The sequence below is a fragment of the Simochromis diagramma genome, unplaced genomic scaffold, assembly GCF_900408965.1.
Source record: "Simochromis diagramma unplaced genomic scaffold, fSimDia1.1 OVJJ01000545.1, whole genome shotgun sequence".
In the NCBI taxonomy this organism is placed as follows: Eukaryota; Metazoa; Chordata; class Actinopteri; order Cichliformes; family Cichlidae; genus Simochromis; species Simochromis diagramma.
Window position 1 is genome coordinate 82,303 of NW_024387371.1, and position 72,089 is coordinate 154,391.

Sequence of the window (72,089 nt, forward strand, 5' to 3'; positions counted from 1 at the left end):
TTATCCCTGGAGGGCTTAACCCGGGGGTTGTGTTCATAACCTGGTTAGTGTCTCTGGTCACTCTTAGAGGTTGTTCTCCTCGTGGCTGCGTGCAGCGGGGCTGGAGGATGGTCTGTACTGGTGGACGTAGGTTACTGGCCTGGTGGCCTGGCTGCCCCTGAGTGGATCCGGGGCAGGCGTGGGGGTTTGGGGTTCAGGGGTGCTTCGCCTCCGTGCTGGGGCTCTGGCTGGGCCTTGGGGGCTTGGATCCTCGTCGGTGTGTCACCGAGGTTGTGAGCGGGTGGGTGCACGGGGGCTCAGCCCTGGCGCAGGGGGCCTCTTGTGCATCGGCCTAACTGGGGGGCTCTTCAACTGGCGGGGAGGTTGTTCCATCCTTGCAGGAGTCCACTCTGCAGGTGGGGGAGAGACATAGGAGAGGTGGAGAATAAACTTAACCTGGGTGTCTGTTGTCTTGTGTAGTCTGGGAGACGATTGAATGTAGGGGTGGGTACAGTTTCCTCTGCGTGTCACAAGGGTGCAGGGGAGACATCTTCCCCCCCTCTGTCCCCTTCTGGCCACCTGTGCCTCAATTTTATCTCACAACTTAGACATCCACATTACTTACTTTTTTTTTTTTGGCCTGTCCCGTTTGGCTCTTTTGCCATCAGAATTGTTGTCTAAAGGCAAAGAAAGATGCCCAACGGATTTACTTTACCAAACTGACCATCCCAGCCTTGCCGTAATGGTCCATTTGAATCACCTTTTATTGTTTATTTTATTTTCACTTACTGAATACGGGACAGACTTGACTGGGGGAAAGAAGGGGAGAAAGAAAGAGGGAAAGAAACAGCTGAGAAGAGGGACGGGGGAGAAGGGCAAAAGACAAAAACCAACAGAACGGGCAGAGAAAAAAAAATGCATATATCAATCACCTGGATCACCTGCTGAGAAAGAAAAAAGAAAAGCAGAAGAGAACAAGAGTAATAGAATAAACAACATCACAATGATATATGGGAATATGACAGTAAATACTAAATATTAAACATTATTGTGCAGCACATAAGATCAACAGAACACAGTGTGCTTTGAGGTAGGAGCCAAAAAGGGTGTAGTTTGTGGGTGTGATCACCCGTGTGTACACCTGTGAGCATGGACGCGCTTGTTTTTTAAAAAGGTTCCTTCATGTAATAATCTGCTAGAGGGTGTGGGGGGGGCCACAGCCCCGTCCTCCAGGGCGTGAAGCAGGTGTGGAGGAGATCAAAACTCCAGACATCCAGAGGCCCCCAGAACACAAGAGACCAAGGAAGACCAACAGAGGGGCAGCTGCGCCACTGTCCCGGAAAGAGCTGAGGTGAGTCCCAGATGAGGGCTCACTCAGCAGCCGCGGAGCAGAAGCCAGGGGAGTTGCAGTGACGCGCCCGTGAGCTCCGCCGGCAGCCAGCTGCGCCTGAGTGACCGAGCCCCAGGCCGAGAGGCCGGGGGCACCCCACCTCCGAAGTGGCCCGAGCGAGCCCCAGGCTCCAGGCCCCGATAAGCGGCCGCCAAGGAGTGAGCCGGTGTGTACCTGGACGCCCATCCCCGGACACAAAGAACCACCAACGCACCGATGTCTGAGGGGGTCCGCCACTGGCAGGGGAAGTGGTGGTAGGGAGAGATAGGCCTCCAAACATTGGAGGGCCTGAGATGTCCCCAGAGAGGTGGCGTCTGACACCCAACCTGACATATAGACACAGACATGCAGGCACACACAGATACAAACATCCATTCCCACCCTCATGCTCTCATATGCACTTACTCCACACTCAACCAACGTGGAGACAGACATAAAGAGACGTTGTACACACGATCACACTCCCCAAGCGTACTCTACAAACCGGGTTTAGGTGCCCCCGCCCCTGGAGGGGGGAACTGCACCCAGACCCAGGTGGTGTTTCCCTTTTCCCTGCGGTGGGGGGAGGCAGACCGCCCCGACTCCGCAGCAGCAGGAAGGCTCCACACTCCAGACCGCAGTCGGACGGCCAACTCCTCCTCCTAGTCCTAGCCCCCCTGCTCCAGCAGGTCGCAGAGAATCGGGGTGAGAGAAGACTCCAAACCTCCCTCCACCCGCTCATTGTAATGTTGATGCATGTGTGTTCTAAGGTGCATTTAAAACCCAGGAGGGCTTGGAGCTACCTGCCAGAGAGCAGCAGGTAAGCGCATGGTCCCTCCTGCTAGCCCTCAATGTTTACGTGTATTTAAAATTGAGAGGTGGGCAACGATGCCAGGGGTGGGGTGTACACCCTGATGGTACTTTGGATTACTTACACACACACAACACACACACACACACACACACACACAGGGCCTTGAGGGTGGGCACGTTAACGGCGTCCAGTGGACGGTCTGTGTACTCAAACCTACCTCTGGCGCCGGTGCCCACCTCTCAATTTTAAATCCATGTAGACATTGAGGGTTCTCGGGAGGGGCCATGCTAACACCTGCTGCTCTCTGGCAGCAGCACCATGCTCTCCCTTGTTTTAAATGCACTTTAGAACAACACGCAGCAACACTACACATGAGCGGGAGGAGGGAGGTATGGGGTCTTCACACACCCCCGTTCTCTGCTAGCCATCGGGGCGGGGGGGGCTGGGAGGAGATGTTAGCTGTCCAATTGGCCTCCCTGCTGCTGCGGAGCCTGGGACGGTCTGCTTGCCTCCACCCCGGGGGGGGAAGGGTAACATCTCTTGGGTCTGGGTTCTGTTTCCCCCTCTGGGGGCGAGGGTACCTGGACCCGGGGTATAGAGTATGTTTGGGGAGTGTGATTGTGTGTCAATCCTTACGTTGGGTGAGTGCTGAGTGTTTGTATGTGTGTGCCTGTTTGTCTGTGTCTATATGTCAGGTTGGGTCTTAGACTCCACCTCTCTGGGAACTCCCAGGCCCTCCAAGGCCTATCTCCCCTCACCACACTCCCTGCCGGTGACTGATGCCCTCAGGGGTCGGTGCATTGGTGGTTCTTGGTGTCCGGGGCTGGGCACTCAGGTAGGTACCAGCTCACTCCCGGTGGCTACTTGGCGGGGCCTGGCGCCTATTGCTCGGTCAGGCCTCCTCCGGGGTGCGGGGGACCCTTGGGCCTGTGGCTCGGTTCACTCTGGCACAGCTGGCTGCCGGCAGGCACGCCGGTGCAGCCCCCTCTAGCTTCTGCTCGGTGGCTACTGGGTGACGCCTCGTCTGTGGATCCTCAGCCCTTCCCATGAGGGTGGCACGGATGCCCCTCTGGTGGTCCTCCTTGGGCTCTCGCACTCTGAGGCCTCTGGATGTCTGGGGCCTGGATCTCCTCCATGCCTGCTTCATGCCCTGGGGGACTTGCTACATCCTCTTGCAGACCATTACATGTGGAAACCATTTGAATACTAGCGCACTGATCCACACAGGTATGCACACAGGTGTTCCCTGCTCGTAGACTTAAATTACACCTTTCTTGGCTGCTACTTCAAAGCACATTGTGCGCTGTCTGTCCTGCGTGCTGCAAAGCAACATTGAATATTTAGTATTTACTGCTGTTTACACTTAGCTAGATTAATGCGATGGTGTTGTGTTTAGTATGTTGCTTTGGGTTTTTTTTTGTTGCTTGTTTTCTATTCTTCTTCTCTCAACAGGTGATCCAGGAGATTTTTTTCTCCCCCCCTTTCGCACTGTCCCTCTCCCCTTCTGTTTTTCTTTTCCTTCCTCTTTCTCTCTCCCTTTCCTATCCCTCACATGTTTGTCCCGTCTGTAACATCTGAAAATAAAATATAATAAATAATAAAAACAAAGGTCGATCAAATGGACCAATACGGCAATGCCACGATGATCCATTTGGCAAAGTAAATCCATTGGGTATCCTTGTTGGTCTTCAGACAACAATTCTGATGGCTAAAGAATCAAATGGGACAGGCAAAAAAAAAAAAGCAAAAAAAAAAAAGCTGTTCGCCCCTTGTATTTTGGCTTTTTCATCTCTCCTGGCTCTCTAATTCATTTGCATGCATTAAAAACCACAGATACCTGAGCACTGAACCTGAGGATGCCATGGCTGAGTCAGCATCAAGCTCAGTAGGTGGACTACAGACACCAGGACAGACCAGGTACACTTTAAAAAAAAAATATATAAAAAAAAAAAAAATCACACACTACCACAAGTCAACCTGTGGTACAAGTTTCCACATTTAAAAACTTATGATGGATTTCCATCCCCCTTCTCTACACCTTTTGTGTAGTGCATCATCTACGCACCTGCCACTCCAAGAATGGGATGCCTTCCTCCAGGCCTTTCCGGTCACCCTGAATGGAGAGCCACCATCCAAATGCCAGTGTGTACAGGCTGGCTTTCCACAGCACAGATGCCACTACAAGAAATGGAGGGATATTCAGCTGAAGAAAAGGGTTGGGCATGTCATGTTAATGGAGCCTCTTCTGTTGCATTGATTTGTTTGTTTTGTGTGTATTTCAGAATGAAAATACTTTAATAATCTCTAAGAAAATTATGTGGGTTACACTTGTGTAGAGACAACAAGTAACAGACTGAACTAATTAAATAATATAATAGATGTAAGTACAATGCACCCAATGTTTCAGTATATTAACGACTAACCAAATTTATGGATGGATTATCTCAGCTGTTTTTCTCAATGAAGTTTGGTCCATTTAAAGCACAGGTGTCGAACTCCAGGCCTTGAGGGCCGGTGTCCTGCAGGTTTTAGATGTGTCCTTGATCCACCACAGCTGATTTAAATGGCTAAATTACCTCCTCAATATGTCGTGAAGTTCTCCAGAGGCCTGGTAATGAACTGATCACTTGATTCAGGTGTGTTGACCTAGGGTGATATCTAAAAACTGCAGGACACCGGCCCTCGAGGCCTGGAGTTTGACACCCCTGGTTTAAAGGATCCTGCCATGCGATTGCATTTGTCCCTAACCACCAGAAACCCTCACGTTAACCGAGTGTGTTTTTCAAAAAAAGTTAGCGTTCATCCTCTAGCTTCAGTTTGTTTATATAGCTCTGTAGCTAGCAACCATGTAGTACATCATTACAGGGTGGGCCATTTATATGGACACACCGTAATAACATGGGAATGGTTGGTGATATTAAAGTCCTGTCTGTGGCACATTAGTATATGTGAGGGGGCAAACTCCTCAAGATGGGTGGTGACCATGGTGGCCATTTAGAAGTCGGCCATTTTGGATACAACTTTTTTTCCCCCCCCAATACGAAGAGGGCCATGTGACACATCAAACTTATTGGTAATGTCACAAGAAAAACAATGGTGTGCTTGGTTTAAAGTAACTTTATTCTTTCATGAGTTATTTACAAGTTTCTGACCACTTATAAAATGTCTTCAATGTGCTGCCCATTGTGTTGGATTGTCAATGCAACCCTCTTCTCCCACTCTTCACACACTGATAGCAACACCGCAGGAGAAATGCCAGCACAGGCATCCAATATCCGTAGTTTCAGGTGCTGCACATCTCATATCTTCACACCATAGACAATTGCCTTCAGATGACCCCAAAGATAAAAGTCTAAGGGGGTCAGATCGGGAGACCTTGGGGGCCATTCAACTGGCCCATGACGACCAATCCACTTTCCAGGAAACTGTTCATCTAGGAATGCTCGGACCTGGCACCCATAATGTGGTGGTGCACCATCTTGCTGGAAAAACTCAGGGAACGTGCCAGCTTCAGTGTATAAAGAGGGAAACACATCATCATGTAGCAATTTCAAATATCCAGTGGCCTTGAGGTTTCCATTGATGAAGAATGGACCCACTATCGTTGTACCCCATATACCACACCAAACCATCACTTTTGTTGTTCCAACAGTCTTGGAGGGATCCATCCAATGTGGGTTAGTGTCAGACCAATAGCGGTGGTTTTGTTTGTTAACTTCACCATTCACATAAAAGTTTGCCTCATCACTGAACAAAATCTTCTGCGTGAACTGAGGGTCCTGTTCCAATTTTTGTTTTGCCCATTCTGCAAATTCTGTGCGCTGATCTGGGTCATCCTCGTTGAGATGCTGCAGTAGCTGGAGTTTGTAAGGGTGCCATTTGTGAGTAGCTAATATCCGCCGAAGGGATGTTCGACTAATGTCACTCTCCAGTGACATGTAGCGAGTGCTACGCTGTGGGCTCTTGCTGAATGAAGCTAGGACAGCCACTGATGTTTCTTCATTAGTGACAGTTTTCTTGCATTCACGTTTTGGCAAATCCAACACTGAACCAGTTTCACGAAACTTAGCAAGCAGTTTGCTGACTGTAGCATGGGAGATGGGTGGTCTCATTGAAATCTGCTGCAATGACCCGGTTACTGCCTTCACCAGATATCAACACAATTTCGATCCGCTCCTCACGTGTTAACCTCTTCGACACACCATTGTTTTTCTTGTGACATTACCAATAAGTTTGATGTGTCACATGGCCCTCTTCCTATTGAAAAAACAAAAGTTGTATCCAAGATGGCCGACTTCTAAATGGCCACCATGGTCACCACCCATCTTGAGGAGTTTGCCCCTTCACATATACTAATGTGCCACAAACAGGACTTTAATATCACCAACCATTCCCATTTTATTATGGTGTATCCATATAAATGGCCCACCCTGTATACTAGCTAACCTGACTTCAATAACCTTACAAACGTCATTGCTGTTTAGTTTCCCGTCTTCCTTTATGCCAGAAGTGATAGCAGGACAGTATGTTTTTAACTTTTCAGAAATCCCTCAATCATTACATGATACATTATTTCATCTTAGAATTTTTTGGGAGACTTCACGCATACCACTAGGTGGATTCCAAATAGTGAAACGCATACCACAATTTGAGAACCACTTATCAAATATACACAGATAGCTCAATTATAAATATAAGGAATTTTTCAAGGTACAAATATGTGATTTCGGCATTTTCTGACAATGCATATGGTTGATTTTTCATTTTTAAGCTGCACTAATCACTTGCATTTTTTCTTTGGACCACTTGAGCAGGTCAGTCAGTTGCCAGAAGAGGTAACCCACCTAAGCCTGCACGAGTACAGATAGCTTTGGACAAGGAGAAATGGCACACCAACAAGCCCACTGTCAATGCCATCTTGCAGGCCTGGATTGCTCCGCAACCCAGTATACAAGACAACGAGTCCCTCACGTCCTCGACTGCAGAGCAGAAGTGGAAGGGCCTGGCTTTGCAAGACTTTGGGGAATGGAAGGGCAAAGGTCAAATGCACACATCATTTAGACTACACGGTCTTTAAATTGCAAGTGAACGTTTCTAAGAGCCCTGTCATGACCGATGGTCTCTTTCAAGTTACAGGTGTGATCGCACTTATGCCTTTCTGCAAAGGGGATGTTGTGTGCAATTACCACGGGACATACATCAGTGAAGCAGAAGAGAAACGGAGGCCCCAGTTGGGGTATCTGTTCTTCTTCAGGGGCAAGTGTGACCGAGGTATGTGCATCAATGCCACTGCATTCCCCTGTGCTTGTCTTCCCGACATTGAAACCTATGGAATGCGAATGAACCATTCCCGGAAAAATCCCAACATCAAGCCCCAGAAGTTTACAATGAACTTCCCTACAGGACCTTAGGAGACAATACTTTTCATTGCCCTGAAGGACATCGCAGTTGGTGAGGAGCTGTTATGGGACAACGGAGTAACTCACAAATCTTATGGTGTTGAAGGGGAAGACTTGAAGTGGTGGGACAGCTGACTTTGATTTTATCTGTTCTTTTTTTTTTTCTCTTTGCTTGGGTTTTTTGATGCAGTGATTTTATTCTTCCCTAAGATGGCAGTAGTTTGTTTAAAACAAATAAAAAGCTGTTTTTACATGGTCTTGCCTGTAATTTAAATGTGGTTTGAGGGTTTTTGTTTTGTTTTTTTAAATTTACGTATTGAAATAAAAAGTGTCATGTTTCCAAATTTCACTCAGTTTTACATTGTATTATATACGTTCACCGGTTCGTGTTTTATTGTGAAGGTCTTGTGTTTCCATGTTCAGGTGTCTTGTCTTGCTTCCCTTGTGGCTCCATTTTAATTTCTCATCTGTGTTCCCCGCCTCCTGACGACTTCCTGAAGAGCATGATGATTAACATAGCCAAGGCGATTATGAAACACGTCAGGTTTACAGCTGAATAATAATAATAATAATAATAATAATAATAATAATAATAATAAAAAATGTGAGATACTAGCTCTACATGAGTGTCTCCTGCAGTCAATATGTAACATACAGAGGAAAGATGAGGTGAGATATCTAGGCATTATTCTCTTGTCATTTGAAAGATTAACTATTAACAGAAAATAAGAATATCTCAAGAATAGACTTAGAATTTTCTATTCTACGTCAATTTTAAACAGGTGGCTGCAGATTGTTTGGGAGAATTTGGACAGTCTGTCTGACCTCTGCATTGACTCATACTTGTTTAACAGCCCAGGTCTGTGCTCAGGTGTCGCACTTTGGATAAATAAGAGCCGCTAAGCAGCTTAGCAGTAAATGAAATGCGACGAGAAGTCTGACGTGAAAGCCGTTTCTCAGTAGTCAAGTACGTGAGTCCGTACAGCGCAATAGTTTGACAGTGTACTTGATGACATCTCTGTTACAGAGTTTTTACCTCTTAATTTAAATATGAACAGAAATGACAGATAATTTTAAAAAAAAGTATCTTAAGCACGTTGGGATCATTCGCTTGCATGTATTATGAAACAGATGGTTTGGCGACAGTGATCCAGGTAAATGGTAGATGGAGACCTGATCAGAGGAGAAGGGCTTAAAAGGTGTCTGTATATTTATGTAATTGTATATATGGAGGACAGATAGCCACAGTGATATGTTGCTCATCAATGACCAGCAATTAAGGGAGAGCTACGAAATGAGTTTGCACAAAGATGGCATTACATGCCAAGCCTCCACCATCCCAGTAACAACAGATTACCATGGAGAATATGGTTTTCAGCTGAGATTTTAGAAGGCTGGTAAAGCAAAAATAAATACATAAATAAAAAAAAAATAATAACAATAATGAAAATGTCATTCTGCTGCATTCAAAAGTTCCTAAAACTATACTGGCTGATCAGTTACTGTACAGTGACATACTGTTTTCTTACTCAACCACATAAAGGTTGACTAGATTATAAGAGTGAAAGGTGAGCAGTCAAGCTGTTAGCGTGTTATTTGAAATCATAACAAATGCACTTTATAAAATAAATACCTAAAGGTTTTTCAGAAATCATTACATAGGATAACAAAGCCATACTTTTACATATATTGAAAACAAGAGAAGCTTTATATTAAATGTACATAGTATCGGGGTAGGGGAGCTTGAAAGGAGCATGAAGAGTTTTTGATATGCATGTTTCTTTTTTCACTAAGCCAAACATGGCCGTATTTATATTCCCGATTTATTGGTCCTTTCCCAGTGGAAGCAATGTTAAATCCTGTTAGCGTTCTTAACATGAAGATGCATAATATTTTTCATGTCTCCCAGGTGAGGCGAGTTCACACCAGGCCTTTGAAAGATATAATAATCCTGTCACACGCTACAATTTATTTCTGCAGAATAATTGTTTATTCTGTTCATTATAGAATCAGCTACTGTTCAACCAGACCTGAGAAACATGTCCCATCCTTTTTGTTCTGATTTGGCATATCTCCAGAACCTCAAGAGCCATCAAAATTGACCGGTCCTTGTTAACTACTCCTAAATTAGCACAAAACCCATTTTCAACACCAATGCTATATTCAGCCTTCTTTAGCTGTGAACAATATCTCAAAGTAGTGTTTAACATGAATAAATAGTGAAAATACAAATAGGCACTGAAAATGTATTACAAAATGAACAAATATAAAAAATAAGTTGAAGACCAAAGACTAAACTCAACATGAAGGTGTGTGTGTCACATGAGTGACATGTGACACTCAGGTGACAGTGGGCGATCGTGGCTCAAGAGTTGGGAGTTCGCCTTGTAATCGGAAGGTTGCCGGTTCGAGCCCCGGCTTGGACAGTCTCGGTCGTTGTGTCCTTGGGCAAGACACTTCACCCGTTGCCTACTGGTGGTGGTCAGAGGGCCCGGTGGCGCCAGTGTCCGGCAGCCTCGCCTCTGTCAGTACGCACCAGGGTGGCTGTGGCTGCAATGTAGCTTGCCATCACCAGTGTGTGAATGTGTGGATGACTGGATATGTAAAGCGCTTTGGGGTCCTTAAGGACTAGTAAAGCGCTATATAAATACAGGCCATTGCAAACATAGGCATCAAATTTTCAGCATCTAAGGCTTCTTTTGTTGTCTCTAGGGGCACAGAGGATAGGCACATAAGAATGGGAAAGACATGTGTACCTGTGTTTGTTCATTCAATGGGCTATTCAGTGGCTTATTCTGCGAGTGTCGTTCAGTAGCCCATTCAGTGAACGACCCATTCAGTGGGATACCATTCATTTCCTTTGGCGATAACAGACAAAGGAGTGAAGATTTTGCAGAGGGACACCGGCCTGGCAAGTCTTCCCTTCTAGAAGAATGCATGCTTAAATAAAGATGAATAAAGTTTTTGTGAAAATGGCTACTGAGTCCGGTGCATCTCTGGAGGCCCGAGGAATATAAAAAAAATAAAAATAAAAATAAAAAAAACGGGGTAAAACTGATTTCCCAACACATCTTAACAAAATTTGTTGAGTTGGTCAAAGACCTTCCACTGGAAGACCTGACCCACGCTGCACAAGACCATCATTCAAAACAAGGGGAGCATGAACGTATTGTCGCAGGATCAAGCGTTCGCGCTCTCCAGACTTGATGAAGCGAAGAGGATGTTTTGGAGCATCCAACATTGAAAGTCCGGTTCTTTGTCTACAAATTTGAACACAAGACAAAGGAACCCTTCAATAGCTGACGCTGACGACATTGTGCGATGTTCTCTGCACGTGGCCTGCAACCTGATACCACTGGACCCTCACACCACACTTTTCTGGTCAAGAGCAGGACTGGAAAGGATGCTCTTCACGTGCAAGTCCATTCACGAGTGTGTTAACGTGCAGACAGAACTCGACCAGCACCCACCGGATATCTTGCCAGCTTTGGCAGCAATTGCCACTAGGCCTTATGTCACCTTCTGGCAATTTTATGTGGACAGCCCACACACGCATTATATGTCCACATTCCGGCACCCGATTACTGGCTTGATCGTCACTGATGGCCTCAGTCACCCGAATTATGTTCAGGCGGTGGCCACCAGAGCTGAGGACTACAATGTCCACATGATGGACTTGGCCAGGAAGGATGCAGGTAATTATAACCTGAGAATAGAGATAGTGGAGGGGATAGAAGGGGACACATGGTTAAGGCACGCTTATTCTTCAACATGAGGACATTGCAGAAGTGCCTGACGGACTTCCCCCTCGTTGTCCCTTTTAAACGGGAACAGGAACAGCCAAGCGTGAATGAGATACTGTCTCGCTGTCTAAAGCATATGGCTGACCAGCTCCGGCAACTCGGGGAAAAAAAGCACACAGGCAAAGGCGGCTTTCTCCCAGTGTGGAAGGCATTCCAGCTGGAGCTTGCGCTGGAGGAGGCATTATGCAGGCACCCCTTGTCCAACATGGACAGACAGTACTCTGCATCACTGGGAACTAGCTCGCTGCACGAGTTCAGTGCAACCAACATGAGGGGCTTCATGGGCCTGGGTGCAGCAACTGGTGCAGCTATTGACGACTGCCCACCTCCTCTGGCACACTGGGCAAGGGACACACTCCAGATGAAAAGAATCGAGAGGCTATTTGCTCTCACATTGAGTCTCGAGTGCGAGCCTTCCATGCTGGGACCTGAACTTGTAAAGCTTCTGCTGAAAGACCTCTTCAGGAGGAACAACGGCATCTTCATGTCAGAGCTGCAAGGGGAAAAATGCCCAGAGAATCTCAAGGGACACATTAACCTGGCTGGAACTTGATGGATTATGTAAATATACATAATGACAACAGGGAGCCTTCCATTGAGTCCCAGGCCATTGCCATAGTGGGGGATGTGGCCATGGAGCGCCATGGACTGTGCTACGCCAGGACCCTTGAAAGGTACAGAGAGCATGGAATGCCATGGCTGCCCCAAGTGATGAATAGGATTCCGAGGAAGACTGAAAAGCACACGTGGAACAAGGTCTTAGTGCTGGTCAGCTCAGTGGGACTTATGAATAAGGATTTTGTGTCCTATGAGAAACTGAAGGACCTACTCCTGAAGCTGACACAGGCAGAGCTCCAAAAGTACAGGATCCTTTCGACATCAGTTTGTGAAAAAGTTTTCGGCTTCACTCTCTCTAAGCTCCACTATGAGATCCTTTGAATGGGGAAGATCTGAAAACTGCTGTTCACAAACGCTGTCCATCTAATCAGACTGAGCTGGAGCTGTTTTGCAAAGAAGAATGTGCAAGGATTTCAGTCTCTAGATGTGCAAAGATGTGGCAGCTGTAATTGCAGCAAAAGGTGGTTGTACAAAGTATTGACTCAGGGGGCTAAATAATTACGCACACCGCACACTTTTCAGTTATTTATTTGTAAAAAATGTTTGGAATCATGTATGATTTTCGTTCCACTTCTCACGTATACACCACTTTGTGTTGGTCTTTCACGTGGAATTCCAATAAAATTGATTCATGTTTGTGGCTGTAATGTGACAAAATGTGGAAAAGTTCAAGGGGGCCGAATACTTTTGCAAGCCACTGTAGATGCTGCCCTCTCAGTCCTGAGACCAGATCCAAACCTGCACCAGGTTAAAGAGTCAATAAGGTTTAAAAAGTCCTTATGTATACATATAGGGACTCAGGGCTGGGCACACTGAACCGCGCCTGTTCATTACTCTTATTACTATTCCTCTTTTACTCCTTACATTTTTAAACAAATATCTGAACTTTGTACTCCTCACATTTTCAGAACAGGCTTGTTACTTCAGGTTTAGCTCATTTGGCTCGAGTTGTCATTTCATGTCACTGCGAGCCTCCAAACCAATCTGAGCCTAAACAGAAATCCTGTTCATTCATTAATCACCAGGAGATCGAGCATGAAAAGAGATGTGTGCCAAAGTCAGGGATTAAAGTGGGACAGTGGTTTTTTTTTTTTTTAATTCTTTTTTCCCCACAACATCTGAAGGACTGCAGGTGTTAAGTTGTGTTTGTGGTACTTCAGCATCCAACCAGCCCTACAGAAGGAGGGAGTGCCAGGTAGTTTTTAATACAGCGTTTCTATCAGCTCTACAAAGATCAGCAAACACACAAATTGTTTGTATGCAGTTTGTCTTGCAGCTAAAGGTCCAGCTGCTTATTTCACAGGGTGAGAAAAGAAAGAGCGAACTTCTTCGAACTTTATTAATCCCTCGGGTGGGTTCCTCCGGGAAATTCGGTTTCCAATAGCCAGCCACACACACACACACACACACACACACACACACACACACACACACTATAAATAGGAGTAAGAATACAAGGGAATTGCACATTTCAAGTATTGTGAGTCTAGTGCACCGTTGGATATTAACAAAAGTATTGTACAGTGAAAAAGCACTACAGCTCAGTTGTTGTTCCCCTCCTTTGTCCTCCTGTCTCCCCTTCCTAGAGGAGTTAAACAGTTTGATGGCGTGTGGGACAAAAGAGTTTAAGTCTGTTGGTTCTTGTCTTTGGGAAAAGCAACCTGTCACTGAACAGACTCCTCTGGTTGTTGATGGCCGTGTGCAGAGGATGCCCAGCATTGTCCATAATGTCCAGCAGTTTCTTTAGTGTCCTTTTCTCTGCCACTGTTACCAGAGTGTCCAGCTTCATGCTAACAACAGCCATCCTTCCTGATCAGTTTTTCCAGCTTTTAAAGCTCACATGTCCTCATGTTTTCAAATCTGTACATGTCACATTATGTTTGTTCATACTGTGAAATCCAACTGAGGCGACTGAGATTTAAAGGCTGCATGAAAATCCTCTGCAGGTTAGTGCAGGATAAAAAGGTTAGTTTGCTGTGATGGTTTAAAGTAAAGAACAGTGTGTGAATGCTGCTACACATGTGTAGCAGAGATTCAGATGACTTAGCTGATGATGGTTGTATAGTGTCTAATATAAAGACAGCATAAACTGTGTACTGTCAGTGTGGAGGATGAAATCAGGACAACTCATGAAACATCTGCTCACATCTGGTTAGATTCAGGTGTGTCCATCCACAGAGAGCAGCAGGTCACCTGATCACACTACGAAAATCTACTGGAGCTATTAATATAGCACAAGGTTCAGTGAGCTCTGAACTAAAGTAGAAACATCCTGCAAACAGCTTTTACTTTCTTTCTCCGAGTACATTTCAGTACTTTTACTTGAGTAAAGAAGTTGAATCAGTACTTCAAATTCTACTACAGCACTTTAGTACAGAACATGTGTATTTTTGCCTTTGCTGGTATGGGGGAGTGTATTCAGTCCTTTAACAGTAGTATGTGTACTGAAGTTACAACCTCTGTCTGAGACCTCCTTCAGTTCCACCTGCAGCTCTCAGTCTGCTGTGGAAAAAGGAAATCCAGGTGAGTTTCTCCTGATCACCTGAGGCCGTCATTACTGTGTGAACGTTACCCACACACATTGTTGGGACGGTTACTTTTAAAATGTATTCCACTACAGATTACATGCCCCAGAATGTATTTTGTAATGTATTCCGTCACGTTACTCAAGGACAGTAATGAATTCTGAATACTTTGGATTACCTATAATACTAGCATGCCTTTTACAACTACATGAATGTACTATTGCTGTGTGAATTATGACTTTTACTGAAGGTTACTCGCCATACCAATACTGACTACATTTTAAAATCTTAATATAAATGAGTAACAGTAGGGTGGACATTAGATAAGGCTGCACTTTTTGCAGCGATCTCGTATAGAAAACTATTCCACACGTATATAAAACAGGTCCACGGCTCCGAACCGTAGTAAAGGAACCTCTGGCTAATACGGCGGGTTCGTGTCGGGCTTGTAGCTGAAAACTAGCTTTACTTTGTTGTCTGGGTCAACTTTGCTAGCAAGAGAGAGAGAGGCGTTGAAAGGCTGCTCCAACGGAACTTATTGTTTGGGAGCAAAACACGAACACAGTGTACAGTCCAGTCTTAATAGCTTACTTACAACTGGGTCGTCATGCACTCTTTTTGGCTGCAGTGGTTATTATATTTGCATGCTTCCAGCTCCCGTTTCTGCTCGGGTACAGCTCGTACTTTTCCTTTTTTCTCCCTCCCTCGCTCACAGACACATAACTGGTATGGCAGTCCATTCTCCCTGCAGCACGGACTACACTGCCCATGAGGCTACATTCTGTAGTGCGATGCCTGTAACACTCTGCCTATTGCCTTCATGTGAAATCATTTTTGTGAATAATTTTTAAAAATATTTCTTCACGTCATTATACGGGGTGTAGTAGAGGTGACATGGGCCGCGAGATTGAGACACAGGCCTCTTAATGCGCGTTTTGTTTGGGGCGTGGAAACCAAAAATAGAGGGCACAGCTGAACATATGAAACAGGAAAAGACTGCTGTGTAATCACTTTGGTCGTGTCCAAATTCATGGGCTGCATCCTTCTGAGGACCCGGTCTTCGCGGTCTACGTGGGCTGGCTGCTCAGAAGATCGGGTAGGCCGGAAGTAAACGGCTGGGGAAACTGGATCTTCTAGCCTTCTGATTAGCATCACCGCTGTCTCGGTGGAGTTTAATAAACTCGGCCGTCTGCTCCTAAAATATAACAGGACATTGGCATAAATTCTCGACCATCTCACACTTCTGTTTGATGTTTATTCAGCTTTGTAAAAACCACCCGGAGGATTAATAAAGTTTTATTTTCTCTAATCTAATCTCAGGACCACACCTCCAAACAGGCTCCTTCTGGTTGTCATCTCAAGGTTGGGCCATTTATATGGATACACCGTAATAAAATAGGAGTGGTTGGTGATATTAAAGTCCTGTTTGTGGCACATTAGTATATGTGAGGGGGCAAACTCCTCAAGATGGGTGGTGACCATGGTGGCCATTTAGAAGTCGGCCATCTTGGATACAACTTTTGCTTTTTCAATAGGAAGAGGGCCATGTGACACATCAAACTTATTGGTAAAGTCACAAGAAAAACAATGGTGTGCTTGGTTTCAACGTAACTTTATTCTTTCATGAGTTATTTACAAGTTTCTGACCACTTGTGAAATGTGTTCAATGTGCTGCCCATTGTGTTGGATTGTCAATGCAACCCTCTTCTCCCACTCTTCACACACTGATAGCAACACCGCAGGAGAAATGCCAGCACAGGCATCCAGTATCCGTAGTTTCAGGTGCTGCACATCTCATATCTTCACACCATAGACAATTGCCTTCAGGTGACCACAGTGATGCGGCCGATCGATGATCGGTGACTGATTGTGATAATCCTCAGTGTCACCTGCTAAATTGTGGCTGACACAGATCATCCCCACCCACAGATACTGTAACGGCCACGTGTTTGAAACACACTCATGTACTCTGTTCTCCACAAAGTCAATCACTTAAACATTTACAAAATCCAAATCCTGCTTTTTGTTAGGGTGTCTTGGTCAAAATTTCAAGACTGCTCTGCCAATCAGTAATCTGCGTTAATGAGGTCACTTTCTTGTTACCCGGAAGCATATGGCGCAGAGGAATGCGCGCTCAAAACCAGATCGCAACAAATTGGCTCTTTAGTAAGTACGTTTGCTGATAGTAATGCCATGTGATTCAGCTAATAACACAAGGACTTCATCATTTGTGAAGCCATGCTGAAAATACTCAGCAATCTGTGCATTCATGACTGGATGTAATACCGGTAGCTTAGCTGTAGCATTTGTAGCTGAGGGCTTTTTTAATCAATTGGAAAATCTAAATTGCCCGTGGGAGTAAATGTGAGTGCGAATGGTTGTCTGTCTCCGTGTGTTGGCCCTGCGACAGACTAGCGACCTGTCCAGGGTGTACCCCGCCTCTCGCCCTATGACAGCTGGGATAGGCTCCAGTGCCCCGCGACCCTGAAAAGGATAAGCGGAAGCAAATGGATGGATGGACATTTATTTATGATGCGAGCTCACTCATGTGTCCCCGGTTCCAGGGACTCTGGGTCCGTGAGCAGTATGGACTGTGATTATCATCATCATCTGTAGGAGTGTTTAGCTTATTTTAGAGTTTAGAAATGTGTTAACATAGAATGTAGAACTATTGTAGAGACACTGCCCTCAATATAATAAAGGCCTCACTGTGTCGTGAACTTAGGAGTAGATTGTAGGAGACTCCTCCCCCACTTGAACTGTGAAAGTAAAATAGAGAGCCGAGTGGAAATTTCCCCAAAGGATGTTTGGGTGGGGGTCTCAACATTTGTAACTGGATAACTGTGGTCTGGAAGGGAGATGGGTTTTATGACCTAGGGAGTCACCTACACCCACAGTGTTTTAACTGTCACGCACACACATCCACACGGACACTCACTCATGTGCACTCACACATACACACAGGTATGCGTACACAGTCACACACGCGCACATGCAGGCATTCATGTGCTCGTGCACATAAACACAGACAGAGTTTGCAGCACACCGTGGGGGGTTTTTATGAAGGGGACGCCTCTATAAAGCTGGCTGTAACGAACAAAAGGGGTGAAGATTTTTTGCAGAGGGACACACCGGCCTCGTCTTCCCTTCTAGAAGCGCATGCTTAAATGAAGATGAATAAAGGTTTTGTGAAATGACTACTGAGTTCCGGTGGCGTCTCTGGAAGTTTCGACGAATAAAAGAACCGGGGTAAAACTGATTTCTTAACACATCATTATATTATATGGGTGTATTTGCATCGCAGAGTCCTGCATCTTGGGTCCTCCTTCCCCCACACACTTCCAAGGTTTACTATGCGTGTGTTTCACTTTGTGAGGGTTGAAGAAAAAATGAAAAAAACAAAAAAATAAAAAATAAACTACTGAAGTAGCAAAGATTTAGAGGTATATAAAAATTGAAAGCAAAAGCATTAAGAGGTGAATGTAAGAGGTGAATAATTTCTTTGCTGATATCAAAATGCAAAGAAATTACATGAAAGTAACAGGTGCTATTGTATTATATCACAAGTGAATCCAGCAAAATGTATTAAGTTGTTAATGTGTTTGTGTTACTTTGTTTTCAGAATGACGTTGAGAAAATTAATTGGGAGTCGGCCTGACACCCCTTATTTCCGCCCCCCACCGTTGCAAATTCGAGTTTTGAAAATGGGCGACCAGGTCAGAGTGATCACCTTTGATGTAAAAGAGGGAGTGGCTAAACCACTCATCACAAAGTACAATAAGCTGGCAGCCATCACCGATGGGGAGATGATAATAATAATAACAATATTTGAGTTCTCCTCAAAAGTCCATGAGGAAGTGTCATATGTGATGAGGGGGCATGAAGTGAGAGGGATAGCTTCACCTTATGTCATAAATGTGACTGCAAGGAGACAGTTTTTCAGGCCACTTGACCTTCCAGTTGCAGAAAGTCTTTTTGCATAAGGAGAGGATGCTCTGTGAGGATGAGCTCAACCATGGGTGGGCTTATGACAGTAAAAGGGGAGATCGTTGAGGTTTTTGTGGTTCCATCAGAAGTGATATTGCTTCAGCTTTGCAAGGAAAGCATCAGTGGTTTTATGTATATAAATAATAATATCTGTTGTCGTCAAACAAACCGTAAATAGCGGGAACATGATCAACCACTATTATTCTGTAATTAGTATTTGGAAGTGTTTGTGGTATTTATGCAGTCCATGGTCATCACGCCTACATAGGCTTTGCATGAGCTGGATTACAATGAACAGTTTGTACTGTATATATCCTGTAGTCGCTAATAACAATTGAATGATGAGTTTATACAGCTTTGTATATAAATTTAGAGACAAAGGGGTTTAGTGAATGTAATGTAAAAATATAAGGAGGTACAACGGAGGTAGTCAACATTTGGCTGAATCTATGGCAAGTGTAATTTCATACCTGACAGTGGCAAACTGGACATTGATGTTGGTGTCACTGCATACTTTAAAACCCTGTTATTGACCAAATACTTATTTTCCACCCTGATTTACAAATAAATTCTTTACAAATGGATTCATTGATTTTATTTTCACATTCTGTCTCTCACAGTTGAAGTGTACCTCTGGTGCAAATTACTGACCTCTGTCATCATTTTAAGTGGGGGAACTTGCACAATCGGTGGCTGACTAAATACTTTTTTGCCCCACTGTATTTACAAATGTCATGTCAACAGGTTTTTTTCTGTTTTTTTTATTTTTTCTTTTTTTTTTTTTTTTTTACAGCTGTTAAGTGAAGAAAGTATAGAAAACTTTTTTTTTTACAAGGTCAACAGTTGTCCATCTGTATGGTGAACATGAGATATTTGTTATTGTGGGGTTGTGTTTTGTGACATCATGAGCAAATGTTAGTGCAAAAAGTGGAAAATACCATATCATCAGAGGTCGGCAGCCTATCTATATCATTCCTGCACTGTAAGAATCAGCAGGCTTTGAGGAACAATCAGGGAAATTTTCAGGTCTTTTGGGACAATCCATGTAGCAGATTGGAAATGAAGCAGTTTGTTCTCTCGTCCTGAGTGTGAAATCACAGGAGGACAGATTTGGTACCCTGAAACAAACGTAATTTGTAAAGCTGAAATACTCTCATACCACTAGAGGGAGCCAACGCACCACGAATAACGCACAGACGCAGACAACCAATCACACTCACATTCATTTCCGCATTTTCACACCTATGGACAAATTAGTGTTTCCAATTAACCTATCCCCACTAACTGCATGTCTGTGGACTGTGTGAGGAAGCCGGAGTACCCGGGGAGAACCCCCGCAAACACAGGAAGAACATGCAAACTCCACGGGGGGAGACCTAGCAACAATGTTTGGGAACCACTGCAATAAATTAATTCAATTCTCAATTTCACACAGAGGACATTCATGACATAAATTGAATCTTTAATAGGAACATGCTAACCCCAAACCATACGAGTACAAGCTCCACAAAGATGGTAAGGTGGTCACAGCACTTTACATAGTGATTAATTTTCTGGTTCTCAGTCGACATAAATGACATAAAACATGTCAGAAATGAATCTACCGTCATGAAACTTTAAATGATGTTTGACTCTCAGAGTACAAAAGAATGCCTTTTGACCTGAAAGAAAAACCTTCACGTGCAGCGCAGCTGCAGCAATGAAAGACATGCTGTTAGGATAGCAGCCATTTTATAGACTTTGGCCACGCCCACTCCAGGTGAAACCAACTAATTCAGATGAATCTTTAACCTCAAGCAGGGACTGAGAATGCACATGTGTAATCTGTGTGGAAACATTTTCAGCTGTTATGAATGAAAGGCACACAAACCTCTGCTGGAACAACGAAGGAAGAAAGTACAAATAATTGTTTGTCTTTCTCATTTGTGGGTCCTTGTAGTTTTGCTTTGGGTTTGAATGCTCGTGCTTGGAAGGTCGGGCGGTTAAATCATTACATCAGCTGAGAAAATACAGTCAGTGAGTGACACTCAGTGATAGAGACTAACTACATCTCAAACTTCTCCAGATAGTAAAACGTGCTACCACAAAAGAACATTAAGAGTACAGTTTTAGCTTTGCTCCTTTTTTAGTTCAAAGCATATATTATGATGCATTCTTGTCAACTATAACCTCACGATATGAGAAACATTTTCCTTTTATGAAAATTAGTAGAAAGCATCACAGATCAAATAAGGCATGGATCACAAAGGGGATTGACATGTATGTTAAAAGACAAATAATCTACATAAGAGATTTATAAAACAGAGGACAAAAGATGCTGAAATAAAGTAAAAGTCATATAAAAATAGATTAGTACATATTATAAGAACAAGTAAGAAAGAATATTACCAACCATTATTGGAGCAAAGCAGGAGTAATACAAGAAACATGGAGAAATAGTTTAATCAAAAAGGGCTCATGAAATAAGAATCATTGATTCAGAATCAGAATAATTGATTGTTTGATTGATTGAATCTTTATTTTGAACATGTTGAAAAAGTACAACAACATAGAATTAAAAAGAGACAAATGAACAAAGCAAAACAAAAGGAAAACGAGCAACCACAACTACAAATAACTTTCATGTTCAAAAAGGAGCAGGAAGAAGCATAATCTTATTTAATCCCACCCCTTTTCCACTATCTAGTAATACAAGAACACCCTATCAAATCTCTACCTCCTCCCTGCACCCTGTAAAAACCATATCTTTAAAGCGCTGTTTAAACTGCGCCATGCTCGAACATTGCTTCATATCTGTACTTAGTCTGTTCCACAGCTTCACTCCACATGCAGAGATGGAAAAACTTTCTAATGTTCGATATTTTAAATTTAATTCTCCCCTCAAATTGTACCCCCCTTCCCTTTTAGAAAACAGTTTTAGAATACTGTTAGGAAGCAGGACGTTTCTAAGGAAATTCCCAAATAAGATTATTTTAGTTTTACTTAGATTTAGCGATAGTTTGTTCCTGTTAAACCATTTTTTAAATTTTGCACATTTCTGAAGTAATTGTATCCAGCAGCTCCTTTAGATTCCCCCCAGAACAATTTTTTTTTGTGTCATCTGCAAATAATACTAATTTTAATAATAATAATAATAATAATAATAATGGATTGGATTTATATAGCGCTTTTCAAGGCACCCAAAGCGCTTTACAATGCCACTATTCATTCACTCTCACATTCACACACTGGTGGAGGCAAGCTACGGTTGTAGCCACAGCTGCCCTGGGGCAGACTGACAGAAGCGAGGCTGCCATATCGCGCCATCGGCCCCTCTGGCCAACACCAGTAGGCGGTAGGGTAAAGTATCAGATGCCTTACAAATATCATTAATGTAAATAATAAATAGTTTTGGACCCAGTACAGAACCTTGTGGAACACCACAAGCAATGTCCAAGCATGATGAGGAATGAACACCCAGCTTCACAAATTGTTTCCTGTCACTTAAATAATTTTTCACCCAGTGCAGTACAACCCCCCGATCCCGTACCGTTCCAGTTTATTGATTAATATGTCATGTTTCTGATCTATAGCATTTGTAATCTCATCAATTGATTCAAATAATGCCAGAGATGTTGATTTTTTTTGATCTGAATCCATATTGACTGTCAGAGAGTAATTTATACTTATCTAAGAATTTGTGTAATCGTTTATTAAACAGGTTTTCTAGGATTTTGGAGAATTGTGGTAGTAAAGAAACAGGCCTGTAATTTGTGAAGAGGTGTCAATCCCCAGTTTTATACAGCGGCACAACTTTAGCTATTTTCATTTTGTTTGAAACTTTTCCAGTCTGAAATGATAAGTTGCAAATATATGTTAGAGGTCCTACAATTCCTTCTATGACCTTCTTGACGATTTTCATTAGTGATGGGTCGGTCGCGAACGAAATGGCTCTTAGAGCCGGATCTTTGACGTGAACAACGTGAGCCAGCTACTTATCGCGAGCCGTGGGTTTGTGTTTTTTTTCTTTGTCTCGCCCTCTCTCTCACACTTTTTTTCCGCTTCACTCCGCATGCGAGCCTTGTGCTTTACGCTGGGAAGAGGGGGGAGGGGCGGTAGTTAAACTCAGTAGTAGTGATGTGCGATACCACTGATTTTCTTTCCGATCCGATACCAAGTAATATTCAGGGTGGTATCGACGATACTGAGCCGATACCGATACTCTGTACAAAAACTTATTTTATTTATTGTATCTCAAATTATAGCGTCATAATGATTACAGGACATCAGATTACTTGTTCTTATCACTTAATAGTGCAGAGTTCATCATAATGACATGAAAAAAACTGAAGTTGTGCCTATTTGAACACCTCACCTGCCTGCATCACTAAAGGACTCCGTGAGAGACGTCTGTCTCGCCCTAGCAGCACCTGTCCCTCTCCTCCTCTTCAGTTCGCCTCAACATACACTCGTCATATTCTGTGATACGATTTACTCTGAGGTGTTTGACAAGGTTAGTGATGTTGCCACAACCATACATGCCAACCCTTCTGATTTTTCCGGAAGAATCCCAAATTTCAGTGCCCCTCCCGAAAATCTCCCGGAGCCACCATTCTCCCGAATTTCTCCCGATTTTCCACCTCGACAACAAAATTGAAAAACCATATCGCAGAATTCAAAGGGCGGCCCAGCCAATTCCAGTTTCCAACAATGGCAGCAGCGACTTCGTTTTAATATTACTCTTATTTCTCTTTCTGGGTTGCAAAAAAACTTTTAAGATATTTTCAGGTGAGAATGTAGCTGTGTAAACTTCAAATATCTGAGCCAACCGACACATCGTTTTCAAACCCCCGCGGTCTTTCACTACTCGGGTTAAGCATGATATATAAGTCACTTTGATAACTTAAAAATGTTATTGTTTGGCTTTTTCAGTGTTTTATTTGTTGGTGAGTAAATCGGTTTGGCTGAGATTAAAGTTATTAGATTAGATTAAATTAAATTTAACTTTATTAATCCCTCCGGAGGGTTCCTCCGGGGTTTCCACACAGCTGAATAAACATCAAACAGAAGACTAATTAAACAAAGTGTGAGACGGTCGAGAGTTTACGCCAGCACCTGGTTATATTTTAGATAGCAAGGAGCAGACGGCAGAGTTTCACTCCACCGAGGGAGCTCGTGACGTACTACCCGGGTTTCTTTAGACCGCGAAGGCCGGGTCCTCAGGTGGAAGCAGCCTCTGAATTTGGACACCCCCGCTGTTTCCAGGCCCGCCAATAATAACGGTGACATTTAACGTATTTTATCCGATAAATAAACACTGCAAAATGTATTTATCACCCCCCAACACCCCCTTTGAATGTCTCCCTAATTCTGAGGTCTCAAGGTTGGCAAGTATAGCCACAACACCTCACTTTTTTGCCACATGTATCGCAAACCACGTCTCAGCTGTTTGTGGAGGTAAAATACGTCCGCACAATTACGCACAGCCATTGTTGTGAGTGCGCGCGCCAAGTGGCTGCGAGGCATTTATACAGCCGTATTTCGCACATGACAATGAAAGGCGGAAGAGGAAGTAGTTCCTTTGAATGTAGACAATCCGAATGTTATAGTTTCTTTCCACTGTGTTCCTGTTAATGATAAACTACAAATTTACTCTAAATTACTAAAATATCGATATTTTAACGTGAGAATCGATTCTAGAACATAAATGATTGGTATCGGAGGAATCGATATTTCAGGATCGATCCGCACATCACTACTCAGTAGCACAGGAACAGAGAGGGAGGGAGAGACAGAGAAATAGAGCCAGGGACAACAATGTCACATTAGAAAGGTATAGTAATCATCCACAACTATTGTGCATAATTTTATATTATTGTTAATAATAAATAAATTAAAGCTACAAAACAACCTGAAGAGCCGGTTCGGAGCCGAAAGAGCCGGCTCTTTTTAGTGAGCCGAACCGAAAGAGCCGGTTCTCTAAAAAGAGTCGGAAATCCCATCACTAATTGTCATGTCAATATCATTACAATCAGTAGATGTTTTATTTTACACATGTGTACAGTGTCAATTATTTCTTTTTCCTCCATTGCTGTGAGGAACATTGAGTTAGGGTTCCTATCGATCAGGGATTCACTACAGTCTACTGATGGCAGTGACTCAGGAATTTGTTCTGCCAGATTTGGTCCAATATTTACAAAATAATGATTAAATCTGTTGACCACATCAGCAGTGTTTTCCATAACATTGCCATTGTCAATAAATTATTGAGGATAACTTTGTTATATTTTTAATGATACTGTTTAAAACATCCCATATTCCCTTCATATTATGTTTATTGTTGATCAATATTTTACTATAATACTCCTTTCTACATACACGTATAATATTGGTCAACTTATTTTTGTATTTTTTATATTTATTTTCAGCATCTTTTGTTCTTTGTTTTAGGAATTCCCTATAGAGTGTATTTTTCTTTTTACATGCATTTTGTAAAGCCTTAGTGATCCATGGTCTATCTGAATATTTGTGCTTTCTGTTCTATTTTATTGATGGACAGTGTTTATCGTACAATTCCATGAATATTCTTAAAAATATGCCATATGCAATATCAATATCAGTTTCTTTGTAAACATTGTCCCAGTCCTGATTTAATAGATCGTTCTTAAGTGCATTCATAGTTTCTTCTGTCCTTACACGTCTGTATCTCAGTTGTTCTTCATGCTGATTTTTCTTAAAATTAGTGTCATAAACTGCAAAAACTGGTAGGTGATCGCTATGTCATTAATTAATAATCACCTCACAATGTCGTTTTCCATATTGTTAGTGAAAATATTGTCGAGTAAGGTGGCACAATGTGGTGTAATTTTGCTAGGCCTGGTTATTTTAGGATGTAAACTCAAGCTGCAGATAGTGTGTGCACCTCAGCTTCACTACTGGAACTTCAACACTATGCACTCCACACTGTATATAAATGCCACTTGTTTTGCACATATTCAACTCTGTATATTTTTATATATTTTATTTATTATTATTTTTTTTTTACTATTTAATTTGTAAAATGTGTATACACACACACACAGACACACACACACACACACACACACGTAGGATAATATTTAGTATACACATCCAGAAATGCATACACTATTATATATTGTACATATATTTATTAGTTTCAGATGTAGCCATTCTTGTATTTGCTGGTTTGTGTTGTTGTGTTTGCACATTTCTGTTGCTTGTGGGGCTCGCACACAAGAATTTCACTCGCATGTGCTGTGCCAGTGTGCCTGCACATGCGATGTGACAATAAAAGTGATTTGATTTGATTTGATTTGATTTGGTGTTTAGAAATTCGTCGGTCATTTTATGCTTTTTCGAATTCAACAGGTCAATATTAAAATCACCACAAATAAACGTAACTTTTTTTATTTGTTTTAGAGAATATTTCTTCTATGAAGTCATTAAATACTTGAATACTAGAGCCAGGTGATCTATATATACAGCTAATTATTACATTTTTCTCTTTTTCCTTATAAATTTCAATTGTTATACATTCTAATAAATTACCAATTGCAGTTGTCATACTTTCCACCACCTTGTAATTTAGGTTTTTATCCACATACACAGCTACTGCCCCTCCACTTTTGTTCCTTCTATTTACAAAATTCACATCATATCCCTCCAGTCCAAAAAAAAAAAATGGCAATAATTCCAAATGGATTTGTCAACTCATTTAGATATTCCTTTATATTGTTGAAGTTGGCATACAGACTTCTGCTATTAAAATGGATTATTGATAATTTGTTTTCCGTGTTGATGGTGTGTTTAAACTGTTCATCAGTGAAGTAGCAGCAGTTATTGCTGATGTTGTAGAAGAAATTATTTTCCGGGTTTATGTCCTTTTCTGAGTCTAGAACATTATGGTCTGTGTATCAAAATGTTCTCAGTTCCAGATTATCATAAATAGAATTCCAATGAGTTATATTGATATTGTTGCCGGATGCAGATGAAGTTCTTTTAGACTGAGCCGTGTGTTGTGTGTCACGTCACATGTTTATTCATACCTCCAGTTTAAGTTGAACCTCAGTGTAAGCTGAACCCCCATTTTTTTTTTAAAAAGATAAAGATGTTGTGCTTGATAAAACTGAAGAGACACCAAATGAATTTAATGATTTCTTTGTGCATGTTGGCTTATTTTAGTAAAAGAAATTCCAGATCCAAGAAATAATAATGAGATAAAAACACTTATTACTCAGAATGTGTCCTCCATGTTTATTGGTGCTGTGAGTCATAGAGAAATACTTGACATTGTGAAAACACTTCAAAATAAAAAGTTCACTGGTTGTTCTAGCATTGACATGATATTAGTTAAAATATTATAGAATATATAGTCAAATCTTTCACATACATTTGTAATCTGTTCTTTCGAACTCGTGTGTTTCCTTCCAAAAGGAAAATGGCAAACGTTATTCCCATCCATAAAAGAAGAGAGAGAGATGTCAGTTTACCAATTATAGACCAACATCACTGCTCCCACAGTTCTCAGAAATGTTAGAAAAATTAAATATAATCTCCTGAATGATAATCTTTACAGCTTTAGAGCGAAAAGGTCCACTTCAATAGCAGGGATGGAACTTGTAGAAGGCATATCTACTGCAACAGCTGAAAATGTTTCCACACAGATTACACATGTGCATTCTTAGTCACTGCCTGAGGTTGAAGATTCATCTGAGTTGGTTGGTTTCACCTGGAGTGGGCGTGGCTAATGCCTATAAAATGGCTGCTAACCTAACAGCATGTCTTTCATTGCTGCAGGTGCGCTGAACATGAAGGTTTTTCTTTCAGGGCAAAGGTGTTCTTTTGTACTCCGAGAGCCTTAACTAGTGATGGCCAAATGAAGCTTACTGAAGCTTGTATTAAAAAAACAGTTCATTACTCGAAGCTTTTCAACACAGTTCTCTCTGGTGGCCAAAAATATGAAGAGCAGCTTGAATCCATAAAATAAAACAAACTGCTTCATTATGATTGCCCACTCTACTGAGTGGAATTCTGTCTGATATTGGGCCACCGTTGTGTTGCGTTGAACGTGTATTCTTTGGTGGTTAAAAAAAAAAAAAGTGGTTTATTTGTTTAATAAATAATTTTGACCAGTAAACTTGTTTAAACATGCACCATTGTGTGGTCTTTCTTTGCTTGTGACTTCTTGATGTTGGTAAATACAATAATTGAAAAACGCAACATTACATATAACATACATTTGATAATGTACAACACATTATGGAGTATTCTTCTGCTCTGAGGTCCTGTCTCCATGCACTTATGCAATTAACCGCTAGATGGGTATATTTATAAATAATATTATATTAGGGAAATTTTCCCAGACATATTTTTGACCTGGGGGTAGAATTGATTGTGAAATGGAAAGAGAAAATGCTTATGAACTTGCAAATTAAAAACATGATGCATTTAAAGTAGCCCTTTTTCATTTTTATTTAAGAGAATTTATTCTAGTGTGCGATGGCCGAACCTGTTCCTTTTCGTGGAGATAATTTCTCTTGCATTAAGGAAAATCCCTTCACATGGCACAGAAGAGGCTGGAGTGCAGAGAAACTGGTAGAGATGCAGTTATACATTCTACCTGGGCCCCACAAACTATCAGATAAAGAGAATAAATAAATTCAATCGCTGCACATTTGGCAGACTAACATTTTCAGATTAATTAAACAATAAAATATATATTTTTACAACATTACATGTAAAGAGTCAAGTGGAAGTTTTTCTAAAGTTATTTAATGATATTTATATTATGGAAGCAGATTTTACCTTTTTCCCGTTTTCAGATATAATAAACATGCACAAAACAAAAGCAAACGGCCAGAACACAAAGCTGGAAAACCCACCCGATTGACGAATATCAACTCAAAATTCTCCCACACAACAGAACCCCCTCTATTCCTCGCTGGCTCCAAATCTCAGTGGAATGATCAGTGGTTCGCTATCTGTCACCATCAAAACGCTCCACAAATCCCGCGAATGATTAATTTCCTTATAAACCATTGAATCAGATCCCGAAGCAGTTAGGTTCTAAAGGAAGCTTCGGACGTCACTGATCATGTGACTCTGGCCAAACGAATCAAGCTTAGACACAGTACTTCTGAAGCAGTGTTGATGATTATTATTATTATTATTATTATTATATATATATTTATATATTGACACACGCACTGGAGCGTCAGCTTCAAGCGGGCCATCACTAGCCTTAACTCTCGCGGCCTGATACCGGTCCATGGCCCGGGGATTGGGCACCGCTGAAATGGAGAACTCGATGATTGGAGGTTGTCATGGTTCTGAGTCATCTGACCCAGCACTCTGTGGTCATAGTGTTTGTGACTGTGTGTTTAGGGACTAAGAGTTGTGAATCAAGGACGGAGTCTGTTTGCCAACTTGGAAATGGTGATTCTCCCAGGCGATCAAATGTGCTCAACAGGCTGCTGAGGTCCAGCCATTCCCTGCACCTGTACCAGTTCCTCCCATAAGGAGATTAGATCACCAGGAACTGGATGACTGACAACCTATAGACATTTAGATTATCATTTATTTATTCTGGTGGTAGGTCTATCATGATAAATTAATCAAGTACATTAAAATAAACAGTGAAAGGAATACCTAACAGACAGAAACGACAAGATAAATATTAATGAACCTTATTTTTAAACTAAATTTCAGTATAACAGAAAGACGAGGAGTAAAACAAAAACTAGAAAGCGAAAATTTCAGAAGAAATTTAAGTGTGCCTATGCCGCTGCCAATGAGTGTAGTTTGCCTTTAATGTGGTGCAATTAGTGCAGGTTGCCATTTATAACTCTGGAGGGAGCAAAATGCAACATGACTGTAGTTTGCTATTTATACCACAAGAGGGAAGGAAATGGAATACAGCTGATTTTCAAGTTAAATCAAAGTAAGCTTTATTTATCTCTGCTATATGCAGTGCAGCATACAGAGAGACAAGAGAAAGAGGCTCCAGTTACACGATTACAAAAGAAGTTAATAGATATAAAAGAAATAAGAAAATATGTTTAAGTTTCAGGTGTTCAAGATAAGTTACAATTTAGAATTTACAGTTTTGAGTCGTTTAAAGTGAACAGTCTTGCAGATTTTAAACAGAGGTAAGTTTTCTTGGTAGGGAAAAAAAAAAGTCCATTAAGCGGCATTCAATTTTTATTTCAAAGTTATTTTAATGTGAAAAGGGAAAATACCACATTCAAATTATGAAATTTCCCCGTGTGGGACTAATAAAGGTACCTTATCTTATTCAAACTATATTTTGTACAAATACTATTTACAATAATGTATTGCATTTTAAACATGATAAAACAAAAAAGGAAAAAGAAACTATTCCACTAACTTTATATTATGAACCAAAGAGTAAGGCAAAAGTATAAATGAAAAGCATACAAGCATTGATGTATATAGATAAACCCAACAATCATATGACCCCCTATGAGCAAGCACTTTGGCGACCGTGGGAAGGAAAAACTCCCTTTTAACAGGAAGATACCTCCGGCAGAACCAGGCTCAGGGAGGGGCAGCCATCTGCCGCGACCGGTTGGGGTGAGATATAAACAAATCAAAAACTGTCCACAGAGCTACAGGGGGCACACTGATCGCAACAGCAGCCATAGAGGGAAACAGATTAGGATGTTCTTTCCAGTACTGAAGTGGGTCGCTTTTCTTATGTGTGCGTTTTTCTCTGAGAGGTAGGTCTCCACTTTAGTTTCTGCTGATGAGGTACTCACGGATACTTCTGGATAAGGTGTTCCTTTGCAAGCAAGAGGTTGGCTGACTGCGAAAAAGCTAGAAACAGATAAAAGTAAAACACAAAAACCAGAGACATCACAAAGTGCAGCTCTTCAGTTAGCCAACTGCCTAGTCATGAAGTTCTAATAAATAATTGCAAAACAAAAGTAACTTTAGAACTAAATTACCCAAAAGGAAGTAAAAAAAAAAAGAAATTGCCTTAATACTGGTGTCTTTTGATGAGGTTGCCATGTGAGGTAAAAACCACAAGTGGCTGTAATTTGGTGGCCTGTATACAGTTGCAATCAAAGCAGACAGTTGGTGTCTTTTGATCACTTGACTGTATATAAACATGTTGTACAAAAGGTGCATTTTAATTTTACTATACCTGCCCATCCTTGTAGCGGGTTTCTAGAAGAGTGGCACAGTTTCAACATCAGTATAGGGCTTCTTCACTGCCTTCACTGGACAGAACATGCCTGAGGAGTTATGAATGAATGGATGACTTAATAATTGGATAATATTATAGTTTGTTTCAAACAATATCAATAAATGTTACAATATAAAGTAAGAAACAAAAATACAAATGACCTGTTATGGCAGGGATCACATCAGGTGCAGTTGAAGTTTCCCTGCTCACATTTCTGGTCAGCTCTTCAATGGATGAGAGCACATTAGCAGTGTTATCTATTAGCCCCCACTGGTGAGCTGTCACTGTTGCTGGTAGAGTGTGCTCAGCCGCAAAGACACTAAGATCACGTTTTTGTTGCAGTAGGCTTCGCACCATGTAGAGGCTGCTGTTCCATTGTGTCTGCAGATAAGAGAACATGATTGACTTTATTTTTGAACAAATTCGGTTCAGTCTATAGGAATTAATAATAAAATAGAAGTACATTAAAGAATGTTACAAGAGGACTCACTGTACATCTTGCTGTAGGTGCTGATATCCATATTTAAGTCCATCTGTATGACTTCTAGTCGAGAGTAGGCCAATGGGGAGTGTTTAAACAGGAATGGGTGACACAGCCCACACTTGGCAAGTCCATATCCGTCATACCCTTGCAGTAATTTTGTTTTAGTGAATAACACAATAAATGGGGTTGTGATAACTGATATGTATTCAGAACACGTGATTGGAGGCAGTTGTATGGCTGTGATATGTAAAGGTGATTAATCAGTGTGTTTTTCGGTAGTTGAAGCAGTAATAAGTTGTGCATATCCTCTTGACTGAAACAGTTCATGGATGGGTTTTTTTTCCTGTGCTCATAAGGTCCTCATTGAAGTCTCCACAAACAATAATTGGTTGGTGATTCATCATTTCCAATGAGTCCAAAAGACTTTGCATTTGTGGTAAAAACCTCACGTAGCTGTAATTTGGTGGCCTGTATACAGTTGCAATCAAAGCTGTGACTGGCGATTCAACCTTTACAACAACAAATTCAAGGTCAGTCACATTTTGCAGGTATTTTCGAGACTCTGCTGTAAGAATTCTTGTAGTACATTGCAACTCCAGAGCCATTTACCTTTGCCATGTCTGTATGGTTTGTGTAAGAGACGTGTCTGTTGCGTGTGGCCATGTTGTATTGTTCCACCTGGAAGTGGGGAGAAACCGATGATCCAGACAAGTGTGTTTCTGTTATACATAAAACATCAGCAAGGCTGAGATCATGGTGGCATCTCATGTCCTCCATGTGAGTTGGGAGACCTTGTGCATTGTGGTGGATAATTGTCAACGTGGGGACTGTGGGAAATGCTGATTTTAAGAATTGCAACAGTGGTCTTACATTCTCAAATGATGCATGTCTCATATTTTTGAGTGCATCTGTGATGGCAGGATCAGCATAGATTTTCTTTTCATCAAAGTCTGTGATGTACAGTCCTTTAAGTGAGGTTGTGCGGCTGAGTGCAACATAGGCCATTCCAGGTTCAAAAACACGCTTCAAGCATACTACTGCTGACTCCATTGTCATGCTTTGTACTTTGTGAGCTGTACATGCAAAGGCCAACTTCATTGGAAATTGCCTGCCAACAGCTCCTTTTTTACTTGTGCATTCTTCACATTTCTCAATATATACCAGGTTGTCTGAGGATGCTTGTATTTTTTTGGTGAAATTTGTCCAGAATTTTGATTGTCCAGCGTAAGTTTCACGGTTTTTGGTCCATCCTGTGTGGCTGTCACAATGTTCGTGATTGTTCCAAATGTCCCATTAACAAGCCCATCTTCAACATCCAAATTTCTAATAATCATAACACGCACTCCAGGTGCAGCTTGTATGTTCCTGCTGTGACAAAACAAATTTCCCACGTGTGGGACTAATAAAGGTTATCTTATCTTATCAGGTAAATCTCTTTTGTTGCCTTTCATCATTTCTGCCAGGAGGACCATCTCACCTGTTCGTGGGTCTTTTCTGTAGTCTTCTGCCTGAATACTTATGATATCAGAATGAAGAGCAGTTACAGTTGCTGAATTGTGTTTGTCGACCTCTTTGTTTGTAGCATAAATGTGTAATACATTTGATGGACAGTCTTTTATGTCATGGATAGCCTGTGTGAGCAAGGCTTTGTCATCGGCGTCAAGAGGATCTGTTTTTTGCTTCACTCTTATCCTGTTCAGAACTTCAGCAAAAGAATGATCATCTTTCTGTCGCATGATTTCTGTCAGGTTGACCATGTGGAAATAGTATTTCCAGAGATCAAGGACATTGTCCTCGTACACACAGAGTGGTTTGGCTTTTTCAAGGGGTGGCAGCTGGTAAAAGTCTCCTACTGCAAGGATAGACATCCCACCAAAAGGTTTCTTGTTTCCTTTGATTTGCTGAAGTCTCCAGTGGATGTAGGCAAAAAGCTCTTTAGAAACAATAGATATCTCATCAATGATCAGAATCTCTGCATTTGAAAGTGAAGCTCTCACTTCATCCAGTGCATCCCCCAGTCCCTGATAAGGCGGTTTTAAAGATTCTGGCAGCTTTAGCAGAGAGTGCAGTGTTTTCCCAGATATGTTAAAAGCTGCAGTGCCAGTAAATGCAGTCAGCAGTACTGCAGGGTAGGATATGTCTGCTTGGTCACGGAATCTGGGGAGTTGGTGCAAAATCTTCGTTGCCTCCTCATATATGCACTTAATAACATGTGATTTTCCACAGCCAGCTCCTCCAGAGACAAAATAAAAGAACTGCTCAGGACAGTGACCCCACACAAGTTTGAAACATCACTCACGCACTGTGTAGAATATGGAGGCTTGGGTTTCATTCAGACTTTGATACATCTTTCTGACAAAGTCTGAGCTCAGCTTTGGTGCTATGATTGCTGGCATGGTTCCACTGCTGCCACCACTGACTTGGTAGTCAGGAACAATGTCCAGTTCATTTTCATCAGTGTCATCTGTGCATTGTCGTTGGGCAACACACTCTAAACTATCTACTTCAACCTCAGGTGCAAAGGTGTTCCAAGCATTGATAAGTGGGCCTTGTTGTTCAATCTGTTCCAGTGCCCTTTCCATTGTTTTGCCATGGCTTTCATAACGCTTTTTGTTAAAGGTAACAATTGGCCGTACTGCAAAACCATGTTTTCGTCCACTTTTGTAGAACTGCTCGGATGTGGGGTATTTTGTGTTTTTTTTTTTGATCAAGGTCTTTTTATTGAACAAAGAATTGCTTCCAACAACAATTATGGCAAAATTAACAAACAGTTGCGCCCCCACCCCCCCACCCACCCAGAACAGTGTAACTAAAACCCAGCCAGAGAGGAAAGGAGAGATAAAATAACATTAAATTAAATTACAGATACAAAGTAAATAATAAAATAAATGAACAACAGCAAGAGAAGAAAAAAAAAAAAAAAACAAACAACAACAAAAAAAAACCCCACTCACGCACATTAAGCAATAGTATCCGGACTTAATCTTTCAAAGTAAGAAAGAAAAGGTTGCCATGTGTCATAGAACCTCCGAACCGAACCTTTTACAGTGTAGCGGATCTTTTCCAGCTGAGTATAGTACATGACATCCTTAACCCATTGCCCATATACAGGTGGAAGTGGCTCTTTCCATTTCAATAATATCATTCTACGGGCCAAAAGAGTGCAGAAGGCCAGAAGATCAGAGTGTGATTTGGAAAGACTGGCATCACAAGGTGTCACTCCAAAAATAGCTATAAACGGGCAGGGTGCAATTGGAACACCAAATATGGTGGATATGGTTTCAAATATGCTTTTCCAAAAGCTACCCAGTTTTGGACACGCCCAGAACATGTGAAATAGGGAAGCAGGCTCTCGTTTGCACCGATCACATGTGGGGTCAAACCCATCCTTGATTTTGCTCAGTCTAGTTTTAGACCAATGGAGACGGTGAACAACTTTGAACTGAATCACCACATGTTTAAGGCAAATAGATGACGAAGAAATTCTATTGATTATCTTATCCCAAGTCTCATCTGCAATCCGTTGGCCAAGATCACTTCCCCATCGTTCCCTAAGTGATTGCAATGTGGACAGCCTAAAATTACTTAACAGCTCATAAACATCACTTATAACCCGCTTAGCATTTGGTTTAAAATCAAAAATATCATCCAAAAGGGATGGAGGTGGACAGGACGGAAAGCAGTCAGTATTAGAAGCAACAAAATTCCTGAGTTGTAGATACCTGAAAAAGTGTGACTGAGGGATCTTGAACTTGTTCACCAGCTGTTCAAATGAGGAAAAGATATTGTCCGTGAAAAGGGCAGTCATTGACGTTATTCCAAGCTTTGTCCATATGTTAAATGCCTCGTCCGACAAGGATGGGGAGAACATGCAATGTCTATGCGGTGGTGCATTAAGAGAGAGTTCAGTCTGTTTAAAGTGCCGTCTGAGCTGATACCATAACTTCAGTGAGTGGACAACAAGAGGATTCGTGGTGAAGCTGGAGATCGGTCCCGCCAGAGGTAATCTGGCACACAGCAAAGACACCAGGGAGGATTGACTCACCGACAGCCGCTCCAGTGTTACCCATGATGATGATAAATTATCATGGTCTTTTATCCAGTACAATAACGCTCTTATATTAGCTGCCCAGTAATAAAACAGAAAATTTGGGAGTGCTAAGCCTCCTGCGCTCCGCGGTCTTTGTAATACACTCTGTTTCAGCCTAGGTGGTTTTTTGTTCCAAATGAAGGAGGAGATTTGACTATGTAGATTATTAAAAAAAGACTTGGTTAAAAAAATTGGAAGACACTGAAAAAGATATAGAAATTTAGGAAATATAGTCATCTTAATGATATTTAATCTACCACCCAGCGAAAGAGGCAAGGACTCCCACTTTCCAAAATCCTCCTTTAGTTTAGACAATAAAGGAAGATAATTAGTTTTATACAAGTTTTTATGGTTCTGCGTAATCCAAATGCCCAAGTATTTGAACTTGTTATAGCTGAGCTTGAAAGGTGCGAAAATAGACGAAAGTTCCCCGGTTATTGTACCTAAAGGCATTGCCTCACTTTTCCCGAAATTCACCTTATATCCGGAAATTGTCCCGAATTCCTTAAGTACATCTAAAAGTTTAGGGAGGCTATTTGAAGGGTTGGAAATAAACAAGAGCATGTCGTCGGCATAAAGAGAGACTTTATGCTCTATATCCCCACGACGTATTCCCTCAACCTCAACACAGTGTCTTAGAGCAATAGCTAGCGGTTCAATTTGGATGGCAAAAAGGAGAGGTGACAAAGGGCACCCCTGTCGTGTGCCACGCTGAAGCTGAAAAAAGGGGGACAGACTATTGTTGGTCCGAATGGCCGCTACAGGGTCACAGTACAATACTTTTATCCAGGATACAAAATTACTCTCGAGGCCAAATTTTTCAAGCGTATGGAAAAGAAAGTCCTATCTCACCCGATCAAACGCTTTCTCAGCATCAAGTGAAATAACAGTTTCCAATACAGTACCTTTGACATGGCTATAGATTATATTTAATAAACGTCTAATATTAAAAAACGAGTACCTGTTTTTGATAAAGCCTGTCTGATCAGGTGAGATAATGGAGGGCAGATGTTTCTCTAAACGGCGGGCCAACACTTTAGCAAGGATTTTGGTGTCCGTGTTCAGCAAAGATATTGGACGGTATGAGCCACAATCTAAATGATCCTTATCCTTTTTTAGAATTAGGGAGATCACTGCTTGACGCATTGTTGGAGGCAAGGATTGTGAGAGGAAAGATTCTTCAAAAGTCGATTTTAACAATGGATTCAATTGGTTAGAAAACTTCTTAAAAAAATCGGAAGGATACCCGTCGGGGCCAGGTGATTTTCCAGACTGCATACTCCGTATGGCCATTTCAATTTCAGCATCAGAAATGGGCTCCTCCAAACTGGTGGCCGCATCTTCTCCTAAGGAAGGGATATCAAGTTTCTCAAAGAAATTTTCTAGAGCCAGGTCATCCTTAGCTGGGGGGGAGCTGTATAAAGTCTGATAGTATCTAAAAAAACTATTATTTATACCTTGGTTATCCGTGCATCTTATTCCCTGGTCATTCCGGATCTCAGGGATAGCTTGATTAGCTGTTCTTTGTCGTAGCTGATGAGCTAGCAGCTTGCCTGTTTTTTCTCCATGTTCATACGAGTAGCTACGCAACTTCGAAAGTAGATACTCAGCCTGTTTTGTAGATAGAAGATTATATTCAGTTTGTAATGTCAGCCTACGTTTATATAATACCGGATCAGGGGAATGGCTATATACAGCGTCTAGTTTAGTAATTTCGTCAGCCAATAGAGAGAGTTGCTCAGTATCCCTCTTCCTTTTGTTCGCACAGAATGAGATTATCTGGCCTCTCAGATATGCTTTTAGGGATTCCCAAACAGTTGATGGTGACATCTCTGGAGTTTGATTGATAGCAAGAAAGAAATCTATTTGAGACCTAATATAATTAACAAACTCTTCGTCTGCTAACAATACTGGGTTGAACCTCCATGGCCGATAATTGGAGTAGGCATTGGGGATACGCAGTGAAAGAACAACAGGTGAATGATCTGAAATCACCATGGCCTTGTAATCACAGTCTGTTACCAAAGGGAGGAGTTTTTTGTCCAGAAAGAAATAATCTATACGAGTATATGTTCTATGGACATTAGAAAAAAAAGAATATTGACTTGAAGTTGGGTTGCGAAATCTCCATACATCAGCTAACCCGTAGTTATGAAGAAAACGCTGTATAACACGTGCTGATTTTGAAACAGGCGTGCATCTGTGCGAGCTGCGGTCCATAGCAGATAATGAGCAATTTAGGTCCCCACCAAGAATAATATTATGTGTTGCCATGTTGGGAAGCCGTGCAAAGACGTTAGTGAAAAAACTATGATCGTCCCAGTTAGGGGCATAGACATTTGCTAAAATCAAGGGGAAACCATATAAATGTCCTACAACTACAACAAAACGGCCTGCAGGGTCTTCATCTACAGTTGTGGCTATAAATGGTAAAGTTTTGCTTATCAATATTGCTGTCCCCCGAGCTTTAGAATTAAATTTAGAGTGATATATCTGGCCTACCCATCCAGACTTGATTCAAAGATGATCAGAGGTACGCAGATGCGTTTCCTGAAGAAATGCTATATCCGTTCTAAGTCGTTGTAAATGAGTAATAACCTTTTTCCGCTTGACTGGATGGTTGAGTGATTTTACATTCCAGCTTACAAAATTTACCACCCGATCACTAAATGATCACGCTGTACTCATCTCTGCTCAAATAGTAAAATATGAAAGCTCCAGATGCACAACAGGCATAGGAGAAGAGAAAAGAGAGGGGAAGAAGAGAAAAAAAAAAAGACAGGGAAAAACAAAAAACACAGTGATAAGTAAAATAAACATATCCGGCTGAAGCTCAAACCAAGAACACAATGAGCAGTTACACCAGATCGAACATGGTGACTGCCAAACCCCCTGCAAACAGATCCACACATATAGCCTAGTGCTTGTATGGGTTACTATAAGCCAGACTCTTAGGCTCCTGCTGACCGCTTGACATAACATATCCTACAAAAAAAAAGAGAAAAAAAAAAAAATATATATATGTATGTATGTGTGTGTGTGTGTGTGTGTGTGTGTGTGTGTGTGTGTGTATGTGTATATGTATCAACATCCAAACAAAGTATAGAACTTTTCTAAACCCAATGGTATTGCCATGAAATAAAATGAACCAAAATGTGTTTATGAAATAAGTTTAAATGTCTGAACAAGAAGTGTCTCTTAAAGCTTTTCATCACCGTGCGAGCGCTACGACAAACAGAGTCATGTACACTCAGCCGCAACTGAGACAACCAACCGTAGCACTGGCGCTCCCACATAGAGCAAAAGGCGCAGCCTCCTCAGACGTTGATAATATGTTCTTTAACATATTCCATTGCCTTCGCCGCATCCAGAAATTCTTTCTCCTCCCCGTTGTGCGTGATACAAAGTCGCGCTGGGAACCTGATCCCAAAACGGATACCTTCCTGCTCACGGAGAAGTTTCCGGACTTCTGTAAAAGCAGCCCGAGCTCGGGCCACCGAGGTCGTAAAATCCGGGAATATTGCAATCGGTTGTCCATTGAACCTCAGCGGAGCTTGGGTCCTGGCACGGCGTAGAATTTCCACACAATCCTGGTAGTAATGAAGCTTGGCTATGATGGCCCGCGGGTTGCCACCCGGCTTTCTCGGGGCCAGACTCCTGTGTGAGCGGTCGACAATAACATCTTTATCCATACCCAGCGCTTCACGTAGTAGCGCGGATACGGCCGTGGTGGAGCTCGAGTCCGGGCCCTCCGGGACCCCTATGATGCGGATATTGGATCTCCGCATCCTGCCTTCCATATCATCACATTTGTCTTTCAGGTCAGATAGCTCCTTCCTCAAAGTCTTCACCGTAGATTGCAAGGTGACCACCTCATCGCTCCACATTGACAGCCCGTCCTCTACTTCTTTCACCGTGGCCTTAACTCCATCCATTTCAGCGCGCGCTGCCGCCGTATTGTTAGCAATCTCATTTCTCACTTCTTGCACGTCAGCCCTAATGTTATCAAAATCTTCTTTCAGTGCATTCCTGAGTTCTTCTTTTAACACCACGCTGATATCATCTTTAATGGATTGAAGAAGCTCCAATTTCAGGGCATCAGTGTCCACAAAGCGCCCATCGCTCTGCTGAGCCCGTTCCTCAGTGGTCGCTGAGCCGGGCGCCGCCCTTGGGCCACCATTGGTATTCTCGCCCGAGGATGCGCCGGGCCTAGCCGCAGTTCCTCCGGTGTACTTGTATTTCCTTAGGCTAGATGCCATTTTGTCTCGAATGAAGCTTTAATATAGTATATCAAACTGTTAGCTGCCCCTGTGACATAAAATGAGACTTTGTAGGTTGAAAAAAAACTATTTCTGAAACTCTGTTAGCGGGAGCCTTCAGAAACACGTCCTACTCCATTGCTGGCTCGCTAGCGCCCCGTATTTTGTGTTTTTTAAGGTCATCATTTGATTGATGTGGAAAATAAAGTTTTAGTAGTATGCTATAAAACTTTTCTGGTTTCTTTTCTGAGAACCGAGGATATCTGACTATTGCAGTTTTCTCCATTGTTCTTTTTTGAATATAACCCATGTTATTCAAGAGGGATGGCATTTTTGGACTCTGTTTGACAGCTGTAGAGAATCCTGTACTCTGAAGCAAATTCAGCCAAACACATTCTTTCAAACTCCAGTGTTCTGGGTCTGTTTGCATATTTTTCTGGCAATCCGGACATCCACACATTTTCAGCATCTGGTGACATACTCTGCAACCTGCTCATCGGGAGACTCATTTTCAGGGCATCATCATCAGTCTGTATGAAAACCACACTGCGTGAACACTTTTTTTTTTTTTTTTAGTGACAGGCTGCATGTCCTTGCCACTGATTCTTGGGCACTGACTTATCTGTGTTTAGCATATGCCTGCATTATCTGTTTCATTTCATCGCTTTCATTGACACTGGACTTTTTTTTACCTCCTGGATGACTCCATTAAGAAATTGTGTCATCTCAAATTCGGGTTTAGAGACACAAGACATCATGTACTTACGGCAGCTGTAGTCATCAATGACATATTGGATGTCCATGTTCTCATTCCAGGCCCTCAGCAGATCTGCATTGTACGCATTCACCCAGCAGTCATTAGGGTCACGCTTTAACAGGATGACATGGCCATTGCTTAAATTGAAGACACAATTCAAGTATTGCTCATAAGTTAATTTGCATTTGTGAAGCGGCTCAGACAAGTCTTCAAATGAGGAATTTGGGTCACAGAGCAAATCTCTCAATGGCTGGAGTTTTTCTTTGGCCTCTTTCTGTTTTTTTGGGCAAGAGCCATTTGTATATTTTTGTTTTTTTATTTTTTGCTTTTGTTTTTCGTTTGTGCCTTTCTTCTTACTTGTGCTATGCTGCTTATCATTGTGGTCATCGTCATCATCTGGGCTTGGGAAAGCGATCATTGTCTGGTCTATGGGTAGTTTGGGGAACCCAAACCTACATGACACATTACCTGTTTTACAGGATCTGGAGTGATTTCTGCTGTGGACTTGAACACAATTTTGTGAAGTTCAGGATCGGCATTTTGGTCAGGCATCTTACATGTTATGTACTTGTCAATAAATTTGTACACGTGGTCTTCAAGGTTCTTCCAAATTTAGGTGCATCTTTGACCCAAACCAGTAAATGGACAAGAGGGCTACCTCTGGCCTGAAACTCCACTCGATAAAAGTAATCTTCTACTTCACTGATGGGCTGTGCCGGGGACAGGATCAGTGTTGTCATTAGTGCATCGACTGTTTTTTTTTTTTTTTTTTTTCTTTTCTTCAAACAATTGCATCAGTCACAGGGTTGCTTCGGAGAATTTCACACTTTGTGTTCCAGTCGTGAAAAATCTTATGTGAAGTTGTGAAAAATCCACCTTGTTGAGTTTTTATGACCTCAACCTCAGGCCATCTCATTTCAGCAGCTGAAAATGTCAAAAAGTTGGCTTTCCTAACTGTCTGACCATAGCATGGAGATCTTTCAGTGCCTTCTCCCAATAGGCTGGAGTACCTTTCAGAGGTTTCATGAAGCGTGTTGCATCTAGGGCTGCACGATTTTTTTTGGCTTAGAATTGAGATCACGATTCTCTCACGATTTTCTTTTCCAGTATAAATATTTATTGCACTTATTAACTGCACATCAACTTCGTAACAGTTGAGACTGAACATAAAAACAATAAATAAACATTAAAACAACAAATGTCTCACGTTTTGTTGTTGCGGCAAAATGTTGTACTGCTTGAAATTCCGTCTCCACCGTTGCTCGACACTGCCTGTATAGAGCAGGTAGTGCAACAATAGAAAAATAGTTGGAAATGAGATCGCACATAAGTATGAATCGAGATCGCGATTTTCTAACGATTAATCGTGCAGCCCTAGTTGCATCTTTGTTATTTATCAGTCTCTCCACTTCGTCTTTATTTTGAAGCATTCTGTTACAAATTTTACGTCCATCCTTGGTGATTGCCTTACCTTTGCGCAATTGGATGGACATGCTGTTTGTAGCCGTTGTAAAATAAGGAGGGGATGTTTTTCTCATTATCATTTAATATTTTAATATGGCATTATTAGTTCATTAGAAGTATATAATCAGCTTTGCATTAAACATAAATTGAAGTTTTTGACTTTACATTATCCTTTGCATTACAGTGATTGTTATAACTTTAGTTTGATCTTTTTCCTTACAGGTACCAGAATAATAACATGATTTTCCATTGCAGATGTAACCATGATCATTCTATACACATTGCAGTTTGTTGCTTATTCTAGAGTTGTGCTCAAGTTGATTAAAGGTTAAAAGCTACAGCCAGCGTGATGTCTGGCTGATCTATGGAGGGCAAAGGCTTTGAGCTTGGAAGGCCGCACGCGCTTACACAGCACTTATAAGATGTTATTCTTGGTGATTTTGTGCTTAGTCATGTTCTAATATGTTTTAAGTAGAAGTAGCTGATCCAGCAATATTCATTTAATATTATATACTTGATTTAGAGCAATACACACTGATGGTCTTAACAAATGAAAGAGTCCTTGTAGCTGCCATGTTGTGTCTTAGCAGGGTACAGACGGTTCCAGGAGACGGGGGGCAGTCAGCGTCTGCCCTCGGGAAGGAGACAATGTTATTCTTTGTGTTAAATAAAATTGTCAACATTGATTGTATTACACCTGTCACTACGCATGAAGGGGCGTTCTAATACCCTGATTTTACAAAACTATGATGATGTGTTTTTTGAGATGAGATCTGAGACTGTCTGCATACAGTGTCCATCTCCCACGTGTGTGATCATTAAATCATCGTTTGACTCAACCCGACCGGACCAGTGTTGTTATTGTGGGTTTTTCTTCTGGTGTCCATCCCAAATATTTTGAACCTTAACACCGTGTGTGTGTGTGTGTGTTTCTGTTACAAACTGTGCAAAGAATAGGTAGCTTTGGTCAGTTGCAAGCCGTGTATCTGCAGAGAACAGCCGTGTATTAAAATACATGCTCTGGGACAGTTTGACTTCTCTGGCTTCATCTAATGCAGGGGTGGGCAAACTTTTTGATTCGTGGGCCACATTGAGTTCTAACATTTGACAAAGGGGCCGGAACAGGAGCAGATAGATGGCATGCTTTGAAAACATCACCTCATGGGGGGAAAAATACACATCTTGGGATATGGAGAAAACATGTGCTTTAATTTCCAATGAAAATGAAGAAAAGCATTACAATAAAATCTCTGACTTCGAAATGAGCCTTTAAACACTGAAAATCAAATAAATGAACATTTTATTTTAAAGCACTGAAAGTTCTGTTATCCTTCAGGACATCACATCACTCTCCTCCTAACTATTTTTTTTTTTTTTTTTCCAAAAACGGTAGGAGATGCAGATATACTTGTCCTGTTCCTTTTATTCAATTTGTTTCCCCGGTGCCAAAAGTCAGCAACGACCAGTGCAAGAACGAAACAGTTGCAGCAAGTCAGTCTGTGAAGCGTTATATTTGATCTGCGCGCACTGTTCATTTTAACAACGTGCGTATCACGGAGAGACACACATTTTAATGGGAGCAGTGTTGTTGGTCTCCTTTTTTAGCCAGCGCATCAAAGTCTGGAGTTTTGTTGTGGCGATTCTCAGGATTGATCTGAGGTGTAGGTCTGTTAACTTGGATCTGTGGCTGGCTTTGTTGATGTTCATGACGCTGAATGTCTGTTCACACACGAAGGTAGAGCCGAACAAAGCCAACATCATCTGCGCTTTTCGCCTTAGATTTGGAAACGCGGCATCATTGAGTGAAGCATAGAAGTCATTTAGTTTCAGAGAGCTGAATTTCCCTTTTAAGGCAGGGTTGGACTGAAGGTCGATGAGTTCGAGCTGAAGCTCCTCTGGAGCTGTTTCAGGGTCTTGTGACAGAGGAAAGGCCACCAATTGAAGTGACTTGTCAATTTTATCGAAATCCAAAAACCGACGGCAGAATTCTCCGTGCAGTGCATCCAGTGACTCACTATATTTCTTTACTTTTGCTCCGGCCTCTTTCAGCGTGGCTAGTGTAGGAAAATGAGTGAATGACTTGTTCAAAATCTGCCTGGAGAATAAAGCCAGCTTGGATTTGAAGGCTTTCACGTTTGTGTGCATGTCATGCACAAACTGCTCCTTCCCCTGCAGTTTCACGTTGAGCTCATTCAAGTGTGAAAATACGTCCGTAGCAAACGCGAAGTCACACATCCAGCTCTTGTTGCTCAGCTCAGGAAATTCATCAGTCTTCCCCTGCCGCTCCAAAAACACGCCAATCTCCTCTTTGAGCTCCCACACTTTGCCCAAACTCAACCAGCGGACACGGGAGTCATAAAGCAGGTCCTGGTGATCCGCATCAGTTTCCTCCAGGAACGCAATGAACTGACGGTGCTGAAGTCCCCGTGCGCGTATGAAGTTGACAAGTTTCACCACAGGACAACATGATTCAGCTGTAACACCGATTTACATAGAGATTCCTGGTGGAGGATGCAGTGGAGGAAAATCACATCCTGGTCAGGGTTTTCATCTTTCACTTTATTCTGGATTCTCCTCAGCAGGCCAACGTTTTTCCCCGTTAAATTCGGAGATCCATCTGTGGTGACGTTAACAAGCTTACTCCAGGGAAGCTTCATGTTTTCGATGGCAGCAGACACCCGTTCAAACAAGTCCTCTCCCCATGTCTGTCCTTTCAGAGACTCCATTGTCAAAAACTCCTCCGTTATTTCAAAGGTTTCGTTGATTCCTCGGATAAAAATGAGGAGCTGAGCAGTGTCTTTGACATCATTGCTTTCATCCAGTGCTACAGAATAAAAAGTGAATGACTTCGCCTTTTTGTTTAATATGCTGGTGATATCTTCATCTATTAGTTCTACACGGCGAGTCACTGTCCGCCGTGATAAACTGATTTTCTCAAATTTGTCTTTGGTCTCCGGGCACAAAATACCTGCTGTCTCTACCATACATTCTTTTAAAAACTCGCCCTCTGACAGTGGTTTGCTGGCCTTTGCTATTTTGAATGAAAGCATAAAACTGGCCTTGGTACTTGACTCTTGAATGGCAGTTTGACGGTGAAAAAAACTTTGCTGTGCCTTCAAATTAGCTGCCAACTTCTCAGCAGCAGCTTCCCGTTCTTTTGTTGAGAGCTTGCTAGCATAATTTGCGTGCTTTGTGGCAAAGTGACGGCTAATATTATACTCTTTAAAAACTGCCACAGTTTCTTGGCATATCAGGCAAACAGCAGATGATCGATGTTCAGTGAAAAAATATTTAGTTGTCCACTCCTTTTTGAACACTCGACATTCTCTGTCCACTTTCCTTTTCTTGGGTCCGCTCATCTTCATAGAGGGGCGGTAGGTCACAGGGTAAAGTGCAAACGTGGAGTAATAGGCCTACGCCGCTTCACCTCAACAAAGCCAATATATCTAGAGTGCGCCATCTAGTGAGAAAACATCAGAATTGCAGGGGAAATAAAACATTAACAAGGTTAATTTATTACATTTTTTTCAAGTTTGGCGGGCCGGATCAAAACGTTTAACGGGCCGCACGTGGCCCCCGGGCCGTAGTTCGCCCATGCCTGATCTAATGTGTTCTGTCCAGTTGGGAACTGCACAGGAAAGGCCATGGCTTCAAGTTTAGGAACAAAGAAGAAGCCAACAGGTCTATTTCCTTGGAAGGGTGCAATGCTAAATATTCCTTCACGATATGATAACATTTTCTGTGCTATATCTGGTGGTTGCATACAGGTGTCTAGAACAAGACCAGGTCGAAGTTCATCCTTTTCTTTCTCCATATTTTGTAAGGGCTCTCCATTTGACTGTTCAGGCTTCATTAGTTGGTTTACATAATGACAGCAGTCCAGCTGTTGTATCCTCAGTGGTTCTTCTTTCTGGTACATTTTGCTGGTCGAAGTTTCTGGGCAGTGCATCTTGAATATCTGAATCAGCAGTGTCATGTTCCGTCTCGATTATCTGATTATTTGTGCGATCAGCAAAAATAGCTTCATCATCAATAGATACATCTTTGTATTCTGAATGCATCTCTTTTAGCTTTGATAATCCTGCTAACACGTTCTTCATGTTCACAGTGTAGAAGTGTTTTGGTAATGCAATGATTTTGGCAAATGGGAGAATTTTAGCAATCAGTTGTCGTTCTAGTACATTTAATTGACTCAGTTTAATTGGAACGGGTGCTAAATTGTTTGCCACTGCGATGGACGACATTTTTCCTTGTTGTAGGTCAGTTGTAGCAAATCCACTCTTTCATTCTTTGTTTTGGAAAGGTACAATTTGCTGAACATTCACTATCACAAACATGGACAAATTTTCCTGTCAAGCAAGTGTCAACAATGTGACTATTTTTAACATATTTTGATCTTTTGCAGTGTTTAACTTGATTAGGAAACAGAGTTCTGTAGCACACTGTACAGACATGGGTGGGTCCTAATTGAATTCTTTCACAGAAAGCTAATGTGGCTGCTTGCATCACACTGTTCACTAGAAGCTGGGGCTGTGCTTCAGACTGTGGACCTTGCTGGAATTGTGTTATGAGCTGTCTGTATTTCTTTATTCTCTGTGCACAATGCAGCTCTTTTTGAATGGCAAAAGATGCAGTGGTGGCCATTTTGTGTCTCTGGTACTGGGCACAGCGCTGTATATGGTGTAGTCTGAATTGTGGGTCATTGTGATACCTGGCATAAATTGCTTTTGTTTGTTTCTGAAGTTCGGATCAGATGCATACTTATGTATGCTCTCTTCCTTTCTCTGACACCATCCTCTCTGTATTTCTGGCCCATGTATTTTTTCTGTCTGCTTTGAAAGTCAGGATCTGTGGTATATCTTCTGATAATGTAGTCTCTCTTTTTTTTTTTTTTTTTTTTTTTTTTTTTTGTTGAAAATGAGGGTAATTTTGGTATCTCTTCACATTGTGGGCATTTATCTTCTCTTGAATATGAGGATTTGCATAATAATTTGGCTGATAACAGTTTTTGTTTATGGTGATGATAGTTTTCAGCGTTTTTTTTTTTTTTTTGGCCTGTCCCGTTTGGCTCTTTTGCCATCAGAATTGTTGTCTAAAGGCAAAGAAAGATACCCAACGGATTTACTTTACCAAACTGACCATCCCAGCCTTGCTGTAATGGTCCATTTGATTCACCTTTTATTGTTTATTTTATTTTCACTTACTGAATACGGGACAGACTTGACTGGGGGAAAGAAGGGGAGAAAGAAAGAGGGAAAGAGAAACAGCTGAGAAGAGGGACGGGGGAGAAGGGCAAAAGACAAAAACCAACAGAACGGGCAGAGAAAAAAAATGCATATATCAATCACCTGGATCACCTGCTGAGAAAGAAAAAAGAGAGCAAGCAGAAGAGAACAAGAGTAATAGAATAAACAACATCACAATGATATATGGGAATATGACAGTAAATACTAAATGTTAAACATTATTGTGCAGCACATAAGATCAACAGAACACAGTGTGCTTTGAGGTAGGAGCCAAAAGGGTGTAGTTTGTGGGTGTGATCACCCGTGTGTACACCTGTGAGCATGGACGCGCTTGTTTTTTGTTTTTTTAAAAGGTTCCTTCATGTAATAATCTGCTAGAGGGTGTGGGGGGGCCACAGCCCCGTCCTCCAGGGCGTGAGGCAGGTGTGGAGGAGATCAAAACTCCAGACATCCAGAGGCCCCAGAACACAAGAGACCAAGGAAGACCAACAGAGGGGCAGCTGCGCCACTGTCCCGGAAAGAGCTGAGGAGAGTCCCAGATGAGGGCTCACTCAGCAGCCGCGGAGCAGAAGCCAGGGGGAGTTGCAGTGACGCGCCTGTGAGCTCCGCCAGCAGCCAGCTGCGCCTGAGTGACCGAGCCCCAGGCCGAGAGGCCGGGGGCACCCCACCTCCGAAGTGGCCCGAGCGAGCCCCAGGCTCCAGGCCCCGATAAGCGGCCGCCAAGGAGTGAGCTGGTGTGTACCTGGACGCCCATCCCCGGACACAAAGAACCACCAACGCACCAATGTCTGAGGGGGTCCGCCACTGGCAGGGGAAGTGGTGGTAGGGGGAGATAGGCCTCCAAACCTTGGAGGGCCTGAGATGTCCCCAGAGAGGTGGCGCCTGACACCCAACCTGACATATAGACACAGACATACAGGCACACACAGATACAAACATCCATTCCCACCTTCATGCTCTCATATGCACTTACTCCACACTCAACCAACGTGGAGACAGACATAAAGAGACGTTGTACACACGATCACACTCCCCAAGCGTACTCTACAAACCGGGTCTAGGTGCCCCCGCCCCTGGAGGGGGGAACTGCACCCAGACCCAGGTGGTGTTTCCCTTTTCCCTGCGGTGGGGGGAGGCAGACCGCCCCGACTCCGCAGCAGCAGGAAGGCTCCACACTCCAGACCGCAGTCGGACGGCCAACTCCTCCTCCTAGCCCCCCTGCTCCAGCAGGCCGCAGAGAACAGGGGTGAGAGAAGACTCCAAACCTCCCTCCACCCGCTCATTGTAATGTTGATGCATGTGTGTTCTAAGGTGCATTTAAAACCCAGGAGGGCATGGAGCTACCTGCCAGAGAGCAGCAGGTACGCGCATGGTCCCTCCTGCTAGCCCTCAATGTCTACGTGTATTTAAAATTGAGAGGTGGGCAACGATGCCAGGGGTGGGGTGTACACCCTGATGGTACTTTGGACTCCGTGTATCGTGCCCACCCCCAAGATCTTATATGTATGTGTAATGAGAGTGTGAGTAATGTGAATGTCTAAGTTGTGGGATAAAATTGAGGCAGAGGCAGCCAGAAGGGGACAGAGGGGGGGGTAGCCTCCTCTGCACCCTGGTGACATACCCCTACTCCAAGGCCCTGCATGTGTGGGTGGTTGTGGTGGAGCGGGAAGAGGGAGGCAGCTGGAGATGGGGAGGGAAGGAAGGGAGGGGCAAGTGACCCCTCCCTGGGGCCAGCTCCCCCGCTAGACCCCAGGTAGGCAACCCCCATACTCCGAGACCCGCCAGGGAAGGGGGGCCCAGGCCCATCCAGACAGGGCCCGCTGCAGCAGGCGCCGCCCGGACCCCACAGAGCCCGGGACAGTTCACCCAACACCCACCACAGAGAAAACTGCACCAACCCCACCATCCACTCATCTTCCAGACTACATAAGGACAATAAACACCCAGGCTGAGATCTCCTCCACCTCTCCTGTACTCCCCCTCCTGCAGAGGGAGCTCCTGGCGAGAGGAAAAGCTCCTGCAAGATGTGACAATCTCCCCCACCAGGTTGAAGAGCCCCCAGGTTGGCTCAACGCACCGGCGGCACCCTGCTCCAGGGCTGGGGCCCCCCATGCAACCACCCGCCCAAAACCCCGGCAACACACCAACCGGGACCCAAGCCCCCGAGGCCCGGTCCGGGTCCCAGCCCAGAGACGGAGCGCCCCCAGAACCTCACGCCCATCCCAGACCCACCCAGGGCCAGTTTTCAGCATATTGAGTTTTCACGGTCTGTAATTTTTTTTCATTCGAAATTCATGACAGCAGGTATATCGTTCCTTTTCTTGTTTATCATCTTTGCCACTTCTCCAGATGAAGATTTTTCTTTAGCTTTTACATGCTGCTTTTGAGTTTGACGAATAGCTTTCCCACGTCGTTGTTTATTTTATTTGCACACATTTCTTGCTTTTTTGGGGGTTTTATCCAGAGGCGGCGCCAGACATTTGAAACACCCGGGGCTTAGCCCTAAAGGATAGTGTGCATGTGGGATTTTTATTTTTATTTTTTTTGGGGGGGGGTTTAGAAATGACTGAAAGATTAATAGGCTCTGTTTTGAGTTTTGTTCAAAAAAGAATGACTTCATATAGGAAAAACAATATATCACATATGCAGGACACCTTAAGCTAGTTTTTTAATTAAGCAGCAAGGCAGAACAAGGTCAGGGCTGTATCAAGACACGGGGACTAAACCCCAACTCAACCAGACCAAGAACTGATCTGGAATTAAAACAGGACTACAACAGTTCAAAATCAGGACTACTGAGGACTTAACCAAGACAGAACCAGAATCAGAACTAGATGATAGTAGTACTAAAATCATCATAGACCTGCACTACATTTATTTTTTAATTCTACTGTAACCCAACCAGTGCAGGGGCCTCCCTACACCCCAGACTCTGCGTTGTGTAAGTTTGCGTTGGATTGAGGTGCACAGTAGAGAGACCGGTCGGACACAGGCGTTCAATTTGTGGCTCGGACCGTGCCGTTTATTCAGATGTTGGGGCAAACACCACTCCAACTCTGCTGCTGGCCCTTTGCAAATCACAGTAAACACTGCGTGATTATCAACATAGTAAAAGCCAACAACATATATCTATATATATATCTATCTATCTATCTATCTATCTCTCGATCTCTCGATCTCTCTCTCGATCTCTCTCTCGATCTCTCTCTCTCTCTCTCTCTCTCGATCTCTCTCTCTCTCTCTCTCTCTATCTCTCTCTCTCTCTCTCTCTCTCGATCTCTCTATCTCTCTATATCTCTATATCGATAGATATATCTATATATCGATAGATATATCTATATATCGATAGAGATATCTATATATCGATAGAGATATCTATATATAGAGATATCTATATATATATAGAGATATATATATATATAGAGAGAGATATATATATATATATAGAGATATATATATATATAGAGAGATATATATATATAGAGAGATATATATATATAGATAGAGATATAAAAAACACATTAAGCAAAAATAATCACGTTTTTACAAAATTCCACGGTCTCAGGAATGAGTATGACACAAAACTAACATAGCAGGATTACCAGCAAACTGCAGCTGAAAAGCTAATGCTTCATCTTGCATTACTTTGCCCGAATGGGTGCTCTGCTAACTAGCAGGAAGCCTGAAATTGCGGCATATATAACCAAATGAAACATGCACACAAACTGCTCATACTCTCATCAGACAATATATGAACCTCCTCAATAAACAAAATATATGCTCGGCTTAAATGACAAACCGCTATTTTACACAGTGGAACACTTATTTTTAAACAAAACCAATGCAGTTCGCCACTGACAGTGCTTACCTTTGCAAATCACAGTAAACACTGAACCAAGATGGCGCCCGCACGAACGAGAAATCTGAACTATGGTGTCCTGCAGAGGACAAATGGTCAAAATTGCTAAAATTTACAACATATATGCAGCACAACAGCGACACCTTGTGACTTATTCCAGTCACTGCCTTACACTACCAAAGTACACTATTTAGATTCAGAAAAGTTTATATAATTATTTAGCCTTGTTGTGCAAACAAGCCTCCATAACTTAATAAATGTAGAATTTGAAAAATAACAAACCTAAAAAGAAACACTAGGTATGAGATACATGAGTACCTATTATACAGTGATACTTTTGGTAAACAACCATTTGACTAACATGTGTCTCACCTGCTCTTGTTCCATCTCTGTTCTGTCTCCATTCTCCTCTCTCTCCCTCTCTGTTCCTCTCTCTCCCTCTTTGTGCGGACAATCATCAAATATACAGTTGAAACCAGATATTTACACACTGTTCAGATAAAAACACTTTTTTAATTGTAACATAATTGTTCCAGCTCTCCCCTGCTCTGGCTCTAGCGCTCTTGCTGCCAGAGCCATGGTGGCTGAGACACAGCAGAGCGGAGGTGTAAGTGCCTGGCTTAAAACAGGACATTGGCTGCATTTAACCTTCAGTTACTCTTTATATAGTTGGGTAGGAGTCAGACCATATTTCTTTTTAGCTGAAAAACATTACACCAGGTAACCTGCAGTGTTGAAAGCGTGTTTTGCGACAATGTCTGCTACCCTACAATCCGTCCTGCTCTGTAGTAAATTCAGCGACATTTCACCGTCCTGTTGCTCCCATTGAAATGTATACAGCCTATTTAAAAATCTAAAACTTTACATTTTCCGTAGCCTAAAGTTATTACCATTGTACTGTTTTAAATGGATACTAACTAGCTAACTGACTGGATGCCCATTAACCTTATAACTCCTGGTGTGTGTGTGTGTGTGTGTGTGTGTGTGTGTGTGTGTACACAGAATCTGCAAAACAAACTGGGTTGAAACATTTTGACCCTCTTTAACAACATTCCAACATAACATTATAACTGAGTGGGGAGATTAAAATTAATGATATATTTTTATGTGGTTCAGCCACAACTCTACTAAAACCTCAGCCAGTAATAGGTAGACCAACTTTTGGACTGTCCAGTTGTCTGTATGACTGCCGCAGTACGTACAGGAGGAGCTGTAAAGAGAAGCAGAGTGCTCTGTTTATATTCTAAAAATGTTTTAAGCTTGTTTCAAAGATTCTGTACAGCAGCTTTAAATGTTTTCCAAAAGCACACACACACACTTATCAGTGTTTCTCAAACTTTTTACAGTGTGTACCACCTGATAAAATGTCAAGCTCTCCTAAGTACCACTATGAAAGCATGAAACTTGTAAATCTTACAACAGAAAATTAGTATTATTAAATTAGTAAAATTAGTATCTGCATACATTGTATACATTCTACCACAGGCAAAGTTGCCTCCATTTTTAGTTTTTTTTTTAAATATTTTGTAATAATTTATTTATAACAATTTATTCTGTTTCGGGAGTGTTTTTTATGTATCTGTATTATATTATACATACACATTAAAAGTGAATCTCTGTCCAAAAAATGCACTCAGTTTACTTCTTACTCACTATGAGCATCATTCATTATTCTCCCGCAGTAATTAAGGTTGGGGTATGTTTTTTTTTTTTTTTTTTTTTATTCCAATCCATTCTTCTTTGGCAGCATTTAAATAACCTTGATCAGATTTGATGGTTTTGTTACAGACTTTTCAAAAAAGTGTTTTGCTTTTCTTTCACAAATGTGGGGATTCAATTGTGTTAAAATGTACAAAACAGTGATGTCATGTTTTGTGACGAGGACCCAGGCACAGAGAGACTTGATGAATTTAAGAATCTTATGATTTAATAAAGAAATTTGCAGACTTGCACAGAGATGGTAAAATTATGATGACTGATAATGGAGATGAATACAACAGACGATGAGGACAGGGAGGAACAGGGGTTTAAATGCACCAAAGTGACAGTCAGAGAGAACTCGGGACAACATTTAAGGATGCAGGGACTGACAGAGACAGGTTTATCTTGCCTGGCTGGGCAGCTCTCTGGATGCTCAGCACCCCCAAAGCTCTGATTCTAGAATCGCCCCTGCTACAAATGCTGTGTGATCTGCTCTGTGATCTTTGAGAGTGACATCATAATGAAATGGCTACAACCCTGCTTCTTAAAACAAACTGACATAATGTGCTTTAAGTTATGCAAATTCTGGAAAAGATATTGTGGAATGCTTAAAATCACCTTTTTGAAGTCTCTTTTAAAACAGCATTTTTAAAACGAATACTCCATTACAATAGTAATACTGAAACACTGTTGGTAGCTGTGATCATATGCTTGTCCATACCTGCTGTGAAAACATCTATTCTACACTCATCATAGTGCAAGTAAACAGAGGTAAAGAAAGTTTTCTTACCTCACAAATGTGCAGCTGAACATCGTATGATGTATTCCCTGGATAAAAAGATAATTTGATGATCAAAAAAGGAAACACTGAAATCTCAATTTTGCTTCTTTAGGGTTTTACATCTCCTTTCTTTTGCAGCCCATTCTTGATGACCATTGTGTACAATTTTCTTTGTCCTAAACTGTGTAGGTAGTTCTTCAGAATGTCATTTAACCAACTACAACCGAAGCCCCCTTTCTCTTAAACAACGTTACTCCCTCGTTATGTGATTCAAGCTTTTGAAAACACATTACAGAATTCCAGGCAGTGTTTTATGTGATCTGGGTCTGAGGTGATTCCGAGGAGAATGCAAGCACATTATGGAGCCACTAAAAATGTTAAAATTATAAGCATTTTGTGAGCATGTGACACACACACACACACACACACACACCTCATACAGGTATTCTGCAATTGATACATGATTAACGTTCACATACTCACTCACTGATATATCACAGCAGGGCTGTTGTAGAGTGAATGACCAGCAGATGTCAGTATTTCCAAATGAGCTGTTGAATGGGGCTTTGTGTGATCTGTGTTTTGGCGAAGCAATTGGCCGGACAGATTCGACATATTCACAGGGTTTTATCACAGCATCACTAGTACTGTAGTTAGTGTAATGACACCCGATTACAGAAAAAGCAATGTGAATGAATGTGAAACGCACATAGTCACATCAGACTACAGCAAAACAAATCCAAAAAAAAAAAAGATCACGTGAATGTTTCCACATTGAAAGGAAAAAAATCTTTGTCGTCACTCGGGAGATCCGGGAGTGCTTTACTACTATTGTTTAGTTCATAAGCAGATTTGGTAAATCAAACTTTGTTTCATTTTTTCTCTCTAGGAGTTTATTCATCTCATATACCTGTTTTTAAGAAACTCTCATGTAGCTTTGGGTTTATGTCCAGGCTCAGTGGGCTTTATAAAAGATCCTTTTCTTGTATTTTAAGTGATTTCATGTTTGTATGCCAGCTTTACTTACAGGAGTGTTCCAAGATTAATTTATCAAACCTCCGAATCGTGTAAAGTTGTTTTTATAAATAGTTTTGTGTATTAGAATGAATACAAATCATACTGATACAATGCTTAAAACATTTATTAGACCAGCAGTCATTAATAACAGGAAAGCACAAATATTGTTTTTAAATCTGGCAAAAACTTGTTTAAAACTAAAAGTCAAAGTCATGGAACTGAATTCATCTTTTTATACCCATATTTTGGCCTGCACACCGGACCAGTCTGAGAATTCAGAAATTAATCAGACATAACATTTAATCATTAAAACAATTTTTTTTAAATAAAGAAAAATACATTAACTTCTTTAATATTTGTTTCTACTTTTTTTTTTGTCAAATAGTAAATGTGAAAATTTGTGGATAACAAAAATAATTGTATTGTATGATTGAAAGTATCATTTTAATTAAGGGGCTTATGCTTGCCAGTAGATGAAATACGTACAGGACACTTTGCAGTGAATGAGTTTCTACCAAATCTGAAAATGTCCACAGTGTGTTAGAGAATAGAACTGAACTGAGATGTTTTGTTTAAAGTAAAAGAAGGAAAAGCATCATCCTCTTTCCTTGTAAACGTGCAGCTCAAGACAAAATAAGGCTGCAGCATTGTCCCCTGTAGTGATAGCACTAATCTAATTTATTTGAAAAAAATCATAATATCAGAAGATTTAGCATCTCTTTTTTCTAATTCATAAAGAAGTTAATGGTTGTGTGTCTCTGTCATGGTTAGTCTATATCAATACAAAAACACATCAATGCAAAAAAGTCTACTTAGGCATCAAAACATGAAAAAAATGTTTGCCTGGGCCATGAAATGCCACCAATGGACTGCTGAATAATGGAAGGTGTTATGGACTAATGAATCAAAATGTGAAATCTTTGGTTTATGCAGGATTTTTGCACACTGTTGATTAGGCAAAACGTTGGTTCCTTACTTTGTGGCATCAAATGTCAAACATTAAGGAGGAACCATGGTTTGGCTGTTTTTGTTGGATACAGGTGACTTTTACAGAGTGAGAGGCATCCTGAACCAAAATTGCTACCATAGCATTCTGCAGTGGCCTCTGGTATGCACCTAGTTGGTCAGGGGTTCATCCTACAGCAAGATAATGACCCAAAACACAAGTCCAGGCTATTACAGATCTATCTTAGGAAAAAAGAACAAGAAGGCAAGCTTGACAACATGGAGTGGCCAGCACAGTCTCCAGACTTAAACCACATCAAGCTGGTTTGGAATGAGCTGGACGGAAGAGTGGAAGCAAAGCAACCCAGAAGAGCCACACATTTATGCAACAGTTAGGAAGACATTTCTGAAGAATATTTGGCTTCTGATGTAGAAAGAAGGGCATAAACACAACTGTTATATCTGTTAAAGGCAGCTGCTTTGATGAGTCAGAAGATTAGAAAATGTTTGTTTATAAATAGATTCTATGATTTATTTTTTAACTTTAAAAGTTGTTTATTTGTTCTGTGCTTTAATTCAGAGAACAATGAGAAACTGAAGTGTCAGTTTCAATGAAGAACTGGTAAGTTCTCACACTTGACCAGTATTGAAAAATTACAATTACATTCATTGACTGCTTCCTTTTATATCCAGAATGCATGATGTGCAAAACTGTAATCTTTGGTCATTTAAACATTTACAGCACTATGGAGAAGCACTTGAACATCAAAGATTTAAACAAGGTGATGTAACATGAAAGTATCTTATATAATATGGTCTTTGGTCTGTGGTCTAACTTACTGTTGTGATTAGCACTTTATAAAAATGTGAATTCATAATATATGTGTATCAGATAAGATAAGATAAGATAAGATAACCTTTATTAGTCCCACACGTGGGAAATTTGTTTTGTCACAGCAGGAAGTGGACAGTGCAAAAGTTATGAGGCAAAAATTAGGATACAATAAGAATAAATACAGTACACAACTGTACAGAATAGAATAAAATAAAATACTATATACAGTAGAATAAAATAAAATAAATATACAATAAGATAAAAATAGAATACAAATACAAATGCTATATACAACTGAGTAAAAATACAACGATGACAGAAAGGATTATTGCACTTAGTATTATTGCATATGTATGGATGTGTGTGTTTGATCAGTTAAAGATCTGTCTATGTAAGATATCATTTGATGATATTTTTAGGGAAATCCAATCTTTATATTTAACTCACCTTAGACATAATGTCAGTAGGCTGGCCAGCTGCCAGTGCCTTGGTCAAAGGCAAGGTGACAGAAAATTTGACCTAGCATGAGGCACAGTGTTTACTCACCAAGAAGTGAGTGCTGAACGAAAATCTGAGACCAAGTCCTCCAAAACCCTCCAAGTTTGTCTATTTTTTGTTCATTTCTCTTCACACAGGTGTTTAATGATCCCATTCATGGCCACATCGAGTTGCACCCACTTCTTGTCAAGATCATAGACACCCCTCAGTTTCAGAGACTACGAAACATCAAGCAGCTTGGGGGCGGTTATTTCGTTTTTCCAGGAGCATCGCACAACCGCTTTGAACACTCAATAGGGTATGTCCACTTGTTTACAGTCAGATACACTAGTAGTGCTTTTCTTTCAGTGCTGCATGATGAAGTGTGTGTGTGTGTGTGTGTGTGTGTGTGTGTGTGTGTGTGTGTGTGTGGTTTTTGGTGATACAGGGTGGGGCACTTAGCAGGAGAACTTGCAAAAACTCTGAAGCTGAAACAGCCAGAACTTGACATCAATGAACGAGATGTCCTCTGTGTGCAAATTGCAGGTCTCTGTCATGACCTGGGTAAGTGCTGCACGTCTTTCACTCTAATAGCATCAAGTTTATAATACTAGCCAGTGTAAAATAACTGGCTAGTATTGTCAAGGATGTCAAAACATCCCATATTAGCAACAGATTTCTCACGATGTTGCTGCTAGCCGGCTAGCTAGTTCGGCCGGCCGGCTAGCTAGCTAGCGCCGCTTCGCTCAAAAGCACCCAGGCTTGGCTTTCAGTGAGGCGTCTCTAACTCCTTTCACCCCCGATCGCTCCGCAAACAGTCTTTGTATTAGCTGGACTTATTTTTCGTTTATATGGGCCGATGATGCTGGTCGATGTGGAAAAAATAACTGAGTTGTTCATATACCGGTGGCTAGCTAGCTCCGCGTTAGCCACCGGTATATGTCTCTTCCCCTCGTATGCGGGGAAAGAAACATGCGAGGCGGCCACCGATCGACCGGTGGTGGCTAACGCGGAGCTCAATCGTGGATAAGGGAAACCCAATGCAGGAGAAGCAGGCGGCTGTTGAACTGAATTTCAGGTAAGACGTTATTAACTGCACTCTATTTGGGTCAGATATAAACCGAGTTTAGGTGTAGTTTATTTTCGTTGTGCTGACAGTTACAATAACTGTACTGCGTGCTAGCTAGCACGACAGAGTTTCTATACAGCTGTGCGCGCTAAGTTACTGATGTTGAACTTTATGACAGCCTCCCCTATTTTCAGGCGATAATGTAGGGGTGTAAACTTCAAATATCTGCTCGTTTTATCAAGAAGTCCCATATTTTATCAAGAAGTCCCATATCTCTCACGATGTTACTGCTAGCGCCGCATGGCAGCTAGCCGGCTAGCTGGCTAGGGCGGCTTGGCTGACACCGAGGCCGGGCTGGCTGACACCCAGGCTGGGCTGGCTGACACCCAGGCCCGCTCACGCTCTCGTGTCACCCCTAGTCTTTCGTGATGACTCTTGGTTGGCTGCTGGACTTATTTTTCATTTATATGGGCTGGTGATTTGGTATGAGTGTCCGGTGAACTGAATGTCAGGTAAGACGTTATGTATATTTAAGGTAATGACTGGAATAAGTCACAAGGTGTCGCTGTTGAGCTGCATATATGTTGTAAATTTTAGCAATTTTGACCATTTGTCCTCTGCAGGACACCGTAGTTCAGATTTCTCGTTCGCGTGGGCGCCATCTTGGTTCAGTGTTTACTGTGATGTGCAAAGGTAAGCTATTGTCGTGTCCAAATTCATGGGCTGCATTCTCCTGAGGCCGCATTTGTAGACCGATTACGTCACAGCGACGTGCCGAAGGCTGTCCAAATTCGTAGACCCCTCCGAATGCAGCCAACAAATGCGTGCTCCTTTTTCCGAATTTGAAGGATGGGTCGGGTGTGTCCTTCGTGGCCCACCATATCCCAGAATTCATAGCGCGGCCCAGCCAAGCTCCAGTTTCCAGCTAATGGCGGCCGCTACTAAGTTTTAAAATTACTCTTATTAATCTTTCTGGGTCACAAAATAAACTTTTAACATATTTTCAGGCGAGAAAGTAGCTGTGTAAACATCAAATATCTGCTCGGTTTGTCAAGATATCGCATCTTTGCTAAAGTGCTTCGACGTTTTCGGAGACGTCTGCTACCCACCAGCTCGATAGCTAGCCGGGAGCTCGAGGATTACTGATGCGGCCGAGAATGGCACAACTCCCGGCACATCATTTTCAGATCACCGCGGACTTTCGCTGCTCGGGTTAAACGTTGTCAGCCGGCCGGGGTTAAAAGAGAGACGCCACCCACCTGAGCTCCGAAACTCTGCCGAAGTCAGTCTCCGCCTGATTCAGCAACCGTGAGTGATTATCCCTTCAATCCTTTTTCTCTTCCCGGCTCCGCTCGCTCTCTGTCGGTAACGACCGTTCCGAAGCCACGCTTCGTGCACTGATCGTTACTAGAATAACTGCGTGCCTGCTCCAAACCCACCGCTAGCCTTCGCCGCGCTTGGGTCTAGCCAGCACGCCACACGGGCACGCCGAATAACTGTGTGTAACCCGCCCGGCCGTGACAAACGTAATATATAAGTCACTTAGACAACCTAAAAATGTTATTGTTGGGCTTTTTTCAGTGTTTTGTTTGTTCGTGAGTAAATCGGTTTGGCTGAGATTAAAGTTATTAGATTAGATTAAATGAAACTTTATTAATCCCCCGGGTGGGTTCCTCCTTGGTTTTTACACAGCTGACTAAACGTCAAACAGAAAACTGATTGAACAGAAGTGTGAGATGGCCGAGAGTTTACTCCAGTGTCCTGTTATATTTTAGACAGCAAGGAGCAGACGGCTGAGTTTATTAAACTCCACCGAGACAGCGGTGACGCTAATCAGAAGGCTAGACCGTCCAATTTCACGGCCGTTTACTTCCGGCCTACCCGATCTTCTGAGGACCCGGCCCACGTAGACCGCGAAGGCCGGGTCCTCAGGAGGATGCAGCCCATGAATTTGGACACGACCACTGTCAGTGGCGAACTGCATTGGTTTTGTTTAAAAATAAGTGTTCCACTGTGTAAAATAGCAGTTTGTCATTTAAGCCGAGCATATATTTTGTTTATTGAGAGGTTCATGTATTGTCTGATGAGAGTATGAGACAAAGATATACTTTTCTTTCTTACTCTCATATAAAATATTTAGCTTTTATTAAATAGTTATCTGAATCTTACAACCAAAGTTTGTATAATAATACACAAGATTGGCTGTAGACCATTGTTAATCATTCAGAACACTGTGTAAAAATAACAAAAAACAAAAAGTGAATGAAAAGTGCATAAATATTTATTTTACGTGTTTGATGTGTGTGGCAGGGCGTGGTCTGCAGCGCCGCTGCAGGGGAGGTGGGCCCACCTCAGCGATATCTGCAATCACGCCTCTCAGGTGTAAAGTCTGTGCTCTCTCTGCTTTTTTTTTTTTTTTTTGTATGTGTCGGGCTGTGAGATGAAAAGCTACAGCCGGCTGTGTGGGTACAGCAACTATGTGTGAAAAGTGGTCCATAACGTAATGCTTCAAAGTGTGTTCATGCAAACATTGTTGGGTCTGCTTATGAACCTCTGCGCACAGCGTCTACAAATTGGGGCTGTACGAAGTCACCTCATCTTTACACAAAACTGTAAGCTGTCATCTGTGAGGCGCGAGCGGTGTTTGGTTTTACCATAGTTCATGGTGGAGAATGGCTGCTCTGCTGAGTTTTGCTCTCTGTAGCCGTTTGAATGGCAAACTATACTGATTAGCGGCGGCATAGGCACACTTAAAATTTCTTCAGAAATTTTCGCTTTCTAGTTATTATTATTATTATTATTATTTATTTATTTTTACATTTGTTTCTCCATGAAGGACATGGACCTTTTTCCCATGTTTTTGATGGAATGTTCAACCCCGAAGCAGACCCAGAACATAAAGACTGGAAGGTACGTGAAAAAAAAATTTTTTCTCTACTGTGAGACGCGACATAATGGCCACCCACAAAAATCAAATATATTTGAAAACACTGTCAGATGCCATCTTGAGGAAATAAAGTACACATGGCACAAAATGATAGAAACAACACAGTGTTAACAATTATCAGCACAAACAAACAAACATCATTTTCTGCTAGAAGAAGCCATACCACTGTTATGTCCACGCTCATCATGTCTGACTCATAAAAGTTGAGAACCTCTGGTTAAAACTGGAATACTGACACTAATTACCTCTATTAAGAGATGGTCATGTGCTCAAATTTGATTCTGTATGTTGTATCTGATCATTTTAAACTTTCAACCATTTGAATTCTGTTCTTAATATAAACAATAATAATGTATCTCTTGCAGCATGAGGATGCCTCTTTAGAGATGTTTGATCATCTGGTGGTGGCGAATAGTCTGGCACAAGAGATGGAGCGTTATGGACTGATACTCCCACCTGACCTGACATTTATCAAGGAGATGATTAAACCTCTAAAGAGTGATGACGCTGAGGTACTGGCCAGTTACTGTCTGAATATTATGAAACCATTCGTTATCATCGCTGTCACGAACGTCAATTCTGGTGTCGTCTCCACAGTGGCCGTATGAAGGTCGAGATGAGAATAAATCCTTTCTCTATGAAATTGTGTCAAACAAGCAAAATGGGATTGATGTGGACAAATTCGACTACTTTGCCAGGTGGGACTTGTGTTGATGACAAACTCAGTATTTCTATCTACAGCAAGTCTTAAAGGTGTTTTGGAGGGTTTACCATAATAAATGTAATTAAATTGATGTAATTCCTCACTCCTATCTCAGGGACTGCCACCACCTGGGCATCCGGAACAACTTTGACCATCAACGCTTCATCATGTTTGCCAGGGTGTGTGATGTGAATGGGAGGAAGCACATTTGCTCTAGAGACAAGGTGTGGATCCCTGCTTTTTATCAGTTTTTAATGAGTAATTCATTATCTGATTGGCTGTGACTAAACTATAGGCGATGGTCTCAACAGGAAGTGGCAAACCTGTATGACATGTTCCACACAAGGAACTCTCTCCACAGAAGAGCCTACCAGCACAGAGTAACCAAGAGTGTAGAAATTATGTAAGTACCAACTGTGTAATTCTATTGTAAGACAACATTTATTTCATCTACAGAGTTCCCATAAAGTCATATACTGGGTCTTTTTTTTATCCAGGATCAAAGACGCCCTCTTGAAAGCAGATCAGTACATCCTGACTAAAGGTTCAGGAGGGACAACGTTCTGTCTCTCCAAAGCTAAAACTGACATGGAAGCCTACACAAAGCTGACAGGTAGTGGAAAACATGCTCTACATATTTCATTTTATATTTCATATATTTTATATACCGTATTTATATATATATTATTTTATATATTTCATATATATTTTATATATATTTCATTTTATATTCAGAAACATTAAAGAAGGTGGCTAATATGTATGTAAATGAATTAACAAAATCTGTTTAAAATACCAATGATTATTTTCATGTTGGTTTGAAATTGAAAAAAAAAATCTCACTCTGCTGTTACTGCAGTTTATTGCAACTTACTGCAACTTCTGCATTTGTGGGGGGTTTTTTTTCACACTTTGGAGATGCACAGCATGGAAAATAAAAAAGGTTGACTGGCGTGTCTATTACAGGATTTGCCATGATGTCAGGTTGATTCTTCAGTATGACGGATACGTCTCTACTAGTTTATAGTAAACTGTAAATTTATTTATTTAATACTGCAGTGTTACTAATGCTTTGCTTGCTTCATCGCTTGCTTATTTTGTTTTGTTTATTAATGTTAATCAATTTTTTGTGTGTCTTTCTTTATATGACATTACTGATGAAGTTGTGAATGTTTCTTTGGTTTACTTGAATTGACCTGATCTTAACTTTATTTGTCTGTTTACTCTGCAGATCAAATGGTTGAAAGAATACTCCACCCTTGTTCTTGTTCAAATGAATTCACTCCCTCTCCTCTGGAGGAAGCAAGGATGATTCTGCAGAGGATCATGTCTCGAGACCTGTACCAGTTTATGGGTGAAACCAAGGTGTGCAATCAGGGATGGACTGGGACAAAAACTTGGCCCAGGCTTTTTTGGCCGACCTACCTCTGCATATCACCTTTAAAAACTATTTATCTTGCTTTGCTGTCATTTGGTATCATTCTTTTCAGCACAACCTCATATTTCTGAATTTACAGTTAGTTTTTCATTTTGACACAATTACCATAATTGATCAAAAATCAGACAAAAAACATAAGATCTGAGTAGAAAAGGTTATATTTTTTACTGTAACAACCACAAACATGTTTAACAGATCATAACTTGAAATGTAAATATAAATTGTAAATTTATAAACAAACGACAGTTATTGCAAATAGTTATTTGCAACTATTTGCAGCCATGGGATTCTTTTATGGCCATTTCAAACTATTTACAGAACAATCTGGTGTTCTGCATCAAATAAGATGCCATACAAATTATTTGTGCCACTCCAAAAAATATTTTTTTTCCACTATAAGACAGAAGACATCATCTCAAGCCTGATACCTGCAGGCCTGACTGCACGAGGTGTATCACTCATCCCATTTTCCACCTAGAGACAACATTTACACTGTAATCTGTCTCTGGTGATTTTTTAGCTGCAACTGTGACATTCACCAGTCGCCTCATTGTTCTGACACACACACAAAAAAACTAGCAACTACACACTCCAAACACATTAAATGTCACAAAGCTCACATCTCAAAACTCTCACTCTCTCTCGCTCCCGTCACTCTAAAAAAATTACCCTTCTTCCTAAACAACAAATGCCCCATGTTGCCATATGATTTTTTTGATTGGTTGACATGGTACATTTTTCCACCAATAGGAAAGGGGTGTTTTTTATTTTATATTTGTTTGGTCATAAGCAGAGAGTGCTTGCTAGCGCTGTCCTTAGATGTAAATTTGACAATAGCATTCAGGAAAAAAAAATGCGAACATTTTTTTTATCATGGCTCTGGTTTTACGTGTTCTTGTCAACACAATTTAAAAATTGGTATTTGGTCTGAATACCTCACTTTAAACACAAAAATGGACACTGAGGCTTGTCTTGGGTTCACATGACATCTTGTTGCTATGTCATCTTAAATTGGTCATGTTACCATGGTTTACTAGTTTTCTTTCTCAGCCAATCAGCAGCACTTGTGCAATTGTTTCGCCCCCATAGCTCTCGGTAAGCTGTAGACAGCTTCAACTGTCTGTGTGTTTACAAATAGTAATGCGTCCGTGCAGCATTTTCTTGTTAGTAACGGTAACAGCATTGTAACAATAGAAATAGTAATGAGTTAGATTACTAGTTACTGAAAAATGCTGTTATTCTCATCACTGCTCTTCTCTTCCCCACCTCTCCACAGCTGGTGCGATAACGGTGCAGCAGCTAACATGGTGGTTAATTTGACACATTTTGCTGCATCTGTTAGTTTATTTTTATTGTTTTCTCTCAGGTGTGGACCAAAACAACTGCACCAAGACCCTTTGGCCCCATCAGATGACCTCATGACTCATTGAGTGACACCACTGACCAGTCAGTTGGTGGCATGAGGTCTGACCACATCACATTTTAGTACCTGCTCAGATCGCTTTGAACTCTGACTGAGCAGGTGCTGTTTTCGTACCTGGTACAAGGTACTATGACCTAATAGAAAACCCTGAAAACTGTGGCGAGTAGATCCAATTAGGTACTAATAAAAAGGGGCTTTTGAAGAAGGTTCGTTTATGGTATGAACATAATTCCAATTCGATCCCAACAGACTACCAGGTGTACATTGAGAGTTTGAACTAAAAGGCTTCTGTAAGATTTACATTAGAAAAAAGGCAGGAAATTACTGTAGATGTGTAAAGGCCTATACAGGCTAGTATCTAGCCGTAAAATAAATGGAAATTGTCCTCCGGGAACTGCCTGCATACTCCCACCACATCAGGACTGATATTGTCATGCACCAGGAGGAATCCAGGACCCAATGCACCAGCATAGGGTCTGTAAGCGTGGGGATTCAACCCAAGATCTGTTGCATAACCTGTAGAGGTTTGTGTGTCTCTCCATGGATATGGCTCCCCAGACCATCACTTATAAACCCTCAAACTGGTCATGCTAAACAATGTTACAGGCAGCATCACATTTTCCATGGCTTCTCCACACCCTTTCACAGCTGTCCAATGTGAGCCCTTCTTATGTGTTCAGCTCTCATCTGTGAAAAGTGCAGAGTTCCAGTGGTAGACTTGCCATTTCTGGTATTTAATGGCAAATGCATGGCGCAAAAGAGCAGATACTGCTCTGGACAGGACCTTCTATGGCGCTTTCCTGCTCTCCTAGAGTTACTGCTGTTAATGCCCTGGATTCTCCTCCATTCTCTTGAGACTGTACTGGGAGACACAGAAGAACATCTGGCAGTGGCTTGTATTAATGTGCCATTCTGGAAGATTTGGACAGCCTCTGTAGGGACCATGTATTGCCTCAGTCTTCTAGTAGTGACACTGACCCTTGCCAAAAGCAAAACTAGCCAAAAGCAGTGAGCCAGCCTGACGCAGCGCTTATGCCAAGAGACAGACAACCATACCCACCTGCGGGCAATTTAGATTCCCCACTTAACCTAACCCCACTACTTACATGTCATTGGACTGTGGGAGGAAGCTGGAGTACCTGGAGAAAACCTCCAAAAGAACATTAAACTCCACACAGAAAGGTCCTGGCCAGATGTGAAGTTGAACTCAGGACCTTCTTGCTGTGAGGGAACAGTGCTAATCACCACACCACTGTACTGCCCGATGTTCTCAGTATTTGAGACAGAGTTAAGCTGAATTCATCGTAGCTGATTTTGATACCATTTTGAAACCATTTAAATCCTAAGTGAGTCATTCATAGTCACCTACATAATAGCTTATTAGCTCAGTTTAACCTGCATTTTATTTTATTGCTGTAAAAAATAAAGTTAATTACAATATTTATGGTGTGTGAGTGCGCTAAAAAAGAGAGAGATGATGTGACTCTTCTCTCCCTTTCTCAGCTCAAGAAAGAAGACCAAGAGGAAATAAAAGTAAGAGTGAAAAGTGATCATAAAAAGAGATCAGCAAAACAATGATAACACAATGACAGCACATGTTCTCTCCTCCATCTGTCAGCAGATGAAGGACAGCTTGGAAAATGAACTGGTTAAAGTCATTCCAAAAGACAACTTTGAAATTATAGTGAGTTTTTATTCTAATTATACTCAATAATAAATCTTCCTAAAATCTTGGCTTTTGTTTTGTTTTTTTAGCTAAATTGTGTTGCCAACCTCCACTGAGTCATAATGTACATGTGAACACTGCTCGTTTAGGTTGTCACTTTGGACTATGGGATGAAAAACAAGGACCCCATCAATACCACATATTTCTACACTAAGGCTAACCCTACTGAAGCATTCAAGATTCCCAGAGAACAGGTCAGAACTACTGCATGTCTTTGCATGAGCTGTGTGTTCTTTCTGTAGATGTCTCTGTAAAACAGCTTTTATGTTACTGTCCTTGTTGTCAGGTGTCCAAGCTTCTCCCAGTGTGCTTTGCTGAGAAGATCCTCAGAGTTTACTGTAAGAACTCAGCGAGTCTGAGAGATGCTAAGTTCTGCTTTCAAAGCTGGTGTCACGAAAATGACTTTCTAACTGAGGTAACACTTTATTCTGTTCGATGGCAGTGACAAGCATTACCATGTTACAAGCAATGTGATGAGAACATAAAGAAGAAAGCTGCAGTTAAACCTGCATATCCTGTCAGAGCCTCGAGTTAGCATTACACTTTTGACCTTTTGGTTGTACTAATGAACTTGTCTGTGTCCTTTTATATCTACAGGATCGAGACAGAGCAACTCCATGAAATGAAGATGGGAAACACTGAGAAATTAGGTTTTTTGTGTTACTGCAGAGATTTAAAAACAGGTAAATCGACAAACTAAAGTAGTTTGATGATTAAACTATTTATCACACATTTTCACAATAATCAGACTATATAGCTCAACTTGGCTCAATGGTTTGGATAAAGGCTACTGCTATGATTTGAAAAATCATTATTTATTATATAACAGGTCTCTACATGACAATTTACCCAAGGATAACAGAATCTTTCTGCTTTTTCCTCTTTGGATTTGTTTACTGTTGGTTTCTGGTCCATTCAAAATAAAGTTACTTTTCTCTTTGTTGTGTGTTATTTTAAAGTAACGGCTTTTGGAACATAAGAGGGAACTATTATAAAGATACTATATTCTTAAAAATCGCATAGATTTCACTATGCTACTCATCCCTGCTGGTTAGTGTTGGAAAAAAGCATCTAGAATGCAAAACCTAATGGAGCCGGGTAGCACGAGCTCTCATTATGAAACTGACTTAACAGAAATTTATAGCAATTTACATTGTATGTGATTTTTCAGTGGTCCATAGTGGTGCTCTTGGAGTGGAGTTTAGGTAATAATTATTATTGTTCAGAGAGATCAAGTCCATTTGCTGTTAGCCCTTTTGCCACAGCTGAGGTTTAGAGACACCAGAAACCTTTGTAAACTTTGTAGGAAATGAAAGATTACAAGAACTGTGTTGAAGAGAGGCTGCACAGTGTCACAGGACAGCCACAAAAGCTTTTGGCACACTTTAGATGGTTGTGCTCCAACTTATGAGCAAACCAGGTGCACTGCAGTAACAAAGTTGAGAAGAATCTTTATAACACATATATCAGACCACATGTGTTTGTGTAACATGTTTTTGTTGTAAAATTTTAAAATTCCTTTGTTTTGTGGCTGGTGTGCACTTACAAGCTCTTGGCCAGAGCTAGTGAATGCCAGGTGCTGTATCAGTAAAGTGTGTGGTGCTGATATTATATGGAAAATCAAAACCTGCTACAACCATCAGTGTCTCGGAGTCATCCAGGTGAGTAAATTCCAAAAAGTTCATTCTGTTCATCTAGCATATACAGGGAGTGCAGAATTACTAGGCAAATGAGTATTTTGTCCACATCATCCTCTTCATGCATGTTGTCTTACTCCAAGCTGTATAGGCTCGAAAGCCTACTACCAATTAAGCATATTAGGTGATGTGCATCTCTGTAATGAGAAGGGGTGTGGTCTAATGACATCAACACCCTATATCAGTTGTGCATAATTATTAGGCAACGTCCTTTCCTTTGGCAAAATGGGTCAAAAGAAGCACTTGACAGGCTCAGAAAAGTCAAAAATAGTGAGATATCTTGCAGAGGGATGCAGCAGTCTCAAAATTGCAAAGCTTCTGAAGCGTGATCATCGAACAATCAAGCGTTTCATTCAAAATAGTCAACAGGGTCGCAAGAAGCGTGTGGAAAAACCAAGGCGCAAAATAACTGCCCATGAACTGAGAAAAGTCAAGCGTGCAGCTGCCAAGATGCCACTTGCCACCAGTTTGGCCATATTTCAGAGCTGCAACATCACTGGGGTGCCCAAAAGCACAAGGTGTGCAATACTAAAAGACATGGCCAAGGTAAGAAAAGCTGAAAGACGACCACCACTGAACAAGACACACAAGCTGAAACGTCAAGACTGGGCCAAGAAATATCTCAAGACTGTTTTTTTCTAAGGTTTTATGGACTGATGAAATGAGAGTGAGTCTTGATGGGCCAGATGGATGGGCCCGTGGCTGGATTGGTAAAGGGCAGAGAGCTCCAGTCCGACTCAGATGCCAGCAAGGTGGAGGTGGAGTACTGGTTTGGGCTGGTATCATTAAAGATGAGCTTGTGGGGCCTTTTCGGGTTGAGGATGGAGTCAAGCTTAACTCCCAGTCCTACTGCCAGTTTCTGGAAGACACCTTCTTCAAGCAGTGGTACAGGAAGAAGTCTGCATCCTTCAAGAAAAACATGATTTTCATGCAGGACAATGCTCCATCACACGCGTCCAAGTACTCCACAGCGTGGCTGGCAAGAAAGGGTATAAAAGAAGAAAAACGAATGACATGGCCTCCTTGTTCACCTGATCTGAACCCCATTGAGAACCTGTGGTCCATCATCAAATGTGAGATTTACAAGGAGGGAAAACAGTACACCTCTCTGAACAGTGTCTGGGAGGCTGTGGTTGCTGCTGCACGCAATGTTGATGGTGAACAGATCAAAACACTGACAGAATCCATGGATGGCAGGCTTTTGAGTGTCCTTGCAAAGAAAGGTGGCTATATTGGTCGCTGATTTGTTTTTGTTTTGTTTTTGAATGTTAGAAATGTATATTTGTGAATGTGGAGATGTTATATTGGTTTCACTGGTAAAAATAAATAATTGAAATGGGTATATATTTGTTTTTTGTTAAGTTGCCTAATAATTATGCACAGTAATAGTCACCTGCACACACAGATATCCCCCTAAAATAGCTAAAACTAAAAACAAACTAAAAACTACTTCCAAAAACATTCAGCTTTGATATTAATGAGTTTTTTGGGTTCAAGTTCAAGTTCAAGGTTCTTTATTTGTCACATGCATAGTTATACAAGTATAACACACAGTGAAATGTAGCCTGACACGCTCCTCGACATGTGCAAAAAAATTGGGGGGGTGTAGAGGAAGAATATATATATATATATATAGTATATACATTGGGTGAATGTGCAGTAGTAGCAGTTCATTGAGAACATGGTTGTTGTTCAATAATAAAATTATTCCTCAAAAATACAACTTGCCTAATAATTCTGCACTCCCTGTATTGCAAGTGATTTCTTTGCACAGTGACTGAAACAAACCTACTGATTAAACAATGGGCTGTGAGGTCGGTTTCTTGATCATTAATATGCAAATTGTCATGACTATTGATCAACAGCCACTGATTAACCACTGATTTTGTTCAAATAAAATATGAAACTCTCATATGAGAAGGATGACGTAAATATACAAATGTTGATACATAAATATGCAGTAAGTCCAAGCATCAAGTTAAGTGTACACATGACTTGTTTAAAACACGTGTATGAGCTCAAACAATTGGTAAAACAAGTCTGAACAATGTTGGACACGCCCAATGCATGAACATAAATAGCAGTTAAAAACTGGAAACACAGGACGAACACAACACGACGGACCTTGAGTGATTGTTCCACAAGTATTTCTTGTTTTATACTCAAGTCTTCCTGATCATCATGTTTTCTCTTTCCTTTTTTGTTGTGAAATCAGACACAACTTAAAGATGCTCAGGAGAATATTTTCATAGCCATTTAATCAGGTGAAGAAACTGCAGAAAGCTAAAGAATATATTGGTTTGAAAGAGTAAACGGAGAGGCAGACTGATTACAGCTAGCAACAAATAATTTTTCAGTGATTATTTTGTACTGTTGAATAAACAGAATTGAACAAAGTTGGACACCTAATGCATGAACCAAAAAAAAAATGATGTAGAAAAACTGGACACATAGTATTAATACAACACTTAAATATTCAGGCACGGAAGACACCAAGTGAAGTGTTTCAGGTGTAATTCTGTCCCATTCTTCCTGCAAACAAGTCTTAAGGTGGGCAACAGTACGAGATTTTGTGCTTCAAAATATGCCACACATTCTCTATTCGAGACAGGTTTGGACAAACTTTTACATGATGGCTCAGGACAAGTTTAGCTCTTTTTAAATTACTGTTAATCTCCACAAACTCAAGAATTCAAGTCAATTTCCACAGCTATGGGCCAGTTATGTTTACAGTTGATATTTTGATTCATTGATTTAGCACACAACCATTAGGCTGGGCTATTTAGATGCTTTTCTCTTTACTTATGTTAGTGAAATGATCAGGGATCTAGGGAAGTGGTCACTTGCAACGTTGAACCTTGAACAACATTAATGATGATGATGTTGGAACAAGACCAATACGAGGATATCAGATCCTGCTGGCAGGCAAAACCCCAAAATGAGTTCTATTTTTAAAAGTGTTGACAAAAGAAAGACAATGAGCTGCCGAGTTAGTTAGGACTGTAGTATGATATAATATAATACGCTCAAGTTATTCCTGTCCAGTTATTTACAAATCACTATCTATTACCCACTCCATGTTGTTTTCCATTTTTTTCATAGTATTGTGTTAATGTGCTGTCTCCAGTATTTCTAGTACATTTTGTTTGTTCATACATTTGCTGCAGTGATATTGAAGCTGTTCCAGTCTGTTGTGGTAAAAGGAGAGCTGAGTGTAAAACTGAAGCTCTGAATTTACCATTACCTATGGTTATGAGCACTGGGTAGTGACCGAAAGAACAAGATCGCAGATATAAGCGGCTTTGCCTGAAGGCTGGCTGGCAAACACCTGGCCTGTCTCCTTTAGAGATAGGGTCAGGTGTTTGGCCATCTGGGAGGGCCTCAGAGTAGAACCGTTGCTCCTCCACTTTGAAAGGAGCCAATTGAGGTGGTTCGGCATCTCACTATGATGCCTCCTGGGTGGGGTGTTCTGGGCATGTCCCAGCGAGAAGAGGCCCCGGGGAAGACCCAGGACAAACTCAAACTCAATGTATCTTTTGGCTGGCCTGGGAACGCCTTGGTGTTCCCCCGGAAAGGCTGGAGGAGGTGGCCCAGGAGTGGGAGGTCTGGGTTTTCTCTGGTTAGGCTGCTGCCCCTGCGACCTGGCCCAGAACAAGCAGAAGAAAATGGATGGATGGATGTCCAAACAGGGACTCAGAAATGCACACTATCTTGGTTGACTGCTGCATCTAAACTTTCTCCCAGACTTCTCTTTCTTTCTTGCCTTCACAAAACAGACCTAATGTCCTGTTCAATATCTAATCCAAAGTTTATTTAGCATACAGACTGGAAAATCTGGGATTGATCCACTGACTTTTCAATTTGTAGGTGCTACTACCTGAGCGACAGCCCTCACAGATGCTGCATGGATTTAGAAACTCCTTTTAAGTCTGCAGGATAGCAGTTCAAAATTCTTAACAGATAAATTAATTCAATTCTAAATGACCAATGATGTTGTAGACAATTGAATAAGGAACTGCATTTTCATTTCATCCTAAAGCACATTAGGCCCGACTTCTGTTTTGAACACATGGAAAATGTGTTTGTTTATGTGGTAAACAAAAAAGTGTGAAACGACTCAAAACATATTTTAGATTTTTCAAATAACCAGGCTTTGCTTTGAATACAGCTTTGCACACTCTTGGCATTCTCTCGATGAGCTTCATGAGGTAGTCACCTGAAAAGGTTTTCCAGCAACCTTGAAAGAGTTCCCAGAGATGCCGAGCACTTGTTTGACCTTTGGCCCTTACTCGGTCAGTCTCATCCCAAACCATCTCTATTGTGTTTAGATCAGGTGACTGTGGAGGCCAGGAAACCAAATACTAAACATACTAAACCAACTAATGGCAATCTGGAAAGGATGGCATGTCGCTGTTGGTGCTGCTTCAGTGTGCCATTTTGTGACTTCCTGCAATTTTAAAAATACATTG

At 41.6% G+C, this 72,089-nt stretch overlaps 2 protein-coding genes and 1 long non-coding RNA gene across 4 annotated transcripts; 2 read left to right on the top strand and 1 right to left on the bottom strand.

Annotated features, from left to right (window-relative positions):
- Positions 1-3,866: 3,866 nt before the first annotated feature.
- On the top strand, positions 3,867-7,840 carry LOC120719233. Its single transcript, XM_040008274.1, has 4 exons — positions 3,867-4,079; positions 4,212-4,377; positions 6,977-7,201; positions 7,299-7,840. Exons 2-4 carry the CDS (start codon positions 4,242-4,244, stop codon positions 7,571-7,573), a joined length of 636 nt encoding a protein of 211 aa, XP_039864208.1. The 5' UTR covers positions 3,867-4,079; positions 4,212-4,241; the 3' UTR covers positions 7,574-7,840.
- A 41,831-nt stretch (positions 7,841-49,671) lies between these two features.
- On the bottom strand, positions 49,672-51,034 carry LOC120719219. The gene is made up of 2 exons (XR_005692635.1): positions 50,871-51,034; positions 49,672-50,070 (listed from the first exon to the last, which is right to left on the bottom strand). It is a non-coding gene; the product is annotated as an uncharacterized LOC120719219 (long non-coding RNA).
- A 2,488-nt stretch (positions 51,035-53,522) lies between these two features.
- Positions 53,523-66,863, top strand: LOC120718990 (deoxynucleoside triphosphate triphosphohydrolase SAMHD1-like). Of its 2 annotated transcripts, none has more exons than XM_040007809.1 (17): positions 53,523-54,198; positions 55,886-55,927; positions 56,048-56,087; positions 56,776-56,936; positions 57,066-57,181; positions 60,523-60,596; positions 60,999-61,145; positions 61,231-61,331; positions 61,452-61,560; positions 61,648-61,739; positions 61,834-61,949; positions 62,568-62,701; positions 65,701-65,730; positions 65,819-65,881; positions 66,013-66,117; positions 66,210-66,338; positions 66,521-66,863. In XM_040007809.1, the coding sequence occupies exons 2-17, from the start codon at positions 55,917-55,919 to the stop codon at positions 66,542-66,544; spliced, it is 1,452 nt and encodes a 483-aa protein (XP_039863743.1). In that variant the 5' UTR covers positions 53,523-54,198; positions 55,886-55,916; the 3' UTR covers positions 66,545-66,863. The 2 variants fall into 2 exon arrangements, with proteins under 2 accessions (XP_039863743.1, XP_039863742.1); XM_040007808.1 differs by having other exon boundaries at positions 53,524-54,198; positions 65,816-65,881.
- The last annotated feature ends 5,226 nt before the right edge of the window (positions 66,864-72,089 follow it).

Coding starts and splice junctions, on each gene's coding strand:
- LOC120719233 (XM_040008274.1), top strand. CDS start 4,242: ATGGGATGCCTTCCTCCAGGCCTTTCCGGTCACCCTGAATGGAGAGCC. Junction 4,378..6,976: donor ATATTCAGCTGAAGAAAAGG/GTTGGGCATGTC, acceptor CCACTTGAGCAG/GTCAGTCAGTTGCCAGAAGA. Junction 7,202..7,298: donor TGGGGAATGGAAGGGCAAAG/GTCAAATGCACA, acceptor TTCAAGTTACAG/GTGTGATCGCACTTATGCCT.
- LOC120718990 (XM_040007808.1), top strand. Junction 61,561..61,647: donor ACATTTGCTCTAGAGACAAG/GTGTGGATCCCT, acceptor TGGTCTCAACAG/GAAGTGGCAAACCTGTATGA. Junction 61,950..62,567: donor AGCCTACACAAAGCTGACAG/GTAGTGGAAAAC, acceptor TTTACTCTGCAG/ATCAAATGGTTGAAAGAATA.